The following is a 72089-nucleotide window of genomic DNA, read 5'->3' on the forward strand; positions in this document are numbered from 1 at the left end:
ATCATTGTTGCTTGATATGCATACTGGAAAGTGAAAAAATCAGATGGAAACGAAATTAAGTGGAAAAGATTTCTTAAAAATTATGTGGTTTGACGCTGAATTAGAATAAAATTAGTATATACTAAGTCTAAACCTCACACCTTCATATAATGAATTCCGATTCTCTGGTTGACCTTTGCCACCTAAGCTTATAATATAAAATTTAGCCACTTTGGTGGAGTTAATATCACATTCATACTTATGTATATCTCACTTCAAGCAATAAAACTGAGACTAAGTTTATGGCCTTTAATATAAGTCAAGAAGATACCAAATTTGATTGTAATTTAATCACGATATCATTTAATAATGGATGTTTAATTCAACATTTTTGAATATACGGTTTGGAGGAATTTTCTGGTTTTTGATTTTCCCAGCTCACATGTACTACTTATGGTATAATTTTTTTTGTCAATTTGATAATTTAATGAAACTAAATGGACAGTTTTTCTTAAAAATAATGTATATCGCTGCATATGAATGAAATATATATCTAGAACATGGCGGAAAGATCTCCAAATTCGCTCTGAATAGCAAATGAGAGATACTCGAGGTCATAGGTCTCGGCGTGAAGACCCCGAGGTTCGATCTGTTGAGCAAGTTGCAAATACTATTCAACATAGAACAAGGCGGCAATATCCCCAAATTCGCTCTGAAGAGCAAATAAGAAATACTCGAGGTCATAGATCTCGTCAAGAAAATCCTGAGGCACGTTATGATGAACAAAGTAGGAACACTAGGGATCATAGAGAACTTCGCGCAAGAAATCCTGAGTGTAGGAATTTAGAGCGCATTCGTGATCAAATGCAAAGGGAACATGCAAGAAGAAATCCTGAAATAAGGAGAGAGGAGCGTGATAGAGAAACACAACGTCGACAGCTTAGTAGGAGGAGTATGAGGGAAGAAATTTTGAATCAGAGACGTCTTAGACAAGGTCAAGTTCGCCTTCGTAGAGATAACCCACTCAACAGACAAATTTAAAACCAAAGACAGTCCCAACGAATCCGATTAACGAGAGAAAATAATGTTATAGAAACTGATAATAGTGGCAATTTAACAGATTTCAAAAACATTTATTTCCAAAATATAAATAAGGGCCCTACTGATATATGTATTTGCTGCGGCGGCTTATGGTTTTCACACCAAGTTCGCAAATTAAATTTCGAAACTATTGCGCAAGGTCACCCGAATGCTGCATCCGCTTTCTTTTTAATGCAAAAATTTCCTTCAGAAGATGGAAATTACAATTTTTGTGCTACTTGCAAAAATGCGATTGTTAAAAAGAACGTTCCAAAAATATGTTTAGCTAACGGTCTAGACTTTCCTGAAATACCGGATTGTTTGAAAGGTTTAACCCCAATTGAAGAACGTCTCATAATGCCTAGATTGCCTTTTATGACAATCCGTCCGTTAGGATATCAAGGTCAGAGTTTGCTCAAAGGTGCTGTTGTTAATATACCAATTTCTGTTAACAATATTGTGACATCTCTACCAAGGTCCTTTGATGAGGCTCATGTTATACAAATTCACTTAAGAAGGCGTTTGGAATACAATCATGATTACATGATCGATACCATACACCCCGCAAAGGTTATGGAAGCTTTGCAGTTCTTAGTGAATACCCCTCTGTATCGTGAGCAAAAGTTCGGAGGTAGACGAACATTTTATACTCTCGCAAAGTCAAATGGTATACTCGTTTGAGATTTCTTTGTGGATTGGCTGATATTTTCGGTAGAAGATCAACTATAGGCACTGGGGTCCACATTTTAGTACTTAGGGGCTTAAACAATTTTGGTTCGATTTAGACAATTTTTGGTCACAAGGTGGCATACTTTAAACGTATTATTCACGCAAAGTTTTACCCCGATATAATCATTGTTGCTTGATATGCATACTGGAAAGTGAAAAAATCAGATGGAAACGAAATTAAGTGGAAAAGATTTCTTAAAAATTATGTGGTTTGACGCTGAATTAGAATAAAATTAGTATATACTAAGTCTAAACCTCACACCTTCATATAATGAATTCCGATTCTCTGGTTGACCTTTGCCACCTAAGCTTATAATATAAAATTTAGCCACTTTGGTGGAGTTAATATCACATTCATACTTATGTATATCTCACTTCAAGCAATAAAACTGAGACTAAGTTAATGGCCTTTAATATAAGTCAAGAAGATACCAAATTTGATTGTAATTTAATCACGATATCATTTAATAATGGATGTTTAATTCAACATTTTTGAATATACGGTTTGGAGGAATTTTCTGGTTTTTGATTTTCCCAGCTCACATGTACTACTTATGGTATAATTTTTTTTGTCAATTTGATAATTTAATGAAACTAAATGGACAGTTTTTCTTAAAAATAATGTATATCGCTGCATATGAATGAAATATATATCTAGAACATGGCGGAAAGATCTCCAAATTCGCTCTGAATAGCAAATGAGAGATACTCGAGGTCATAGGTCTCGGCGTGAAGACCCCGAGGTTCGATCTGTTGAGCAAGTTGCAAATACTATTCAACATAGAACAAGGCGGCAATATCCCCAAATTCGCTCTGAAGAGCAAATAAGAAATACTCGAGGTCATAGATCTCGTCAAGAAAATCCTGAGGCACGTTATGATGAACAAAGTAGGAACACTAGGGATCATAGAGAACTTCGCGCAAGAAATCCTGAGTGTAGGAATTTAGAGCGCATTCGTGATCAAATGCAAAGGGAACATGCAAGAAGAAATCCTGAAATAAGGAGAGAGGAGCGTGATAGAGAAACACAACGTCGACAGCTTAGTAGGAGGAGTATGAGGGAAGAAATTTTGAATCAGAGACGTCTTAGACAAGGTCAAGTTCGCCTTCGTAGAGATAACCCACTCAACAGACAAATTTAAAACCAAAGACAGTCCCAACGAATCCGATTAACGAGAGAAAATAATGTTATAGAAACTGATAATAGTGGCAATTTAACAGATTTCAAAAACATTTATTTCCAAAATATAAATAAGGGCCCTACTGATATATGTATTTGCTGCGGCGGCTTATGGTTTTCACACCAAGTTCGCAAATTAAATTTCGAAACTATTGCGCAAGGTCACCCGAATGCTGCATCCGCTTTCTTTTTAATGCAAAAATTTCCTTCAGAAGATGGAAATTACAATTTTTGTGCTACTTGCAAAAATGCGATTGTTAAAAAGAACGTTCCAAAAATATGTTTAGCTAACGGTCTAGACTTCCCTGAAATACCGGATTGTTTGAAAGGTTTAACCCCAATTGAAGAACGTCTCATAATGCCTAGATTGCCTTTTATGACAATCCGTCCGTTAGGATATCAAGGTCAGAGTTTGCTCAAAGGTGCTGTTGTTAATATACCAATTTCTGTTAACAATATTGTGACATCTCTACCAAGGTCCTTTGATGAGGCTCATGTTATACAAATTCACTTAAGAAGGCGTTTGGAATACAATCATGATTACATGATCGATACCATACACCCCGCAAAGGTTATGGAAGCTTTGCAGTTCTTAGTGAATACCCCTCTGTATCGTGAGCAAAATATATATATTAATGAAAACTGGATTTCAGAATTTAATGACCAAGAAGAAGTTCCGTTTGTTGCATCTGCAGAGGATTCCCGATTGGTTCAATCTTTTCATGGTTCAAACTTCTCATGATAATCCCTCAGGTAATAATATTCCCACGGGTCTTTTACCTTCAGAGCAAAATCCAGGCGGTCAAGAATCTTTTGGACAATATTCCTGTAGAAAACTTAGACTATAACCGTTTAGTTATAGGTCAGGTGAAGGACAAAGAACAATTGACATAATTCAAGATAATAATTCAGAAGAGTTGTCATTTGGAACAATATACGTTAGGCAGAAGCGTACATGCTCTGAAACGTATAGCAAGATAATACGTTCTAAAATTCGCCGTTTTGACAGAAGAGCGTGTACCATTCCAAAGTTGTTCTATGATTACAAAAAATTAGAACTGCTACAAATTAAGAGTAGTACATCCATTTGTCGTAGAAAGTTTTCAGGTCGCAACCGAGTTACGGCCCAAAATCTATTAAACGAAAACTTTGTTCAAAACTTGATTCAACACGATGATGGTTACAAGGTTTTGAAAGGCATTAGATCCTTACCTGCGCATTGGGAAGCTGAGCAGAAAAAGGCAATCGCTATGATTCGCCAATTTGGGCTTCCAACCTTCTTTATCACTTTATCGGCTGCAGAATCTCAGTGGGTTGAGCTTTTGGTCATCCTCTCTAAAACTGTTGATTCTAAAGATATTTCGGAAGAGGAAGCCAACAGTTTAACAACCCAAGATAGATATCGCTTAATTCGGTCAGACGCGGTTACTTGTGCTAGATATTTTGACTACCGCTATCGACAAATTCTTAAGCTTTTTAAAGATAACGCCGGCATTTGTGGAGAGCATTTTGTTACAAATTTCTACTGGAGAGTGGAGATTCAACAGAGAGGTTCCCGCATGTACATGGCATGTATTGGCTTAATAATGCTCCCAGGATCAACCTTCAAGATCCTCAGACATTCCCTGATGTCATTAGTTTTATTGACAATTATATTTCTACCGATGGTTCGATCAGCCACTTAGAAAATTATTTGGGTTATCAAAAGCATAACCACACTCGGTCTTGTACTAGGGAAATAAGAGGACAACAGTTTTGTCGTTTTGGTATACCATATCCACCAATGCCTTTAACGCAAATACTGTTACCTCTTACAGCAAAAAGTCAAAATTCAGAAAGACACAAGGAAAACTTTTTCAAAATTCAAATCGTTTTAAATTCAAATGTGACTACAGAAGACGTTTTTAATTTAAAAGATGTTGAACATTTCCTGTCTGATAGTAAATAAATATGTCTTTTGATGACTATTTGTTAGCCCTTAGGTCAAGTTTAACAAAACCCAAAATTTTTCTAAAAAGAAAATTACAGGATCGTTTTATAAACGCTTATAATCCTCTGATTTTGGAACTCCATAGAGTAAATGTGGATATCCGATATATACTGGATACATATGCTTGCTGTTCGTATATAATTAATTATATAAACAAGTCTAACAGGGGAATTTCTAGGCTCTTAAATGAAGCTGTATCAGAGGTAAATGCTGGAAATTATACTATTAAGCAAAAACTTAAAAATATAGGTCACAAATTTATATCAGGCACAGAAATATCTGCACAAGAAGCAGTATATTGCTGCATTGGGCTCCATCTTTCGGAAGCAAGTAATGCAGAAATATTTATAAAGACCTCCCGACCTGAGGAACGTGTTCGAATGGTAAAACCTAGAGAGGAACTTCAGAACCTTCCTTCAGGTTCGACTGAAATATTCGTAGCCGGTATTTTAGACCGTTTAGCTGATTTTGCATCTAGGTATAAATATTTGAAATCTAGTAGAAGAGCACAAGATAGTGATCATGAAGAAGAAGAGAGGGAAGACGATAATTTACCAGAAAGTGGGGTTGCCATGCCTCTTAAAGACGGTAGCGGTTTTGTGAAAAAACGTTCCAAACCTTGTATTATTCGGTATAGAAGGTTTAACCCAGATTTGGCCAGAGTTGTGTATTTCCGCGAAATGTTAATGCTTTCCTATCCTTGGAGAAATGGACAGCAAGATCTAATTGAAAACGATAATGAGCAGACTTGCATAACACATCGTATTATAATTGAGGAAAATCAAAGAAAATATGATGTGTTTCAGCAAAGAGAACTTGAAAATGTTCTAGAAAGTCTTTATAATGAAATAGACTTGGACGAAGGTGCTCAAAATGAACTACCTATCGTGGAAAATGAGTTCAGAGTGTTGGCACACACAGAAATAAACCCAAATATAAATTTGCTGGACCTGCATGGCCAAGATTCAACAGATAATGGCACTGAATCTGATTGCAATATTAGACTTATTAAACTACCCCCTTTAATTCCAGTTGAGGAATTATTTTCTTTAGTTCAAAGTCTAAATACTAAGCAAAGAACCTATTTGACACATTTGATGCACCACCTAAAAACAAATCTCCCATTTTATGAGTTCATTGGCGGCGGTGCAGGTGTAGGAAAGCGTCGTTTGATATCTGCAATATATCAAGCTCTTAACCATCGTTACAATTCTATGACAAATGAGGACATATCACTCATTGAAACTCGAGTAGTTAATTTCAAAGAAGTTCCCGATGATGCCATACATTTATTTTGGTCCAATGAAGAGACAAATAATTTCAATGCCCTTAAGCTCAGTCGAATCCCAACAGAAGCTTTCCTTTCAACTGCAAAAGACTCAGTTAAATGAATTGGTATAAATGAAAATTATAATATTTTGGAAAGAGTTAAACTTTTCAAAACTTCTGAAACGCAGGGACTGCCCTATGAATTGACACTAAAAACCTCCGCCAAATATATGATTACAGTGAACATAAACACGTGTGATGGCTTGGTTAATGGGGCAGCTGGACAACTTATGCAAATTGATTTCCATTGTTCTTTTCCAACAATTCTGTGGATTAAATTTTTGGAACCTTCTGTTGGTTTGATAGCACGATCAAAAAAGCCTCATCCTCTAGAAAGTTCTTGGACACCAATTGAAAAAGTTCTAAAATCTTTTCAATATAAAAGAAATGAACAAATTTCAATTGAAAGAAATCAGTTTTCAGTTGTTCCGGCTGAGGGAATAACTATTCATAAAAGTCAGGGTGCCACATATAATAAAGTTGTAGTTCATACTCGACCCAGAATGCCTAGAGCTTCAATATATGTCGCTTGTAGTCGAGCTACTTCTGCAGAAGGTCTATTCATCATAGGAAATTTTATTCCTCCTAACAAATTTTCTGAATCGGATCCCGTATTTAGGGAACTGAAGGAATTGAACACAAATAAAGCTTTGACAACAAGTTTCAGTTTTATGATTTCCCGAACATCGGGACATCAAATTTTATTCCATAATGTTCAGAGTCTTCACGCTCACATTAATGATATAAAAAGCGACTGTTTGATGCTATCTTCAGATATTTTATGTTTTGTAGAAACTTGGAGTTATCCTTGCGAAAGTTTTCATATACCAGGATTTACTCCAATTAACGAGCTGAGGATAGATAGCACGGAAACAACCAACAGAAATAAACGGGACATTGTAATATAATATATGCAAAGCATAGTATTGCTTGCTCTATACATAGAATCAAAGGCTGTAAAGAAAATTTATTCAGGCCGCAAAGTTTTAAAAGCGGTTTTGTTTAAATGTTTCAATATTAATATTCTGGTTCTATATAGCAATTCAGCTTTCTCTGTTAGACAATTAATTGTAGAACTTCAGGAAGTCCGTACTTCTGGGTTAGGCAATCAAAATGTGCTAATTGTTGGAGATTTTAACATTTGTTAATGTCTACAGGGACTGCAATAAGAAATCTGCTCCAAGAAAAAAACTTTAATTCCCTGCTTGGTGCAGAATATTCAACTACACCTGCCGGTACACAAATTGATTGGGGATTTTCAAACATGGATCCTTCCCGTGTAAATGCAATTACTTTTGAGAGTACACAGCTATCATGACAGTATTTGTGTCTCTATTTCGAACTAAAGTTTTAAGACTTAGTGCAATAGTTCTTCATTTTATTTTCCAAATATAATCGAATTGGAATGGTATAGGAATTTCGACAGTAGTTTTTAAGACAATTTTAAGAAAAATATGTAAATAATCTAATTAAGAAAATTCAAATTATATATATAATTTGTTATTATATATGACATTATTGTATAAATATATGATAGAAATTAAATAGTATAAGGAAAAAAGAAATATAATTTGGATATATTTAAAATGTATGTTTAATATTGTAAATATTATATACAAATTAATAATTATATACAAATATAATGACATTATATCATTTTTTAAGTTGTTAATATTTATTATTTTTAAGCTAAACATGTATAATAATATCGATATAATAAATAAAAAATGTTATTCATTGTTCAAAAACGATTTTTTTTCATACTTCTCAATACAGTTGTAATGCATTCTATATAAAATCAATTATAAGCGTATACAAAAAGCACAAGAACGATTTCTCATAATTTGAGTAAATTTAGTTTACAAATTGCTCTAATTATTTTCACTGTGAGTGAAAAGTAAATAACTATGGCAACAGTTCCTACTTCTAATTATTAAAATATATAAAGAAGTCTCAAACGAATATATCATTTAACTTTGCGAGAGTATAAAATGTTCGGTTACATCCGAACTTAGATCTTCCTTACTTGTTTTAAATATTTTATGCTCATCTACTACCATAATTCATTCGTTCATACGAATGTGTATATTTGAGATATATTTTTATTTCTCATCAGTTTACACTTATATAAAACTCGAAGAAATATTTTGAATTTTAATAAAGGTGTTTGTTATCACTGGAAAAAATTACGTCATTGTTAAATATTTCAGCAACAATTTTCTCGTTTTAGACCGTTTTTATGCGGAGCAATGCATTTACTGAAAGAAGGAACAAACGGTTTCGAATTTTGTTTTTAAAATATTTTTATTGGGTGTATGCACTAATTCGTGTGGTTTTTTTTCGAAAATTAAGACTTTATTGTGAAAAAATTGTTATAAATTTAATGTTCAAAGTATTGCCCATCGGAAGCTACGATGTTTGCCTATCCTTCTGGCAGTTTGTGGATCCGATCCCAAAAGAACTTCTTGGAGGTCAAGAAAGAATCGGAAGGTGCTATGTCTGGGCTATAAGGCGGGTGAAGTAGAACTTCCCACCCACAGTTTTCCAAATAGTTTTTAACTGGCCTTGCAACATGTGGCCGAGCGTTGTCATGATGAAAAATTATTGATTCGTGTCTGGTCGCATATTCTCGTCGTTTTACCGCGATGACGTTTTTCAAACGAATCAATTGTTTTCGGTAGAGGTCCCAATTGATCGTCTGACCCGATTTTAATAGCTCATAATAGAGCACACCCTAGTGGTCCCTCCAAATACATAGCATAACCTTGGCACCATGGATATTCGGCTTTGCCGTGGATATCGATGGTTGGCCGGGCTTCACATACGATCTCTTGCGCTTTGAGTTATCATAATGAATCCATTTTTCATCGCCAGTGACAATCTGATGCAAAAATGACTTCTTTTGGTGGCATTGAAGCAACATTTCCGACATGCAGATCGACGTTCGACATCTCTTGGCTTAAATTCATAAGGCACCCAATTTTCAAGCTTCTGGATGAATTCTAATGATTTTAATCGTCTGGAAACGGTTGCTTGATCAACTCCTAATACTTTTGCAAGTTTTTCTTGCGTCTGGCATGCATCTGCGTCGAGCAATGTCTCCAATTCTTCGTCTTGAAATTTGTTTGGCTGTCCGGGTCGTTCTCCGTCGTCTTAGTCGAAATTGCCGCTTTTAAACCGTGCAAACCACTTTTGGTACGTTCGTTCGGTCACCATAAACGTCCAGTAAAATACGATGGCTTTCGGTAGCACTTTTCTTCATGTTAAAGTAATGTAGAAGAACTCCCCGCAAAAACACTTCATCTGGTACAAATTTCGACATTTTCAAATGAATGAAATGAATATAGCCACAGGAGAACACGACACGAAATAATACTAGTAGAGCCCTCTCTTAGAAAACCGCACAAGTTAATGCATACACCCAATATATTGTTGAACAAGTGTTTAACTTCTGCATCTGAGTATTCATAGTAACGACAAGAGACTACTCGTAAAATTTGCCAAATTGTCTAAGGGACTGAATCTTTCTACATACATCTTAGCTTGAATCCAGAATTTTAAAATTGATTCAGTATGATGACATTGAAAAAAATGAATTTTCAGAATCAGAACAAATTCCTCCTCCTAAAGCAGTACCACATCTTCGAATTCGGTTGAGTCTAGCTTTTTATGAAAAACAGTTATTAAGTTAAGTTGGTAACGATGAATGATAAAAACAAGACTGCGCCAACTTGTGGCAAAATAGAAAAATGTCAAATTATATGCAAAAACGTTAACACGCAACGTTAATGCACTAATGCATTAGTTATCTGATGCATTAGTTATCTGATAGGTTACTTTTGTTCCGGCCTCGGGAAACAGTAACTATTTCCCTTCTTTAACTACATGTCGCTGTGATTATCTGACTCGCTTTCTCTTATTGCTTTCGCGTTAATACTTCATATATTTTACTGCTCTACTTTTCCAACTGTTTTGGAAAAATAGATGTTACTCTTTGGTCAACAGCGTCCTTTTCATTGGCTATTTATTTGTTTAAATTGGTTCACAGCCTATTTGTTTGATCATCCATTCGTTACAGAAAACTGGTTGATCGGTTACCTCGTCAGTTTCATGGGTTATTTGTTTGTTTTTTAATTGGTTACTACAGCCTAACGCATCGATTAACTCATAAAAAAAACAATTGAAATGCTCATTTAATTTCCATTTATTTAATTTTTTTTTTATAATTGATATGTTTATACATTATGGTTCTATTTTTACACACTTTCATTAATTATTTAGGTTTACATGTACCCTAATTAAATAATAATTTGGTTAATTAATTTTGTAATTAATACTAATAGGTAACATAAATTTTATAATTTAAAAACTAAAATGGTGATATTGAAGTCCAGCTTGTGAGCTTTCCATCGAAATTTGAAAATATCTAAAAAGAATTAAAAATAATTTTCTTTTGTATTTGTTAAAGTAAAGTATCTACATTATATTTTGAAAATAAAAGCAAGCAAGTTTGTATACAATTCATATAAAAATACAACATTTAACATGGTACTTAACATATGTAGATATATTATCTACGGTGGTTACCTTGGCTACACGTTAAGAAACGTAAAAAAGTGTACTGAATTTTTAACATAGTTTACTTCCCGTAACATTTTATTTGGTTACCTTAACATTGTTTTGGTAACCAAACAAACGATTAACATAGGTTATGTTAAGGTAGCCAAACAAATGTTAAATTCTCAGCTGATGACCTTCTCTAAACAAACAAAAGAATTTAGGTTAATATGAAGAAATCTCCTACTTTCAATTTTGTGCTAAAATAAACCAGAAGAAACAATGTTTAATAAAAATTCATATAAATAAAGTATATGTATATACATATTAAACACATAAATATACAATATTGGCCAGTTATGATTAAATTAGTCATACTAATGTATAACATGTAGAATATATAATTTACATACTTCACACGAGGTGAGAGGACGAGAGTTTACGTACAAGCTGTAGAACTCCACGACAGCATTTATTTCCTTTCTTGTCTTTTCAACCTTGAAGCACAAAATAAGGCAACCTAGCTTTCAATCACCATTTGGCAATATCACACAACGCCTCACGATCACCACAGAATTTATCCCACTCGATTTCCAGTTGGGAGAACGCATTTCCGCTCTCGCTCAACTCTTTGATCACATTATCGGGAAAAACCTTCGAGGTTCAAAATTTTTTTATTGTATAGCAAATTTTATTTTATTTTGTATAATTAGTTATATTTAAAAATTATGGACCGTAAATGACCTTTATGCTCAGCCATGCATATGCGACACCTAATTAGAAAATTATTTATTGCGACCTGAAGGGTTGAAGTCGGGATTGCCTCAATTATCGATTTAATGGACCGCTTCAATTAAGTCAGATTTCAGGGTTTTGTTTTATACACCTCTTGCTTGACATAAGTGGAGTTTCTTGATATTAATTTGTTTTCAAAATTTCTTGATGCAAGTACATATGCAATAACCGGTCAGGCTATGTGTGCAGTTGCTTCATCTTGCTGGAACAAAACGCTATTGAACGGAATACGTCTTCGGTGCAGTTCTGGGTAAAAAAACTCATTCAAAATCTTTAAATAACGGTGCACATTGTTAGTTACTGTTACACCGTTTTCTTCAAAGAACCATACAGTGACTCGTTCTTGGTGAAATTCTGCCTTGTGGATTATTTCTGGGTTTGATTCAGTCCATATACGGCAATTTTATTTCTTTACATTTCCGTTTAGATCAAAATGGGCCTCATCAGACATAAACAGGCATTTTATCAAGTTATTGTCTTCTTCGGCCATTTCAATAACTTTTTAAAAAAATTCCAGGCGAATAGGGAAATCTAGAGGGTTTAATCGGCTTGTTATTTGAACTTTGTATGAAAACAGGTTTAAGTCATCATGAATTATCCGTTGCAATGACAGTCTACTAACTCCAAGTTGCGCCGATAAGTTGCGAGTCGAAACTCTTGAAACGAATCTCGATGGTACGATCTTCTTGCGGTATTACCAGATTCGGCAAACATGTTTATCAATATCATAATGGTCCATCTACTTAAGGCAGTGCCCCTACATCCCGTCTAAATTCCTTTTGGACGGAAATGGCGAACTGCAAATCATGATACCGCTACACTATCCAAAACCTCTTTTCGGTATCCCAAGCAACCACTTTTAAAAAATTTGAATATTAACATGTCAAATAAAAAAAAGTAAGTCGATTACTCACACAGAAAAAAAATTATTACGGTTTGTTTTTGTAGCACGATTCGTAACCACCCTGTATATATGTACTTGTTTTACCGGAACTTTTGCACGATTTAGATAAAATGAACTGCAATTAAATCATCTTGCAATCCAAAAAGCCTAAAGCGATTCATAATATATTAGTGCAAGATATTATATTTTAAAAATTTTAACATAACCATACTTTCCAATTGGTTCCTCACTATAAACTTTTCCTATACAATAAGTTCTTGTTGCTTAATATTGTATTGTGCTTCCAGATTAGTCTTCGTTTTCTGTTTTGAAAATAGTTTAATTTAAGGAACATTTATGAAAATCAACAAATAAGCAAAATTCACAACTTACCGAACGCTCTTCAAATGGCAGATTCAATGGCGGCAATTTTTCATTATCTATGTGTGCATAAGAGATGCATCCCATTAAAACTTTTGCATGATAAATGTTGCTACTCTTACAACATATATATTCCGTATGGAAGGAAAACTTATATTTCGTGGTAATATTTCATATACTTCCTTCTTTATCACATTTTTAAACCAACGTGTAAATTTTGGCCAACCTGAACCAATGCTTCTGGAACGAAATATTTAGTTTTATGAATTCGTTTTTTAAAGGTAATTGATTTTTTGGATGAACAGAACCTTCCAAAGATAGGGCTGCTTATCTTGAATAATGCTCCAAGTCACCTACCTGAAAACGAATTGGTTAAGGCTACCGATGACGGATTGATTTTGACAAATTTTATTCCACCTAATGTAATGCCATGGATTCAACCGATAGATCGAAACGATATTAGGCTTGTGAAACTTAGTTAGAGAAATTGCCTTTTGAATAATATTATATTGTTTTTATTACTGGAACCGATAACATCTCAGAATTATTAAAACGTATTAATATTTCGATGCTGTATCTTTATTGACGTTTTCTTGGGAAAAACTGTCGAAGAATTTTAATATAAGATGATGGAGAAACATATTAAAAAATGGTTTTGTAGAATGCAATGACAAAGACGATATACTAATAGCAGGACTTATTAGACGCGACTGTGAAAACACCCTTGAATCAACATTGATTCTGACAGAACCAGTTTTTCCAAATGTAAGACTTAGTTAACAGCATTCAGTTTTGTTTTTCAAACTAATTTCCTAGTGTTCATTTGAAATCGTGGATATTCATAAGTGAAATTTTGATGATAATTTTACATTAAAACTAGGTTTTAAAAAAAAATTGTTTTTTTGATCAAAAATTTTCGTTTTTTATAATTTACAGATTTTTCCCCCAGGCTAAGCCAAAAAAAAAATTAAATTTTTCGCTCCACCCTAATATATATATATATATTATATATTAAACTCAATGTATTTGATTATTTATTTGAAAAGATGGTTTTATTGTATTATAGGAAAATAAATTCGATTTAAAGAATATTTCGATTTTGCGAATTAATTGTATAACATTATATTCATTGTATTGAACGACCACTGCATTAAGTTTTATACATTCAACGGCACGTGCTCAAATTCGTATGTCCAAATGAGCGTCATACGAGATCGTAGATCTAGTCGTTCGATCACAGTAAACGACATAACACAATGTCATTTTGTGATGGACGGTTGGTTGTGGTCGTGCTATTCATACCCCATTTACTGTGGTATACCCATTTCCGGCTCCAAACGATATAGTCAACAGTATGTTTGAAAATCATTATGTTAGGTATTTGGGGGATAGAAGGTGATCTTTCACATTAACCAATATTAGTTTCTAAGACATGGTACATCAACTAAACGTGAACCTGTGTACCCAGTTGCATTAAGCAATTTTTACTCTAGTTATCGCTTAATGGAGATACAGACAACCGGAATACAATTTGCCTTGTCATCCTGAACATTTTGATATACATATGTAACTCTATATCTGCATCTTGAACAAAACTATTATAATCTATGCAACCTCTTACAAAAGCATAATAAACATAATGTTTAGTATACGAAGGCAAGGCTTCATACAAGGAATTCCCTCATACTTAGCACCAAACTACATTATAGATAATCTCTTCACTTAATTTATTTAAATATCATACATACATATTGAACGATATTACTGTATAAAGTCAACCGAAATTTCTAAAATTAAAGTAGATATATTATATATTTTTATCCATTTTTAGCACAAGATCACACAATTTTAAGAGAAAGATGCAAGTTAATTTCACCAAAATATATCATAACTTCAGAAGATATAGGTGATACAACAATGTCAAGTTAATGTTATGTACCCCATTTAATTCAAATTGGTCCAATACCTTTTGAAGTAGGATATATTATCTAAAAGTAGGCGGTGCCAAGCCCTTTTGATTGTTTTCAAAAAGTTTTGACTTAACATTATCATGAAGATTTATTTCATAACAATTATCAAACGTACATATTTTCAACATAGATTCATTTAGGCAATTAAATCGTATTTACATACACATTTATAATATATAATTATATTAATTATATAACTTTATAAGCTACTTTATAATGGGTCAGATTTTACTTTTAGTGTTGGCGAATATATCTAAAACTTTTCTTCTATTATTGAAGATTTCGGCTTATTTGAACCCTGCAGACTAGACGATATTACTGAACCGCGTCCAGAGGATGCATGGGAGTACAAACCTTGCCAGAAAAAATTCGTTATGCGACCGGAAGATGAAATAAGTGTAGACAGCATCATTTCTGCGTTGCTCTCAAAAATCGAATCAACTGAAGAGCAGTTCAAAGAATGTCAATGGGGCGTTGCCGCTAAAGAAATGCATAATGAAAAGCAGTCTTTACTCTTCGAAGAAAAACTCTATATATCACAGGTTAAAGCAGGACCTTGCAAACTAAATGAGGAAAACAAAATCTTTTTAGAAAGTGAACTCAATGAAGTTGGATACATGAAACTTAGCATAGAGGAAAGCTATGATGGTTATGTTGTATTCAGTCGCAGTCAAATGGCGAAGGGCAGAAGCAGGAGCATGTGTGGGCATTGCTTGCGAGGAAAATATAATGACAAATTGTTGCTAATCGTGGAAAAACGAAGTGAATTCGATTACATAGACAAAGCCAGAATTGTATGTGCATAATTTGTTTCGCTTTTCCCTTTGATTACACTACTGAACAAAGCTGAAGGTAAACTTCGCGACCGATGTGATAAGAGGTCTGTGGGGGGTATTCGAGGTGTTCCGATTACGAATTTGAACTCAAAAATTTTCCATCCCGAACAGCTTTTGTTTTCATTTTAGTGCACCCCTTGACCACAACACAAATAATCCTACGTGTTTGGAAGTTTTTACTGTCATATTCGGTTTTAGCAACCCAAAATTAGCAGGAAACAGACTCTAACATCACAGTCGTTGACTGTAAACTAGTGTCATTGTACGCAACATTTATTACAAGGAGAAGGTTCACTATCGCATATTTCCCTAAGCCTTGAATGACAACTTACGCTCGGTAAATTTTTCGGCAAAAGCTGGTGATGAACCTTCTCTAGGAGATTTATAACTTACATATAAAATTGAGATGATTTACCAAAGTCCAAATGTCACAAAAGGTTCACTAAAACGTTTGTATTCCCAATAGGAGAAAAATATGGAAGCCCGAATCAAAGAAAACACGTTGTTACTTATTCGAGAAACGAAAATTAGTACAGATTCTCAAAAATTCAAAGCTGAAATTAATGTCAAAGACAGGGAGCCAGTATTTATCATGGACGGTGGTGTACAACTGCTAATGCGATATTTGATAATCAATAATTTTGTTGGGAACTTTGAATACTATACTTTAAATCTATACGGTGAGTTAACGTTTACTTTGATAAAGATAGCAATCTTCATATAATAAATTACCATTGTTTTTTCTTTATGCTTTCGATGATCTCTTACTGCTGCGCCTTCTCTATTGGTATAAAGGGTGATCCATTTCGAGGTTTCCTACTTTTTTAAAGAAAAAGGCACAGAAAATTCAAATTTAATGGGGAATGTTTATAATCATTCGAAAAAAATTCTTTGGCATTTATTTTTTGAAGATTATCTCTTTTAAATGTTGGCCGCGGCTACGTCTCAGATAGTCCATACGTTGAGTCCAATTTTCGATGACTCATTCGAGCATTTCGACTGGTAACTGGCGAATGATATGTATGATGTTTTGCTCCAAGGCCTGGAATTGTCCGTATAGACTTTAGACTCACCGAAGTGTTCTCTAAATAAATCCATTGATTGATGCGATGTGTGGGAAGTGGCGCCATCTGGTTGAAACCAAATGTCGCCAAAATCACAAGCTTCACTTTTAGGCATCAAATAGTCTGACGAAATATGGACCGCTGATTTTACCGGTCCACAAACCATACCAAACCGTTGTTTTTTCAGGATGAAATGCCAGCTTTTGAATCTATTCAGGTTGCTCCTCGTCCCAAATGCGGCAATTTTACTAATTTACATACCCATTGAGCCAGAAATGGGCCTCATCGCTGAACAAAACTTGGCTCATATATATAAGAAGAATGAAGAGACGAGTTGAAATCCGGGTGACTGTCTGTCGGTCCGTCCGTCCGTCTGTGCAATCTGTAACTTGAGCAAAAATTTAGGTATATTTATGAAACTTGGTACACATGTTTCTTGGTACCGTAAGACGAGGTAAGATGGGCGTAATCGGATCACTGCCACGCCCATAAAACACTATTAATCAAATGAATTTTCATAACTAAGCTCCACAATAAGACACAAAACTGTTATTTGGTATACAGAATCACATTAGGGAGTGGCACCTGAAGTTAAATTTTTTTAAAGTGGGCGTGGTCCCGCCCCCTAATAGGTTTAATGTGCATATCTCTAAACCGGCTAAAGCTATAATGACAAAATTCACTGAGAACATATGTTTTTAGCATCTCTATCGACAGTGTGAAAATAGGTGAAACGGGTGGCAACTCCGCCAACTCCATATAACGATACTGTTAAAAACTACTAACAGCGCGATAAATTAAAGACTAAACACGCCAGAGATATTAAATTTCATCTCTGGGAAGGTATGAGATGATTTTGTAGGAACCGCGATCAATATTGGGATATGCTTAACCGATTTCAACCAAACTCGGTACAATCTTTCTTACATTCTTTCATTCTTCTCATATTTCTGTGTTATAGGGCGAAAATGGGCGAAATCGCATTACATCCAAGCCTATTTCCTATATTACAGCATTTTAAATTCCATCTGATTCTTTTACTTTCCACTATGCAAATCAAGCAAAATACTATATAAAGAAATCTCAAACAAGTATACCATTTGACTTTGCAAAAGTATAAAATGTTGGGTTACATCCGAACTTAGCCCTTACCTACTTGTTTAATTGATAAGGTTGTCTAATTAAGTAGGTTTCCTGTAATTTAACGAATTGTTTAATTAAAAAAGTATCAGTTTGCTTACTTAACGGTATCGGTCCTTACTTGTTTAAACTATATTTATTTTTCACTTTTTAGTTTATGGTAATGCGATGTGTAAACTGTAATTTGGCTCAACGAATCGCATTGACACGGGGCACCGGTGGTTTAATAGGTTTAATGAATACATCTCCCAAATATTCAAGCTGTACCACCCAATTTTAGACAGGACAAATCCTTTCGACTCCTCTTATGACAGCGTGAAAATAGGTAAAATCGGACGATAACACCGCCCACTCCCCATATAACGGCTTTGTTAAAAACTACTAAAAGTGCGATAAATCAATAACTAAATTAAATTTTACTTCCGGGATGGTAAAAGAGTTCTTTATAGGCATTGGTGTCCATTTCGGACGATAGGCGTGGCACCACCCATCCTTAAGTGAAATTATATATGTATGTATCTTCGCACTTGCTCTACCAATTTCAACTTAATTTGGTAAGTAACATTGCCATAACATAGGAATGTTAGAATAATGTTACTTACCGAATTTAGTCCCAGTGTGAAAATATACGAAATCGGTTGACAACCACGCCTTTAAGGTAGGTTGATTACCAGAAGTTGGTGATTTTATTTATTATTTTTTATTTTGCTAATTTTCATTGGAATTCAATAATTATCTTACAAGTATTTAGGTTGCCCGAGTTGTAGGAACTAGAACTAGCTGCATATACGAACTGATCACATGGAATTTCTTTCACGATATTAGAAAATTACTTTTGTGTTTTTTCCTGACAATCTGTTCAGTTAATTTTGGGTCGTCAAGTGCTTACTTCAAAATTTTTACTAATTATGCGAATCAGATTATAGAACATATGTTTGAAGCTTTACAGTTATGCGAATATTTAGAAAAAGCGAAAAGGAAAGGGAGAATTTGTGGCCAATCGGATATATTATTAACCGATTACGAAACGTTAATGACGCCAAATAAAATTAGAAATTTGAATTAATCGGAGCTTATACAGCCGTATTTTAGGGAGTTGGCGTTCACAATATACTATAAGAATGTGTAAGCTATGGTATACACCAAATTTGTTGGAAATTGGTCAAGTTATTCTTGAGACATAGTATTTCCCCTAAGTGAGCGGCTCATATAGGATGTGAAATTCAAGGCTTTCTATGTACATATTTGTTTAGTGAGTTATCGCCCTTTATTCAGTTTCCAGCATAACCCTTATATGAGGCAGGGTTTTCATTCGATTTCATCTACAATTTTCCACACTGTCAGAGGAACTGCCGCAAATATGTGTCCTGATTAAATTTGGTTAATATGGGTTTAGTGATTCGTGAGATACATACATATGTACATTATACTTATATGAGGACGGGTTTACGCCCACTTTTAAAAAAAATGTATACCACAAGTGCCTTGCCCTACCACTATACACTGTACCTAATTAGAGTTTTTTTTATCTTTCTTTATAGTTTAGTTACGGAATTTTGGAAAATGAAGAACTTCCATGTTCGATAATGGACAAATTCGACAAGTAACTCTCAAACAATAACTTTTATTGAAATTATTGCGAGAGTAAAAAAATACCCCCTATTTTAAGATGGCTTTTTTTTACTAAAAAATTTTAATTAATTGCTAACGCCACTAACTTTGTTATTGGCGCAACTCTCAGACAATACAATCACTAAAAAATCATTGCATAAGAACATGTGTATTCTACACATTTGACAAAAGTACTCATACGCTAGTTATGCTTTACCTTTAATATTCATAAATATTTCAAAATTCCTATATTTTACTTTTTGTAATTAGAACATTCTCTTTATCTTCAGACGAAGATCTGCCGACTTCTCCACAGTCAGTATTAAATACAAATATATTATGTTTTTATGTTCTTTATTAATTGAAACGCTCCTTAAACTCTCGTTTTACTTACATCTATTTTTATACTCTTGCAACTTGTTTTTTTTTTTGGTTTTTTTTTTCGGGGAAGGTTGAGCAAAATGCCTTCCGCATCGTTATTGTGTCGTCACAGCAATGGTATGTGCCACTTGCAGGTCACTAAAAGGTCTCCTCTAGGGAACCGTCGCGCACACTGGAACCGCTTTCGCATTACTTCAGGGTGGCGTTCCATATTTCTCGTCTTAAGACTTACATGTCATTACCTGCGTCAAGGTCGCGTTTTTTAATCCGTAGTACGTTTTCTATATAATTTTTCACGTTCTTCCAGGTTTCCTCGTTTTGAAGCATGACAGGTATGATGTTTTCCGCATTCAGGGGGCCGACCAAAGTGAGCTTATTTCGTTGCGGTTGTCAGCATTTGCAAAAATGTGTGTTCAGCGTCGTCCTCGATCGCGTCGTATATACAGGACGGCTCTTCGACTTTTCCCATTTTATATAGATATTTCCTAAAATTTCCATGCCCGGAGAGCATCTGAGTAGTGTAAAAGTCCACCTCACCATGTTTCCTGTTAGACCATTCTTTTATGTTTCGGATTAAACAGTCCATCTGCCGTGGCGTCCTTGCTCCCAGCGAGCTTGCCATTCTTCCAAGGTGTCGTTCTTTATTTCCTCTTTGGTAGCGGCAGCATCAGTTCCTTGTTTTCTCAACATCCACATTTTTTTTCGTTCAAATGCTTATAAGTCGATGGGTATGTTTCCGCTTATTACATAAACAGCTTCGCCCGAGACTGTATCATATGCCGATGCTACCCTTAGAGCAGCTGTGCGATACACTTTTTCGGGGGATTTGCGTCGATTATTTTTCTTTAGTGTGTCTGCCCATAACTTTGCTCCGTAGAGCAAGACATTTAATGTTGTCGACATCAAAAGTTTCCGTTTTTTCTGTCTCGGTCCTCCGATATAAGAAATCAGCCTGCTCAATTGACTAGTTATTATGAACGCTTTTTTCGCAGCGTGTTGAATTTGTGCCCAGTAGGTAAGCCTGGAGTCTATTCTTACCCCCAAGTAGTTGACAACCTTTTGTGTCCTTAATGTTTCTGTTGTTGTCCTCATGTCTTTTATAGTCGGAATATGCTTCTTTGTTAGCAGTACCAGCTCAGTTTTTTCAATGGCAAGTTTGAGACTTTCGCATCAAGCCACATTTGTTCTCTGATCATCACCTGGTTTAACTTCCTGCACGCATCGTCGGTGTCCCTCGCAGTGGTTATCGCGGCGATGTCGTGTGCGTAACCAACTAGATAAGTATCGTCGGGCATATCGAGGCTTAATATGCCGTCGTAACTGACGTTCCAGAGGTCTGGGCCGAGGATTGATCCCTGCGCAGCTCCTGACGTGATCATCAAGTGTCGTGGTCCTTCAGAGGTTTTATACAACAAAACTCTGTCTTCTAAATAGCCCCCCACCATTATGCTGAGATATGTGGCTTCTTCTTCTTCCTTCCGAAGCTCTTCCCATTTTGCTTTTTTGCTAATTTCGATAGCCCGCTTTAGTTCTTCCTTCGCGGCGTGAAGATTATACATTTCTGTTGTTGCGTTACATCTGGGTCTGTTTGATCAATGTTCTCTGTAAACCAGTATGCAGCTCGGTTTTGTCCCTGCTTTGGGTCCGAGGAACTCCTTTACTACATGCTTGGGTGATTAGCCTTATTGTTTTCTTTACGTTTTCTCTTACGTCCCCTATGTCGTTTTTTGGGAGGTCATGCTTATCAATTTCTGAGATACATTCCAGTTTCTAGTGGTACCGTGTAATCTTACTAAGCTTGCTATGCGCTCTGACGCTGGTGTAATATCTGGTGTAGTTTCTTCGCAGCCTTTCCCCTAAATGTCGTTGCTGCTCCCGTGTTGAGTACCATAACGCCGAGCCTGGCGGTCATGTCAAGTATACGTTTACCTCTGGAGTCAGTATTTCGCATTCCCCATTCAATAGCTTTTGAGTTAAAATCTCCTCCTATTATAAAGTCTCCTCCAATATCTCGGGCTTTGTCTTCTTTGCTGTCTTATTTGGCTTGGAAGTCATGAATATTATCGCTAGGGGTTAAGGAGCAACTTATTATGGTGCAGAGATCGCATTTAGTCCAGACGAAACTGTTCCCGATTCCTCTTCCTGGAGTGGCTATTTTGCTACTGGGGGAAGGTCGCGGCAGCGCCATTGCCGTCTTCTATCCATATTCCACTCTGTTTTCTTTTGTACTGCTCGCTTATGATGACAATGTCATAATGGCGCTCCGTTGTCATTTGAGTCAGGAGTGCGTCCGCAATTTTACTTCTGTATATGTTGACTTGGAGAACTTTCATTTGTCTACGAAGTCTTTAAATACCGTGCATTTATTTGAGCCCAGTAGGTGATCCGTTCCGGTTTGGCCTCTGTGCATATGCAGCAGGTTGGAAGCTTGTTACACTATTTAAGCCTGTGTCCCGGTTGGCCGCATTTTATATATATTTCTTATCCTCTTCTATCTGGTCCCTTGCAAACCCAGACCACGTGTCCTGGTCCGAAGCAACGGAAACATCTTTTAATAGTCTCCTTTAGTCGTAGGCTGCAGCTGATCCATCCAATTTTGACTCTCCTCTGTCTTAGCAATGTATCTGCTTTAGCACTTGGCAATGTAATGTATGCTCTTACCTGCTCTCTACTGTTGGGTGGAGATATGTTTATTTATCTGATAAGGGTTAGGTTAAGTTATACTGGCCGGCTGTCACGCCATACATAGACTTACTGGCCCTTTAATTTGAGGTGAAGTATTCGTTAAACAGGAAGTCAAAGCATTTGCGGACTTTAAGAACAACTTAGATATTTAAGACGAGTTGGAAATTTCATTCGAGAAATTTCGAGAAGGAAATTTCATTGTATATCGTTTTTAGTGACTTCCGTATTTCCTGTACTTGTTCGGCAGCCAGACGGATGGTACTCTTTATTTATTATACTATACTATACTTATTATACTTATCCTTTTTATGTTGTTTCCTGCGTTGTTAGCTATCTCCGCCGCTTTCCTGACTGCAAGGACTTCCGCCTGGAAGATACATAGGGTATGTGCTCTAGCTTATCCACCTGCCCCCTGCTTATTGAGCCCTGCCCGATGGTCCTTGTAGTCCCCATACCCCTAAGGAGGCAATTTAGTGGAGAATATAAAAAAAAAACGATTTTTTTTTATATTTTCAAATTTTAACTATTTAAGAATATGTCTGTCTACGAGAGGATTTTTGAAAATTTAAATTATTTTCGGATATATGGACATTTTACTTATTCTAATCGAAACTTTACATGCGTTTTTCTCAGACCAGACTTTTTCAATACGATACCCACGATTTCTCGAGAATCTTCTTTTTAGAGAATCTTCTTTATAGACCTCTCTCAAGCATAAACTAGCTTTATTCCCACACTTTTACTATTATTAAAAAAACGAGAAAATAAAAAAAATTGCTAGTTTATACAATATGCTCATTTGCCAATTTTTTGAGATCCCACACTTTTTTTTAATTTTTTCTGTACTCTTGTAACATTAATAAATAACTGGTAAAAAAACTATATTTAAAATATTGATAGCCTTGTTTTTTTGCGACACTTTAAAAATAACCTAAGATTCATGTCTCTAGACTAGAATACCCCCCTCATAGAATAAATTTCGAACTTCCGGCTGACTTTATATCGCATACAGAAAGCGCGTGTTTTTCTTTCCCTAGTCTCCATATACGGTATATAGCTATGTGAGGTACATTATTGAAACTCAGACATCATCTTTTTATGTTGATAATATGTGGTAATGGTAAAATCGGCGGGGTAGTACTATCTCTCATAAACCTAATATAAAATTATCAAACTTCCGGTTGGCTTTGTAGCATATATATCGGTCAAAAAGTACGATATCTTAACAAAATTAACTGAACGTATAATATTCTACATACTATAGTTTATAGTGGAAAATAGTTGATATTGGGCGACGAGCTACCCAAACCCCCATATACTACAAATAAGGATTTTCGTTATTTAAACAAACCTTATGCTGAATATGTCAGTTTGTGTATGAGTTATATATTATTTTTATATATAATATTTTCTTGCTGACCCTGCACACGTTGTTTTGCCATATATACACTTACATACGTCATTTTTCGGAAATCTGTATATGTTAAAGAAATATATTTAATTTAAGTGAATATTTTTAAAAATAACGAATTATGTAATTATAATTGAAAGAGGAATGAAGATGAAATATAATTAAATTACAATTATTAAAAGAAATATGAACTACATTGGATGTATAGGTACCAAAGTAATTCATATTTCTACTATTAATTATTTCAACTAAAAATAAACAAAGATTAATATCTCATAGCAATGGAGTGTACAATATTTTTGATTAGTCCGTCATTAGCGAATTCAAACAAACTGGATGGTTTGCACACGCGAGAACATGCCACATAAAGTTATCCGTGAGAAAAGCATGGTGTACCCAAATCTAAACCACAAACAGACAACGTTTAGCTTTGAGAGTTATCCATCTCCATTACGAATGTCAATCTAATCGGTATTCGTGGTAGCAATACATTTTCTCTTGCAATTCAAAATGGTAGCTTCGTTAATTTTTTATTGACTAATCTAATCCTATCCATTCAAATTCCGAAGCAAAATAACCGGAGATCCAACCTTCAGTTGTAAGTGATGCGGTGGCATGCCCGGCATATCCAGTGAATCCAAAAACTCAATTGGATAGTTCCCAGCTACGTTGTCATCGCAAACAGCATCGATAGATTTGTTTGACACCAAGTCCCCTGGCAACAACTGTTGTATCTTTGAATTTAATCCATTGACGTCTAGATTTTTTGCTGCCAAAATCGATCTTTCTGCCAGTCACTCAAGATTTTTTTAATTTCCTATCCATTGCCATCTAATAAAGTTGCTCATTGGCAGATGATGCATCGGCCAATGCGATACGATTTTTTTATCTATCTCAGCAAGAAGTAGCGAAATAAGGAATTTTTGGCGTTACATCTGGAACCTTCAAAATAAAATGTTCACTTGCCCTGCCGAAACTACCAACATAATGCGGTCGTAAATTGTTTTATAATCATCATTTAGTAGTGGAACTTTGCGAGAAAGAGTCACTGCGAATTCGACAGTATCATACATCATTTCACGATTTATATCTGTGTTAATTAAATCAGATGCACTTCGATTTAGTGACCTCATACTTAAATGACTGATTGTTAAAGTCGCAAGCTTAGTGCACGACATGCATCTTTATACGTCTTATCTTTATACTGTTACACATTTAGTTTAAATCTTTGATAACAATGGTCTGGTGATATTAACCAACAGCAGTCGCAGATAAAACCACTCAATGAGCCCTGGATTGATTTTATATACACGACCCAAATTGTTTGATTTGAATAAACCGGGGCATGGCTCAACTGGTGTGCCTTGCTTATGGGGTATTCATTTTTTCGATTGAGCTCATGTAAAAGAGCGTGGTACTTCTAAATAGAGAAGTGTTTGTGCAAAGGCACTAAAAACATCCGCACAATTGAGAAAAATTCGGTGAGCGTAGTTTTAGGTGGATTTATAGCACAACCAAGCTTCGTTCGTGAAAAATACACATTGGGCGTTTTCGATAGTCAATAGAACTATATATGAAAATTATAGCGTACTACCATTATTAAATTCGATGGCCATCTTGTGAATCTGTAAATAGAACCGAATAGTATAAAAAATGACGATCAAAAGTCAGGGGTATTCGTATAAGTGTGAAAATTTAGAATTGTATGTATTTTTCAATGCAGAACCATTAAAAAATAAAAATTATGCCAACACTTGAAGGTATTTCCCCGGATTTTTTAATTGCAAGTTGCAAGAGTATGAACTGTTCGTTTACACCCGAACTTAGCCTACCTTACTTCCCTTTGAGTTCATTGACCTTAAAATACAAGGTGGCTCACGAACCTTGCTACAAAAGCAAACCGTAATAATAATTTTTTTATTTAGCAATTTAATTTTTTTATTTATTTTCGTATTTTTTGAAATAGAATGCTTGGGATACCTAAAAGAGGGTTTGTACAGTGCAACGGTACCATGCTTTGAAGTCAGTCATTTCCGTCCAAAGGGAACCAAATCCAGAAGTAATCCATTAGACGGAACTTCACCCAGAACGAGGCCTTGTGTGGTGCGCAGTTTCATCAATGTGTATTGTCGGGCCATACTGCTTTAAAGAAAACGGTGTAACAGTAATTGTCAATGAGCATCGTTACTTAAAGATGTTGAATGAGTTTTTTACCCAGAACTGCGCCGAAGACGTATTCCGTTCAATAGCATTTGGTTCCAGCAAGATGAAGCAACTGCACACATAGCCAGACCGATTATTGCATATGTGTAGTTACAACGAAAATTTTAAAACAAATTAATATCAAGAAACTCCACTTTTCGCTGGCGCCCAAGGTCACAGGGTTATGTCATGGTATGAGCATGGAGGTTCATAATTTTAGAAAACAATTAATTATATAAAAATAAATAAAATTTGCTATACAATACAAAAAAAAATATGTAGTGCATTGATTAAAAAAAAGTTATTACGGTTTGTTTTTGTAGCACGATTCATCAGCCGTCCTGTACCAAGCGAGCTTTGCAACTCAGTAGAACTCGGCACTCAAATATGCTTATGCAATATATAAATCTTAATAGAATGCCCAGAATAGAAAACATATTAACACTTTCGCTTCGTCTTTTTTGTTTCCAGATCTAAAAATCATAGTTAGTTACATAATTGTCAACTTTGACCTTAACAATCACAAGCACTTTTAAATTTTAATTTATTTTTTATTCCGAATGTGATATTAAGCATGATGTGGTTGAAATAAGTCCAAAAATTAAATTTAAGTTAAGTTACATAAGTAATACTTATATAAAAAGCTGTAAATATTCAAAATAATATTGTATAAAAAAATATGTAAATTATCATGTGCTTGGATTAGGAGCCAATTTCGATTTCTAGTTTGTTTTTGCCAACAGAAAAGGTTAGTCACGTTCTTGTGTGCTCTTCGATTTTTGACTTTTAAAAGAAATGGATGAAGGAATATGTATTAAATTTTGCGATAAAAATGGATTAAAGTGCATCAAAGCTTTACAGAAGGCCGAGAAGATGTTGATAACGATGAGTATCCTGGATGTGTAACCACGTCAACAAGCGAAGAAAACATCGAAATAATGAAAAAATTGTTCTTGAAAATCTTCGAATCACTATTATGGAAGTAACAGAGGATGTTGGCATATCAATCGGCTCATGCCATTCAATTATCTCGAATGTTTTGGACATGAATTAAAACGTTTTTCCACAATTGATGAGATCAAGTCAGAATCGAAGAAAGAGCTGATGGCCATACCAAAAAGCGCATTTCAGAAGTGTATTATATCCGAGGGGGATTACTTTGAAGGGGACAAAATAGATATTGATGAATAATAAGTACTTTTCAAAAAAATTTAAAATTCACCTTTTCCTTTGAACACATCTCGTACTTGCAGTGGTTGGTTATATTGACGATTCGCACGTCAAATTATTACTATAGTATCGGAGTGGCTATTCAGCTCAGTTGCAAAGCTCCTTCCACAACTTTTCAATACGTATTTTATGTCCTTACAAAATACTTTAGGAAATCTTGAAAATTTTCCATGAACTGTCTCCTATTCAATATTTTTATATTTATCCTTAAGGAGTAGCAAAATTATGCATAAATAAATGTGCAAATTAATAAAGCTTTCATTATCAATAAAATTTCACACGTTAGGTTAGGTTTGGTAATCAAATTGATATTCGTAAAGTAAAGTCTGATAATAAGGCTGCACTTCGTAGCAGTAGCAGTACGTCTACTGCCATCTTAATAGCAGCCACTTCTGATTGAGAAATACTACAGTGATATGGTATTCTGAAACTAAAGCTAATGGAGAGCTCTTATTATCATGGGCTCAATGAAGAAATCACACGTTGTAAATTTTTCGTTTTCATATCAAATTTAAATATGTGAATTCGTTTTCAGAACAAGGCATTTCATTTCGAAATCAGATAAAAAATTATTCGATTTTTGGACCCGCCAAATTCGATTTTTAAACCGAATCATATTTGTATGTGAAAGTGAAATACAGAACATGGATGATTGACCGATATACAAGTATGCAGTAAAGGACAACCGGAAGTTTAAAATTCTTATAAATTTTCTTATATTAGGTATACGGGGGCTAGAGAATATTTTGACCGGATACAGTTTTGGTATAACGACATTACATTGGCAGATTCCGAGTCCTATTAAGAAACCTTACAGATGGGACCACTAAACAAGGTATAGCCCCGATTTGATTTGTTTTAGGCACAAGGATACATTTCTATCAGTAAAGGATTCTCTGAAATTTAGTAAGATATCTTACATAATAGGCTGCTCCATCAGCAGAGAATGATAATGAACAGAGAACGCGCAAATGTTAAATAAAATCTTTTTGAGTACTAGTTTGTAGTTTTCAGAAGAGGGAACATCGAAAAATGTACTTCAAAAAGAAAAATACACCACGCAATGTGGTAAACGCAGAAAAGTCTATAAATAGACACAACGAATCTTCTTAAATTAATTATCGATGCGCATACCTATGCTATTTAGAGTTGTGTTTTCAATTTCTATGATATCAAAATATTTATAATTATGAGAAGCCTTTTGAACTAAAAAGGAGGATTACTGGTAAAAACTTATGACTTTATAATAAAATAAACATTGAATAGACAATTTTTTCAACTCATGAATGTGCGTTTCGAGGGCAACATGCTTAGTGAACAAGGGGTAATAATAAAACTGTGGCTACAGCGGCCGTGTTCTCACTTGAGGTGGCTTAGGTAGTAAGCGTGAAGGAGTTAAACTCAATGCGAATACAAGCACTTACGTTCGAATCCTAAAACTCATGAAAATTAAATTTTATTTAATGTTTTTATTTTATTATTTAAGTTACTTAATAGCGAATTTAACTTACTGAGATAATTAAAACATTTCAGGAAAATATGTTCATATGTTTAGTTTTATTGAATTTTCCCTTATTTATGCGTATTTTCACAAATATGACAATGAACATATTATATATTGATAAATTCGCGTACGCTGATGCTTGCTTCTCCTTGCCCCGTGCAAACAATGTTCCAACTAACTCTTCAATTTTGCTTTTAATGGTTAGAACGAAGAAACTGGCATATATGTAAATATTTCAGCTATATCTCTCATTAGTCAGTTTTATGTTAAAAGTTAAAATTTAGTATAAATTTGTGTGCACTTATGTATATTATTACGTATATATTATTATATTAGGAAAAAAACCGTTTAATATTTCGTTATGTATTCCTCCATACAAATCAGTCGCTATCATTAATAGTAAGCCTCAGATAAAACGTCTTTGTTCATGGTGGTAAGCGAACGAAATAACGGCGAGTTCGCGCGGAAACGGAGCGGAGCAAAAGTTGAGTTATGACAAAACGTTGAAAAAAACAGAGACATGTTATATGTGCATACATACGAGCTAGCATACGTATTGACGCCAAATTGTGCGCACTGTCCAGAAGTTGATAAAATTGGTTTCAATCGACAATTTTCCGACAATGTCGGCTATGTTGTCATGCTTGTCCTTTTTGCAGTGCTTTGTTGTAGAAAATTGACGTATGGTCTTTTGAAGTTATACGATTACTGATTGGGCTACATTTCTATAGCGTCGAATTTATATAAAATTGGCTAAAATGAAAATAAGTAAACATGTAAAAGAACTATATGCAGTGTACTTAGAATAAATAGAAGTAATTAAAGATTTCATATCAATGATAATTGTACAGAAATTGTAAAATTTAATGCCACACATAATGCATAATATGAAATAAATTGAAAAAATGTTTTGAGTCACAAATAGGACATGTTGCCAATTCTCGTTTCTGAAGGGAACATCAGACAAATTCTTCAATTTAATGTGGGTAACATGCAAATGCGAGGGGATGGTAGGATTTGTGCTGTACAAATGTTGTTGTCAAATTGTAAAATTGAAATTTTGGCTGATTTCTTAAATTAAAAAATTCATTCATTTTATTTAAACTTCGTTTCTGTTTCATAATCCTCGAGCTTTGAGGAAGAACTGCATATAAAACGAATTGTGGTTGACCAAACGCAGAGAAAAAAGGGGACGGCGCAGAGTTATGAACGAATGAATGCGCGTTCCTTATGAATAAATTTATTGTCGTTTTAACATGAGACACTTAGAAAATATATCGCAAGCTTGCTCTTGGCGTTTTTAGTCGCTTGAGCGAATGTTTAATTTCTTACAAATGGCATATTGAGGGACATATTTGTACATATATTTGAACATGCACATGAAGGAAAGGAAATTTATATAATATATAAACACACAATAGACTCCTCTATTTAGATATTATCTGTGTTGCTGTTTGCATAGCACAATGCCTAATTACAAAATCAAATATTTTGCCAAGTACAAATCCTATCACAGATAAATTTTATAACCTGTTTTATTTTTAGAAACAATTTTTATTAAGTTACATTTTAATTCTATTTTTATTATTATTTCCAAGTCAATTCATTTTCATTTTGTTATTTTAATTTTCGTTTACTAATATGTACATGTATGCCAAAGAGCAGCAGCGCATACGTTTTGCTTGGTTTCCTTATAGAGTGGTATAGTTCGTTGAGTTCCCTGATAGAGTGGTAAAATTTTATTTTCAAACTAGCGCTTTTTCGATGTTCCCTCTCCGCATACCTATTTAGATTTGTATTTTAAATTTCAATGATATGACAAAATTTATGATTATGAAAAACCTTTCGAATTAAAAAGGAGGATTACTGGCAAAAACTCCAGAATTTCTAATAAAATAAACATTTAATATGTAAATTTTCCAACTTTTGTATGTGCGTTGCGTAAGCGCTATGCTTATTGAACAAAGGATAATAATAAAACTATGGCTAAAGTGGCCGCGTTTCCACTTTTGTGGTGGCTCAGGTTGTAAGCGTGAAAGAGTTAAGCTCAATCCGCATACGAGCATATACGTTCAAATCCTAAAACTCATGAAACTTAAATTTTATTTAATTTTTTTATTTTGTTAATTCAAATCTTAGCATATCTCAATTCCATCACTTTAATAATTAACACAAATGTGACAATCACACATACACTCTTAAATACACGTACGTTGATGCTTGCTTCTTGTTGCCCCGCACACACAATGACTTTTGTCTGCACCTTTTGCTTTTTGCAAGAAGCAAGTTGAACGATCGCAAGTAAGGAGGGATTAATTAATTAATATTTCAATACAATTTATGCAACATAATAATAGAATAGGCATCCTCAGTTAAAACGCATCTGTGTATGGTAGCATGCTATGGAAGTAACGGCGAGATCTCGCGGATATTGTGTTGTTGAAAAAAACCAAATGACGACTTTGTTGACAAACATACATATGAGCTCGCATACATATTAACATCGAATTGTGCGAATCGCCGCGGAGTTGACAAAATTTGTTTCAATCGACAATGTTGCGACAATGTCGGTCGGCTATGCTGTCACGTTTGTCATTTTTGTAGTGCTTTGCTATTGAAATTTGAGTTATACTCTTTTGAAGTACTGCGATTACCGATTGGGCTGCATTTCCGTTGCGTCGTTTTTGGATAAAATGGACTAAATCGAAGCATATTACATATAGAAGTAGTTAAAGATTTCACATGAGCGGTAGTTGTACAGAAATTGTATAATTTAATGCCATATATAGTGCATTATATGAAATAAATTAAAATAATATTTTAACTCTCTAATAAGCCATGTTGCCAATTCTCCTTTCTGAAGAAATTCTAATTTTTAGCATCGTCGTGGGGAAGCAGCTTGTGGACAACATGCAAGCGCGAGGTAGGATTTTCAGTGGTGGCTGTCAAATTGTAAAATTGAATTTTTCTCGTTTTCCTGAAACTACAATATTCAAATTCAATTTCATTCATTCATTTCATAAACTTATTTTTAGCGTATTTGCCTAATGTGGTTTACCAGGCGCAGAAAAAATAGCCCATCGCAGAGTTATGAACGAATGCACTTTGCTTTATAGCAGACGCACATTCCTTATGATTGAATTTGTTGTCATTGTAATATAATATACTTAGAAAATGGGGCGCGAGTTTGCTTGATTAGTATTAGTCGATGATGGTGCATCTACGTTGTTTTTTTCACTTGCGCGAATGTTTGATTTTTTACAAAAGGCATATTGAGATACATATGTATATCAATTTTTTTTTTGTTTTTTTTTTTTTGGGAGGGATAATCTTCAGAAAATACAGTCATTTTTCCGAACGATATGCACGATTCGTATTGGCCGCTAAGAACCAATACACCTACGTACTAACCTTAACTCCATCGTCATTGCTTGATATTCGCCCCCACGGAACCGCCGTTAAGCATTACATCGTGAGGTCAAGCTTAGCCATTCGTCTCGTCGGTCACGCCTTTCTGCCCTACACCTCATTCATTTTTCTGCTTTCGTTGCGTTGCCATTATTTTCTCCTCAACTCATGCAGAGCTATAACACAGCACGCTCTCACTCTATCCCACACTAGTTTCTTCTCAAACATAAGCCGCACTTTGCTATCCGGTGCCACTCGTTCCAGTGTCAGATTCTCTAGATCGGCTATCTCGATTTCATACCGCTGGCAGGAAAGGAGATGTGCAGCGCGTTTTCTACGCTGTTGTCGTGGAAGGAACATTTCGTCTCGTCGTCATGGCCATATTTGTAGAGATATTCTCTAAACAACCATGCCCTGTACATATGTACATACAAGTACAAGGACATGCGAATGAAGAATAGGCAATTTCGAGAATATTCACATACAAATTGTTAATTTGAAAGAAGTACACGAGTTTGAGTACACACAATAAACTCATTTGTCAATATATTGCCTGTGGTGCTGCTAGTATAGCAGAATTCCTTATTGCAACATCAATCATTTTGCCTAAGTTCAAATCCTATCACAGATTTTTTTTTTATTTTTATAAACCTTTTTTATTAAATGTTATTCTAATTCCATTTTGATTATTATTTCCTTCATTATTTACTTTTTCTTTTCATAAGTCAATTAGTTTCCATTTTATTATTTTGATTTTTTAATGCGCATGCCAAAGAAAATCTGTGCATATGAACATTTTGTTTGGTTCCCTTATGAAGTCGTGAAGTTCGTTCCGTTCCCTGATAGGTTGGTGAAATTTTATTTTCGAGCTTGCGCGTTTTTGATGTTTCCGCATAGTAATTTACATTTTAGAACAGCTAACATTTGCGCCTTTTCTATTCATTATTATTCTTTGCCCTGATATAAAAATATTTATATTAGATAGGGGCTAACCCGTTTTTACGCATGCCTGCTTTTATCATAAAAAAGATTCTCTCCGTATTTCAATAATATAAATCACAGATTAATCGATATTTTCGGTAAAAAGTCAGGTATAGGCACTGTCGTCCACATATTCGGCATCTGGGGCTTGCACGTAATAGGCCGTTTTGACAATTTTTAGTCAAGAGGTAGCATAACTTAAAAACACTACTCGTGCAAAATTGTATCCCCATATAAAGTGCCTCACAAAATTGATGACACTTCTGTTGAGAATCCATTTATTTAGTCATTCCGTCCAATGTACAATGTGCCGAAGGCAAGCGTGATCAATTTTGAGAGTTTCGCCCGAAGAGTTCGGACGTGTGCAAAATAGTGAATTCATAAAATAAATATAATAATTTTAATTTTTTCTAATACATAGCTTAAAAGGTAAGAGGAAAAATATATACGTTTTTCCGTCGTTATAGTTGCTGATATTTTTTGCAGACAATAAAAGAACATGGTTATCTCCAACTCGCAAATGGCTCCAGGACAATAATATAAGTACCCCATCAAGCACCTGTAGGGTATATTAAAAAAATGGGTCGCAGGTGAAATCGGCTCATTGAGCGAATTATAGCCTAAGGTGCAGCAGGCGTGGAATTCTATTTCGTGCAAATTTGTGTTTAAATCTGCCAAGAAGAATCAAAGCCGTTATAGAAGCTAGTTATACGAAATAATAATGTTCGTTTTTAGATTTCAGATGGAAATTAAAGTGGTTATATATGGTGTTCTCACTATAAGATAAAACTGTCAAAATATTGTTTTGTACTGAATTTTGTTGAAATTGGTTGAGTACGTCCTTAGATATGTAATTTTACCTAAAAATGGGCGGTGCTCATTGTCCGATTTTGATACTCGCTCCTATAAAGCTCTTCCGTACCGTATAAGATGTAAAATTTAATGCTTCTGGCGTATTTATTTAGTGAGTTATCGCACTTTTAGAAGTTTTTAACACAACCGTTGTATGGAAAGCGGACAGGGTTATTACCCGATTTTACTCATTTACACTGTGTGGAAGGAGATTTTTTTTAATAATTAAATGTAGATTTAGTGGTATTTAGATATGTACATTAACATTATTAGGGACGGTGCCATACCCACTTTTAAAAAAGTTGCAAACCATAGATGCCTCTTCAAATTGCGATTCAATGAACCAAATTACAGATTTCTCTTTTACTTTTTGGCTTAATTATGATACTTTATAAGTTTTCGATTAATGGCGCTATCTGCAATACCGTTTACCAAATTTCATCAAAATATATCATTTATTTACAAGTACATACATATGTATATGTAACTCAATATCTTGCTCGATTACAGGTTGGTTGAAAACCATCTTTTCAACCAAGAAATATCCAATTTTTTTTCTCAAGTTGGTACATCTGTCGTGAGAACACATGCAAAGTTACAAGTCTTCTGTCAATTAATTCTTTGTTTACAAGTCATTTGAAGTTGACATGTCAGAGTATTTTTTTAATATGGAAAATATTATATGTAATATTGCGCAGTGAATCTTGTTTTGAAAGGGTTAAAAGCAAAGAAAATGTATGAACAATTGTTAGGAGTGTATAAGGAGTCCTCACCTTCAAAACGCACCGTTGAATTTTGGGCTGGTGAATTTAAACGCGGTCATACTAGACTTGAAGACGATCCACGCGAAGGACGACCAGACACCGCAACCATACCAGAAATCATTGAGCAAGTTGATAATATTGTTAGTGAAGATCCAAGTTTGACTAAGCGTGAAGTTGCTAATGCCATAGGCATCTCAGACGAACGAGTTCTTCATATTTTACATGGAGATTTACATATGAAATAGTTGGTTTGGAAGTTGTGCCGCACACGTTAACAATTCAACAAAAACTGGATCGAAAACAAATTTATTGGCATAATTTGGAGCGATTTAAGCAAAATACAACTGATATCTTGCGTCGTTTTATAACTATGGATGAAACTTGGATCTACCACCACTTTGAATCCTAAATTGTAATAAGAGCGTTTACAGTGGACCGAAGCTGGTTGTTAAGTTTCAAAGCATTTGAAGTCACAACGATCAGCAAGAATTATGGCATCAGTTGTTTGGGATGCAAAAGGAATTTTGATGATTGATTATCTGCAGAAAGATAAAACAATCAACTCTGAGTATTGGATCAGCTGGATGAAAGAAATCGTGAGAAGATAAACTAGGTATTCGTGAGAAGATAAACTAGGCAGCATCATTTTATATAAAAAAAAACGAATTAAAGTACAAATTGCTTAAGCATCCACCGTATTCACCAGATATGGCCCCCAGCATCTACTACCTCTTCAGAAACCTGAAACAATTTATTCGTGGAAAGCGTTTTTCGTCGAATTTAGAAGCTATTATAGCCGTAGACGGGTATTTTGCATATCTTCCGGAAAGTCATTATAGGGATGGCATAAAATTATTGTAGGATCATTGGCATAAAATGAAGTTAAGGAATATTATATTGAATAAAAAAATTTATTTCTTACCAAAAACAGTATTTTTTCATTTCGAGCGCAGAAACTTTTCAACCAGCCTGTAGCAACATGTTGCGAGAGTGTAAAAATATATATGTACATACTTATGTCACTTTTAGCTCAATGTATCAGAATAAAACTTAGAAAACTAATTTCAATCATTCAAAATTTGATTTCAGGAAAAGTGTTGCGTGGTATGATCACTGTAGAAAAAGAACGCAAAAAAGTGCGCATATTCTATCGCAACTTCAATAACGTTATAGTTGTTAAGAATGTTAAATATTTTAATGAAGTGGCTGAAGAAACATCGGAAACGTACTTTGCATCCAATGGAAAAATAGTTTTGCATTTTTGGCCCAGATATAATTATTTATTACATGCGATACGTTCACCTCCGAAACCTATTGAACGAATTTTACCGAAACTGGAATTAATGTGGAAATCTGATAATTTGCTATTTAAGCATTATCAAAAGAAGAAGAAACTCACGTTAGAGAATGTCCAGTGCTATTTACACAACCACCCCGAAATCGTGGATTTATTTTACGATTACATACACAGCTTGCTACAAAAGAAACCAGAAGTGGTGTTCCCATTTTCAATAAAATTTTTCCAAAATATAAAGAATACTTACTAAGATTTATCTTCAGATTAGTGCCATACATATCTTGGACCGCAGTTTAAATAAAAATTGTTTTTGAATAAATGAGGAAATTTAGTTTTTGCTCATAATTTTTTCTAACTTTTGACCTTAAAATTTACGTGATTTGTATAACGAATTATATTAGAAATAAATATTAAACCGAAAATATAAGATACCCTATATTTTTATTAGCAAAGATTTTAAAGCTGTAGCAACACGTTCATTGAAATATATTAATTATCTGTTAATTATGGCTTTTAATAAAAATTTCCAACCCTATGTTTAATCCCTAATACCATTTTTTAACCGACACGAAGTCATGAGGTTTAGGCTGTCGTGTAGATTATCTGACTAATCTACTAGATTTTGCAAGATTTTCCCATACAAAAATGACCCTAGTTAATCAAACAACGGAGGTGATTTTAATCTAATCTACTCGAAATCTACCTGTGTGACTCTAATTTAGCGCCATCTGTTTGTCACATTTTGTTGATTTTGACACAACAAACTGCTAAAGTGATAAAGATTAAACAAACAAATATAAGTAAATGAGTGAAAATGACAGTCTTCAATCACAAAATACTGTCTCAAATTTTTCACCAGGGCATAAACCTAATAACAGTAAGAAATCTTGTTTTCCATTTTTAATATACTGACGCTTCACTTATAGAGATCATCATAGATATTAATCGATTTCCGTTTTTTTTTTGGAAGTAACTCAAACACGTAAAAAATAACAAACAAAGGTAAGCTTTCTGACTTGAGTTTTGTTTTTATAACTAAATCTTTTATTATTACAGATAAAGAAGACGAGAAAGACGCAGAGAAGTTCTAACCAAAAACCAAGTAATTTAAACAAATCAGCAATTCACGTGAGTTTATTATAATTTAATATCTTATTTTAAGTATCATAACGCAGTTGGATTTTTAGTGCATTCAATAATTTGGATTTGGTTTTCATTATACATACATATTGTATGTATATGCATGAATGTGCGTTTGGGCGTTTTTCATTTCTGCTCGTGTGCAGAATGTTTAATATAATATTGTGTTCAATATAATAATAATGAATAAAATACAAGTGAACATAAATGTGTATTCGAATGTTTAACATTTCTGCTTGTTTCAGACTGTTGAGCATGATTAAAAAGAAGAAAAAGTGTTAACTTCGGTTGCAGTTTGTATGGCAGTTATATGCTAAATTTCGTGAATTTGATTTTGATTGCTCAGTTTTTATGGCAGCTCTATGATGTAGTACGCACTAGTTCGAGTATATACAGACAGATGGAAATATAAACGAGACTGGCTCAAACAACAAAAACGGTTCATTATTCTTCAATATTTATTTTATCCCCTTCAAAATAGTCATCATTAGAGGCGATACACATATGCCACCTTTTTTTCCAATCTTCATAACACTTCTGGTAGGCCGCTTTAGGTATGGCTTTTAGTTCCTTCTTCGAATTCTCTTTTATGACTTCAATCGACTGAAAATGCTTTCCACGAAGCGGCAATTTGAGTTTAGGGAAAAGAAAAAAGTCACACGGTGCCATGTCGGGTGAATACGGTGCTTGCGGAACAATATTTACGTTGTTTTTGGTCAAATAATCGCGTACAAGACGAGACGTATGAGCTGGATTTTGGAACAAGTCGAGCAGACACACGTCTCATGCCCAAAACATCGTGAATAATGCTGTGAGCGGATCCATTTGATATGTTGAGCTCACTAGCTATCTCTCTTTCAGTCACACGACGATTTTCCAACACAATTTTCTTTATTTTTTCGACGTTTTCTTCGTTTATTGACGTTCCTGGACGACGATCATGGGGAAAGTTCTCCAGCGATGTACGGCCGTCCTTGAACGACGAATACGTGCACGCGATAGGCAAGACTCCCCATATGCCTTCTGCAACATTTTCATTGCGTCCGTCGCACTTATTCCATTGGAATAACAAAATTTCAAACAAACACTTTTTGCTGAACGTTAATTTCCATAGTAAAATTCGAAAAACACACTCGAGGTTGACTTGTTTATAGTGCCTTAAAAAAAACTATGTGACAGATCGCGCTCAAATTTGACATGTAAACATATAACAGTCCTGCCAACCTAAGCAAAAAAAGTATGGCCATATGTCATGTCCTTGTCGAGTTATGGATAAAGTCTCGTTTTGCGTTGGTATATAAAAATGAAACCCGTTGTTTTTCCGTTGTCACGCCATAACTTGAGAACGGCTAGACCGATTTGGCTGGTTTTTTTATAGTTTTCTAATACTCTGTAGAAGGTTCTTACGTAATTACGTATTAAGAAAATGTCTCAGAAAGATTGAAAAACGTAACGAATGTCATCGTCATTCACAGCCATAGAATATATTGAAAGTGCATAGTTTGTTCGGAAATGTGGTTACTTAATTAAATTCTATCGCCTTCTCAGTTATGGCGAGACCAGGGAAATAGGGATTCATTTTTATATGGAGGATATTATAGATTCCAGTTTAAATTGAATAGGTACTCATACCTAAAATAGGACAACTGTCAGCTATACAAAATAATGTAGTACATCAAAGCTACGCTATGGCGGTACGAAGTTCGCCAGGTCAGTCAGTCATTTATATATATGGTCTCCGACGTTTACTTCTAAATGTTATAAAGTTCGTGGCAACTTAATATACCCTGTTTTTTACTTTCTTTCTTTAAATAGCCTTAACAACACTTTTTGCGTTTCAACAGGTAAGTTATTTTTTAATAACTATAACTACTAAATGAAAAATAATTTAAATATTTACATAGATAAAACACGATTTCGTTCGCTAAAAGTTCGGATTCGTATATACTGGGATTGGGAAATTAGGAAAAGCTTTCTGAACATGAAATTGTGTATATTGCATATGTGGAAAATTGTTGCTATTGGCAAACTAACCATCAACATTACACTGTAATAGTGGCCAGTTCAAAAAAAGGACTCTAAATTTAAAGACGATACAAGCATTTTGATTGGTTACACGAACGTTTGGTGGAGAAATTTAGCCTCATTCCCATACCACCGTTGCCAAATAAGATATTTTCTGGACGTTTCGAAGATCAATTTGTGGAGCATCCGGTACTGTCACAATGCAAAGAGTGGCATCATTTCTTGACCTGCAACGATGACAAGATGTGGAAATCAGGCAAAACGAAACGTGGCACATTTGTGGGAGTCTCTCATTGTTGCGCCATATCACCGCCTGAAAACACACTGTTGCCATCTCTTGTAGATGCTCACATGGAAAGATGTTCACAGTTCACGCATGCAATGGATATTTCGGTACGAAATCTCTTAGCACGGCAAAATGTTATCAAACTCAATGTAAAAAACAATTCCAACGTATAGGTGAAGGCACGTCGGATCTGGTCTTAAAATAGACGAGACGACAAAAACAACACCGCTATCAGAATGTGTTAACCAACTTAAATTGTACCATTTTCGGACTGTTTGCTGCATATATACAGGTAATAAGACACGAAAGTTTGTCTCTGTTTAGTTACATATGCATAAGAAATAAATGAAGGACCTTGTGCCTAGCTTGGAGATACTACAAATGCCGATATATCAGTATCTTCTGACTGATATTAAAGTACTTAATCCATTATTATCGTGTTGCATTTAAAATCGTATTTAGTGTCACATGCATTTACTACTTCTAACTCACTTATTAAACTTGTTCATTACTTAAAAATATATATGTATGTATATACATACGTGTGTATATATTTGAATATGTATACTTATGCCAACAGAAAGAACATTCTTTGGCATTTATTTTTTGAAAATTATCTCTTTAAAATTTTGGCCGCGGCTCCGTCTCAGAGGGTCCATCCGTTGTGTCCAATTTTCGATGTCTCGTTCGTTTCGACGGGTAACTGGTGAATGACACGCGTGATGTTTTGTTTCATTTTTAAAGAAATTTGGACCGATGATTCCACCAGACCACAAACCACGCCAAACCGTTGTTTTTTCTAGATGAAATGGCAGCTCTTGAATCCTTTTATGTTGCTATTCGTCCCAAATACGGCAATTTTGAATGTTTACATACCTATTGAGCCAGAAATGGGTCTTGGAGTTTTTCAAGAGCCCATAGAGCGAAGCGATGTGACTTGAGAAGGTTTAGAGTTCTTTCACAAGCTGTATTTGTACGCTTTTAATTTAGGATAGCGACGTAAAATGCGCCAAGCCCTTCCATACCTCAGACCAAGTTGCTGCGAACGGCGCCGACTAGACTCTCCACGGTCTTCATATACACTCTCAACTACAGCTGCTGGCTCTCACGATGTGTGGAGGTGTTGCGAATAGTACGCTCAGTAGGCCGATTATGTTGACCATAAGTTGAACAAAGCGCGCGAAACATTCTTTACAGAACGTGAATTTTGGTAATAAAACTGAGCAATTTGTAAACGTTGATCAGACGTAAATCTTTCCATGATGGAATGCCAACAATAACATGACGATTCACGCGTGATCTGTCAAAGAGAGGCGTCTTTAACAGTTTTTCTAACATTCACTCAACACACCAGGGTGCAATGCAAGCACGCAAAGAGTGTAATGCCCGAATGAATGTGTGAATCGTCGCACCGATGTTATTTTCTGTGGTGTAACTTCCTATATTAAAGAAGAACATGATACACATACTTATGAAACAGACTGTAGGGTGCGCTCGAGCGACGTAATATGTACTTGTAATTACAGCAGTACTGCTACTGTGTTGCACATTTGCTGATACTCTGCTGATGTAAGGAAAAAAATTTAGTGTTACCGATTATTTGCATAAATTACAAGTGTTGTAAGAATTTCACACAGAACGTGATACTTTGACAAATTTGCAACACTGCTGTCGTGATTGCCATCTCGAACGCACCCGTAATGTACTTATAAGTATGGCATTGTGCATTATCGTGATGAATAGACCAAATCATATTTTTTATGCATATAGATTTATAGTTGTATTATAAGAATTGTTTATAAGATAATATTGTTAGAAGTACTTTACTTGTTTAGGTATAAATTTTAAGTGTTATTATTAATATTTAATGTATTTAATGTAATATGTATATATAAATATAGTATATTTTGGATTATTATATACTTTTACTTCTACTATTATATTATATAAACATATATGTATTTATATGTCTTTATAAATTAAATATATTAATTAATTTTAATCATTAGTTTAAGTATACACGTTTTTTCAATAAAATAAAGCAAAATAATATAAAAAATACTGAGTTGTATTTAAAAGAATTGGAATTGGTTATGGTAACAAAAAGGTAACCGATATGCTAACATATTGTAACGGATTTCTCGATAATTCGTCTTCTTGTAACTCACTTTTGAGTTCGATCATTGGATTGTTAAATAAAAGTCTCAATTTAAGGGCTATACACTTATCTTTATTTCTAATTCCAACAACTTAACACTTATTGCTCGGTATTCGAGTTTACAAATTATTGCTTATAGTTTAATTGCTCTTTACACGGCAACACTCTAATTAGAAATGTGTCTGCTGCACAATCCGGTAGCCCTTATATAGTAGATTGTTAACTGAACTTCGCTACTCGAACATTCTGGCAACCACGAATTTCGCTATTTAGTTGGTTCTAGCAGGTTATCATTGATTCTAATTTGTTCTAGCATTCGTGTTCACCACAATATGCATTTGTTAGAGGTAACAGATGGATAACCAATAGAGCAGAGAATGCAAATGATTTTTTTTATAGTAGGGAGAAAAATCGAAAGCCGAAGTGCGGAACTTTAATCCGCTAAACCTAACCTACTCCCAACTCATATCTCTCCCATGGAACCACCGGATTAAGTATTACTTCATGGGAGGGAAAAGGATATTTAAGTCTTCTCTACGGAACGGACTGACTGACTCCTAAGCTGTTGCAAGTATCTCAGTTTTGTCATAATTAGAGCTGCCGCTTCGCTGACAGCTCTCCATTTATCAAAAGACTGACACATATGTGTTGTCAGAGTTTCCACCGTTACACTCCCGCCAAGTGTAGATTTTAACTTTTCCCTAATATTTAAAAAACGGGGGCACTAACGGCAAATACGTGTTCAGAGTTTTCTATGCACTCTGTACACGTCGAACAATACGGACTAACATCATGATTTATTTGGAATAGATACTTTCTAAAGCATCCATGCCCACTCAGTATTTGGGTTAGGAGGAAATTCAGGTCCCCATGTCGCCTGTCTATCCATGAATGAATGTCCGGAATCAGTCCGTGGGTAAATCGTCCTTTAGATGAGGTTTGGCACCGCTGCTGCCACATTGTGAGGCTCTTGATTCTCTCCTCTTTTTTTACTTTTGAAGACTGCACTAAAAGCTGGTACAGTCGCGCGAATTCGTCCCCCTGAATAACAATAGGCGGCATGCTGGGTAATAAAACTTCAGCAGCATCACTTGATATCGTTCGGAAAGCACTTATTACTCGGATTGCAGATAGCCTATGCACTGCGTTTATTGGTCTAACATATGATTTTATATCTAGCGCTTGTTTCCATATTATTGCTGCATATAATACCACGGAATTTATTGCTTTTGATATTAAAAACCGCCGGCTGGAACGCACGCAGCATCGTTCCCGATAGGGCGTTATAAATTTTGTTTGCTTTACCGGAAGTATACGCCTGTTGTTCCTTAAATTTTAATTTGGAGTCTAGTATTACTCCCAGATAGCTGCGGCTGCGAAGAAATATCGCATTTTCCTATGGTGAGTGTTAATCTTCCTTCCAGCTTCCCTGTGCATATGAGCAAGACTTCCGTTTTCTGCTCATCCAGCTCTAAACTCAGACCAAACGGCGCAGACCATTTATGCAATCGTTGCATTTGAGTCTGAGGTCATCTATATAGATGTTTAGCCACTGCTACCACTATGCGGTCATCCGCATACGCTATTGTTTTCACGTTTTTTGGTTGATGTATTCTTAGTACCCCGTCGTACATCAAGTTCCATAATATGGCGCCTAAGACCGAGACTTGCGGTACTTCCCTCGAGATAGTGTAGCTCTGAATGCCCTCATCAGTGTCGAATAACAATCTGTGATTTTTTAAATAGCTCATAATATTTACGGAATATTGGGGAGCGCGTATTTCGTAAAAGCTGTGATTATATTTGCCCACTTTGCGGAGTTAAACGCATTTCTCACGTCCAGAGTAATTAGCGCGCAATACTTTTTTGTGCCACATTTCTATCTTTTGCCACTTACTGCACATTTCGCAGTAGGAACGACTTCTCGTAGTGCGTTAATAGTGGAACTCTTTTTTATAAAGCTGTATTGCCTTTCTGATAATCTGCCTTTTTAAACACCTAATTCCAAGCGGTTTCTTACAATGCTTTCGTACAATTTACCAATCGTGTCGGGCATGCACAATGGTCGATAAGATGATGGTTCGTCCGGTGGCTGTTTTGGCTTTGAAAGTAGTACCAAACGCTGTATCTTCCAGGGGTCGGGGAGAATCTTTTCTATTATACACGCATTGTACATTTTTGCAAACAACCTGGGTTTTATAGTCTTGGCTTCCTTTAGGGCTCTGTTGGGTATGCCATCTATTCCAGGTGCTTTGTTGTTTCTTAGTCTTTTAGCTATGGTCAATATTTCATCTTCAGTGACCAACAATGGTGGCTCTGCATCATTGCTTCGTGGCTTACCGTATAAGATAGGATGGTGTGTCGGATATACTGACCCGACCACTCTTCTCATAAAGGATGCGCTATTAGGCTGCTGGGACTTTTTAAATTTGGACATGCAAATTTTGTACGCAGTTCCCAATTGATATGTTAGCTTCATCACAGAGCTTTTCGAAACTGTTTCTTTCGCTGCGGGTATTCGCTGACTTCAGGAGCTTCTTGTGCCTTTTAAACGTTTCCCTAAACGCAATTTCGTTTGCACCACTCTGGTTACGCTGTAGGCGACGTCTGGATGAGTGACAAAGTTTCCTGAGCGTGGCTATTTCTTCATTCCGCCAATATACTGACCTTCGTTTATTACGGTGTGCTGTCCTACGCATAGTTGCTTCACACGTTGCGACCAGTGATTTCCGCACTGCGGATACCAAGTGGGCGGCGTCTTCACCTGGTGTCTCTGACTCCAGACTATCTCAAAAACGTCTTTATCGAAATCTTTTTGCCTTCAACTTTGCCTTTGAGAAGAATATATACTAGGGTGATCCATTTAGTAAACATTAGGTCTATTATAGAACCTTTATTTCTTTTTTGGTAGGTATTTTTCGTGCCGCTATTCATTAACATGAGGTTTGTTTAACTTAGGAATTCCAAAATGATACTACTATGGTTTGTTCTTGTGCTGCCCCAAGCAGTTTGAACCTCACTCATCAAGACCGCTGTCACTTTTCATTTTTCGCAGAATGTCAGCATATGACACACCCTCCTTTTTGGTTATTATGATGGCGTCCGGTTTCGTTCTTATTTTTTTCTGAGTCGGTTTCTTCTTTTCCACAAGGTCACTCATTTTATGTTGACCGCTAGTGTTTTCCTTTATTATTCTCGTGGACTCACTGGTTGTTGACTGCACTTTTTCAACAGCTTTTTGGTTTTTTCGTAGGTGGTAAGTATCCCGATGTCTCGCGCAGCCGTTTTAGGGTATTTATCTCTATAAATGGGAGACACTTGGGTTGCTTTCCCAACCATAAATTTTTTTGGTTGATTTTGCGGTTTCTCGGCTTTGTTATACAGGCTCGTTATGCTCCTCAGTAGATCGCGCATAGCTTGGTCAACGTGCCTTTGACCAGCCATCATATTCCAACTCTTTTAGTTTACTACCCAGTTTGTTGAAATAATCAGAAGTTCCACGATTTTCATATTTCTCTTTAGCCTGGTCAGTAATTTCACCATTAAATGTTGATCCAGCAGCGGTGGATTGGTCATTCCTGCCATTAGGTGGCGTTCTCAAAATTTTAGAATTCCTCCGAAAAGGATTCTCTGGTGTACGCCCCATATTATTCTCAGAGGTCATACCTCAGCTTGAGAATAATTTGGGTACACCTGTCAATGAGTATGTTCAAACCCTAGCGCTAAAACCTTACTTATGTTGTGAATGGTTAGCAACGCCACAACCAAAAGCAAAACGAAAAGGAGAAAACGAAGTGGGGAACAGCTGTTTAATCAAAAAAAAAAAAACGGCAGATTGAAAAAGTGCACGTTTTATATAAATAACAGGGAAAAATTAGGGTAAATGATAAATATAACTAAAAATTACAAAAATTCTCTTAAATAAAGGAGCAGGTAAGTGCAAATGATTTTTTATATAATACAAATTTGTACTTATATATTTATTTAGGCTAAATCCACTTAGATCGTCCGGTCCGGTAAGTCCAAAACAAAAATCTAGTGTGCCTCACAGTGAAAAGTTGGGATTATCAGTAGGTAACCCAAGAGCGCGAAACAACACGTCCACTTCACTCAAACACTACACTAGATATATACTTGTAGTGTAATGTTAATGAAAAGAGGAGGCGCAAATGTTAGCTGTACTAATATCAGAGAATGTTAATGAATAGAGAAGGCGCAAATGTTAGCTGTTCTACAAGTAAATGTTTACTATTAGGGAACATCGAAAACGCCCAAGTGTGAAAATAAAATTTCACCACTCTATAAGGAAACCAAGCAAAATGTATGCCCAGATGTACTTTGGCATGCATGCACATATTAGTAAACGAAAATTAAAATAAAAAAAATAAAATGAATTGACTTATGACAAAAAAATGTATATAATGAAGGAAATAATAATAAAATTAGAAAAAATTTGTCAATCGACAAAAAACGCCCAGAGCAAGGTTGCGACATTTTTTCTAAGTGTCATCTTACAACGACAATAAATTCATTCAAAAGGAAAGCGCGTTTGCTATAAAGCAAAGTGCATTCGTTGATAACTCTACGTCGCCCTCTTTTTTCAGTGCGTCTGGTCAACCACAATTCGTTTTTGTAGGCAATTCCTCCTCAAAGCTAGAGGATGATGAAAAAAAAACGATTTAATAAAATGAATAAAGTTTTTAATTTAAGAAATCAGCCAAAATTTCAATTTTACGATTTGACGGCCACATTTGTATAGCACAAATCCTACCATTCCCTCGCATTTGCATGTTACCCACAAGCTGCTTCCTCACAACGATGCTAAAAATCAGAAATTGAAGAATTTGTCTGGGAACGTCAGAAAGAAGAATTGGCATCATGGCCTATTAGCGACTCAACATATTGTTTTAAATTATTTAATATTATTATTTCTGTACAATTATCATTGATATAAAATCTTTAATTACTTCTATATGTACAATATTCTAAGCACATTGCATTTACTGCTTTTACATGTTTACTTATTTTCGATTTAGCCAATTTTATATAAATTCGACGCTATGGAATTGTAGCCCAATCGGTAATAGTAGAACTTTAAAAGAGCATAAGCCAATTTTCTACTACAAAGCACTGCAAAAAGGACAAACATGTCAACATAGCGACATTGTCGGTAGATTGTCGATTGAAACAAATCTTATCAACTTCGGGACGATGCGCACAATTTGGCGCCAATATGTATGCGATTTCGGATGTATGTACGTATGTCTATGGTACATGTTTGTCGAAAAATTGTCATTTGGTTTTAAATGTTTTTTCAGAACTCAATTTGTTGCTCCGCTCGCAGTTATTTCGTTCGCTTGCCACCATGCACAGAGACGTTTCATCTGAGGCTTACTATTGCTGATAGCGACTGATTTGTATGCAGGAATACATATCGAAATATTAAATTATAACCCATTTATACCTATTTAGATTTGTGTTTTCAATTTCAATGATATGACAAAATTTATGATTATGAAAAACCTTTAGAATTAAAAAGGAAGATTACTGGCAAAAACTCCAGAATTTCTAATAAAATAAACATTTAATATGTAAATTTTTCAACTTTTGTATGTGCGTTGCGTAAGCTAATAATATGGCTAAAGTGGCCGCGTTTCCACTTTTGTGGTGGCTCAGGTCGTAAGCGTGAAGGAATTAGGCTCAATCCGCATACGAGCATATACGTTCAAATCCTAAAAGTCATGAAACTTAAATTTTATTTAATAAAATTGTTCAATTCTATCAATTTAATAGCATATTCTTGAAATAATTAAAATATTTCAAGGATATATTGTATAATGTGTTCATATGTTTAGGTTTATTGAATGTTCCCTTACTTATGCGAATTTTTTCAAATGTGACAATCACACATACACTCTTAAATACACGTACGTTGATGCTTGCTTGTTGTTGCCCCGCACACACAATGACTTTTGTCTACACTTTTTGCTTTTTGCGAGAAGCAATTTGAATGATCGCAACCAAGGAGTGGTCAGGGGGGCACTGCCACATATTATTTTTTTATTAATCGAATTTATTTTAAAAACATTTAAATAAGTATAAATTATGTGTAATTATTAATATTTCAATACAATTTATGCAACATAATAATAGAATAGGCATCCTCAGTTGAAACGTATCTGTTCATGCTAGCATGCTATGGAAATAAAGGCGAGTTCGCGCGGATATTGTTTTAATGAAAAAACCAAAAGACGACTTTGTCGACAAACATACATATAACTCGTATACATATTGACGCCGAATTGTGCGAATCGGCGCGGAAGTAGTTAAAGATTTTACATGAGTGGTAATTGTACAAAAATTGTATAGATCAATGCCATATATAGTGCATAATTTGAAATAAATTAATATAAAATGTTAATTCGCAAATCAGCCATGTTGCAAATTCTCTTTTCTGAAGGGAACATCAGCCAAATTCTGCAATTTTTGATTTTTAGCATCGTCGTGAAGAAGCAGCTTGTGGGCAACATGCAAACGCGAGGGGATAGGCAGGATTTCCAGTGGTGGCTGTCAAATTGAATTTTTCTCGTTTTACTGAAACTATTCAAATTCAATTTCATTCATTCATTTTATAAACTTAATTTTCGCGTATTTGACAGAAAGAACATTTGTGATATGTATCTATGTACAGTGGCGAAGTTCGTTGCGTTCCCTGATAGGTTGGTTATTTTATTTTCGCACTTGTGCGTTTTCGATGTTTCCTCATAGTAATTTACATTTTAGAAAGCTAACATTTGCGCATTCTCTATGCATTAACAATCTCTGTTGCGGGTTAGGGAAAATTTTCGAATATTGGAGAATTTTCCCATGTAAAGTTTACGATAAGAATAAGCAAATTTATGGATTTTTCATTCGGAAATGATGTTCACACGAAGTTTAGAATAAGTCTGAATGTACTATGACTTTGCAAAACATATACTTGTCGACCAAAAATGGCGCGACAGCATACATACGTCTAATTTTAGCTGACCATACGTCCCGCTTTGGCCGGGACAGTCCCGAAACAAAAATACACCAATGTAGATGGCAGTGGCAGCAAATGCTTCTCTTCAAACTTCAATCATATCCGATTTTTTTTATCGAAGAGAAACCAGATTTGAATCAATTGATGAGAATCACAGTATCAGGTTTGTTATTCAAAAAATCATTTAAAAAACAGCAGTTATCGTCTCATTAAAATTTTTTTTAACTTTTTGTTGTAGATCAAACGACTGCGCAACCAAAATATTTCGCACCTCTTTCCAATTTAAAAAAATTTTCGTGTTCAAGAACAAAAAGTGAAGCGATATTAACCAATGTTTTTGCACCGTACTCATTGGAATGCCTCGAGTCTGATTTGCAGAAAGCCCATTTCATTTGTTTGTCGACCGACGCTTCCAATCGCAAAGCAAGCAAGATGTTTCCTGTCGTCATTCGTTATTTTCTTCCATTATCTTGAGTGAATGTTAAAATAATTGGACTTTCACAAGATAAAAGTGAAACGTCGGCTATGATTTTTTCATTGATTATAAGAGTCTTTGAAAAATTTGATTTGACTGATAAGTTGATCGCTTACTGTGGTGACAATGCGCCAATTAATTTCGATCGGGTTGATCCGAAAAGTGAAGGAAATATTTTTGCAAAATTTAAGAAATTAAAATCTAACATGGTTGGTGGAGGTTGTGCAGCGCATATCGTTCATAATGCGATTCGTAACGAATGTAACTCACTTGATGTTGATATAGAGAGCATTGTTGTTCAGATCTGCACACATTTTTACATTCACACCATTCGCACAGAAGAACTGAATCTCTTCTGCGTCGATTCAATAAAACATGTAAAGAAGGCATACGCAGGTACACAGAAGGCGGAGATAAGTCTCCCAGTATTTAGTCTCCCAGTTGCTTTATAGCAGACGCACATTCCTTATGATTGAATTTGTTGTCATTGTAATATAAAATACTTAGAAAATAGGGCGCGAGTTTGCTTGATTAGTATTAGTCGATGATGGTGCATCTACGTTGTTTTTTTCACTTGCGCGAATGTTTGATTTTTTACAAAAGGCATATTGAGATACATATGTATACCAATTTTTGTTTTTTTTTTTTTTTTGGGAGGGATAATCTTCAGAAAATACAGTCATTTTTCCGAACGATATGCACCATTCGTATTGGCCGCTAAGAACCAATACACCTACGTACTAACCTTAACTCCATCGTCATTGCTTGATATTCGCCCACGGAACCGCCGTTAAGCATTACATCGTGAGGTCAAGCTTAGCCATTCGTCTCGTCGGTCACGCCTTTCTGCCCTACACCTCATTCATTTTTCTGCTTTCGTTGCGTTGCCATTATTTTCTCCTCAACTCTTGCAGAGCTATAACACAGCACGCTCTCACTCTATCCCACACTAGTTTCTTCTCAATCATAAGCCGCACTTTGCTATCCGGTGCCACTCGTTCCAGTGTCAGATTCTCTAGATCGGCTATCTCGATTTCATACCGCTGGCAGGAAAGGAGATGTGCAGCGCGTTTTCTACGCTGTTGTCGTGGAAGGAACATTTCGTCCCGTCGTCATGGCCATATTTGTAGAGATATTCTCTAAACAACCATGCCCTGTACATATGTACATACAAGTACAAGGACATGCGAATGAAGAATAGGCAATTTCGAGAATATTCACATACAAATTGTTAATTTGAAAGAAGTACACGAGTTTGAGTACACACAATAAACTCATTTGTCAATATATTGCCTGTGGTGCTGCTAGTATAGCAGAATTCCTTATTGCAACATCAATCATTTTGCCTAAGTTCAAATCCTATCACAGATTTTTTTTTTATTTTTATAAACCTTTTTTATTAAATGTTATTCTAATTCCATTTTGATTATTATTTCCTTCATTATTTACTTTTTCTTTTCATAAGTCAATTAGTTTTCATTTTATTATTTTGATTTTTTAATGCGCATGCCAAAGAAAATCTGTGCATATGAACATTTTGTTTGGTTCCCTTATGAAGTCGTGAAGTTCGTTCCGTTCCCTGATAGGTTGGTGAAATTTTATTTTCGAGCTTGCGCGTTTTTGATGTTTCCGCATAGTAATTTACATTTTAGAACAGCTAACATTTGCGCCTTTTCTATTCATTATTATTCTTTGCCCTGATATAAAAATATTTATATTAGATAGGGGCTAACCCGTTTTTACGCATGCCTGCTTTTATCATAAAAAAGATTCTCTCCGTATTTCAATAATATAAATCACAGATTAATCGATATTTTCGGTAAAAAGTCAGGTATAGGCACTGTCGTCCACATATTCGGCATCTGGGGCTTGCACGTAATAGGCCGTTTTGACAATTTTTAGTCAAGAGGTAGCATAACTTAAAAACACTACTCGTGCAAAATTGTATCCCCATATAAAGTGCCTCACAAAATTGATGACACTTCTGTTGAGAATCCATTTATTTAGTCATTCCGTCCAATGTACAATGTGCCGAAGGCAAGCGTGATCAATTTTGAGAGTTTCGCCCGAAGAGTTCGGACGTGTGCAAAATAGTGAATTCATAAAATAAATATAATAATTTTAATTTTTTCTAATACATAGCTATAAAAGGTAAGAGGAAAAATATATACGTTTTTCCGTCGTTATAGTTGCTGATATTTTTTGCAGACAATAAAAGAACATGGTTATCTCCAACTCGCAAATGGCTCCAGGACAATAATATAAGTACCCCATCAAGCACCTGTAGGGTATATTAAAAAAATGGGTCGCAGGTGAAATCGGCTCATTGAGCGAATTATAGCCTAAGGTGCAGCAGGCGTGGAATTCTATTTCGTGCAAATTTGTGTTTAAATCTGCCAAGAAGAATCAAAGCCGTTATAGAAGCTAGTTATACGAAATAATATTGTTCGTTTTTAGATTTCAGATGGAAATTAAAGTGGTTATATATGGTGTTCTCACTATAAGATAAAACTGTCAAAATATTGTTTTGTACTGAATTTTGTTGAAATTGGTTGAGTACGTCCTTAGATATGTAATTTTACCTAAAAATGGGCGGTGCTCATTGTCCGATTTTGATACTCGCTCCTATAAAGCTCTTCCGTACCGTATAAGATGTAAAATTTAATGCTTCTGGCGTATTTATTTAGTGAGTTATCGCACTTTTAGAAGTTTTTAACACAACCGTTGTATGGAAAGCGGACAGGGTTATTACCCGATTTTACTCATTTACACTGTGTGGAAGGAGATTTTTTTTAATAATTAAATGTAGATTTAGTGGTATTTAGATATGTACATTAACCTTATTAGGGACGATGCCATACCTACTTTTAAAAAAGTTGCAAACCATAGATGCCTCTTCAAATTGCGATTCAATGAACCAAATTACAGATTTCTCTTTTACTTTTTGGCTTAATTATGACACTTTATAAGTTTTCGATTAATGGCGCTATCTGCAATACCGTTTACCAAATTTCATCAAAATATATCATTTATTTACAAGTCCATACATATGTATATGTAACTCAATATCTTGCTCGATTACAGGTTGGTTGAAAACCATCTTTTCAACCAAGAAATATCCAATTTTTTTTCTCAAGTTGGTACATCTGTCGTGAGAACACATGCAAAGTTACAAGTCTTCTGTCAATTAATTCTTTGTTTACAAGTCATTTGAAGTTGACATGTCAGAGTATTTTTTTAATATGGAAAATATTATATGTAATATTGCGCAGTGAATCTTGTTTTGAAAGGGTTAAAAGCAAAGAAAATGTATGAACAATTGTTAGGAGTGTGTAAGGAGTCCTCACCTTCAAAACGCACCGTTGAATTTTGGGCTGGTGAATTTAAACGCGGTCATACTAGACTTGAAGACGATCCACGCGAAGGACGACCAGACACCGCAACCATACCAGAAATCATTGAGCAAGTTGATAATATTGTTAGTGAAGATCCAAGTTTGACTAAGCGTGAAGTTGCTAATGCCATAGGCATCTCAGACGAACGAGTTCTTCATATTTTACATGGAGATTTACATATGAAATAGTTGGTTTGGAAGTTGTGCCGCACACGTTAACAATTCAACAAAAACTGGATCGAAAACAAATTTATCGGCATAATTTGGAGCGATTTAAGCAAAATACAACCGATATCTTGCGTCGTTTTATAACTATGGATGAAACTTGGATCTACCACCACTTTGAATCCTAAATTGTAATAAGAGCGTTTACAGTGGACCGAAGCTGGTTGTTAAGTTCCAAAGCATTTGAAGTCACAACGATCAGCAAGAATTATGGCATCAGTTGTTTGGGATGCAAAAGGAATTTTGATGATTGATTATCTGCAGAAAGATAAAACAATCAACTCTGAGTATTGGATCAGCTGGATGAAAGAAATCGTGAGAAGATAAACTAGGTATTCGTGAGAAGATAAACTAGGCAGCATCATTTTATATAAAAAAAAACGAATTAAAGTACAAATTGCTTAAGCATCCACCGTATTCACCAGATATGGCCCCCAGCATCTACTACCTCTTCAGAAACCTGAAACAATTTATTCGTGGAAAGCGTTTTTCGTCGAATTTAGAAGCTATTATAGCCGTAGACGGGTATTTTGCATATCTTCCGGAAAGTCATTATAGGGATGGCATAAAATTATTGTAGGATCATTGGCATAAAATGAAGTTAAGGAATATTATATTGAATAAAAAAATATATTTCTTACCAAAAACAGTATTTTTTCATTTCGAGCGCAGAAACTTTTCAACCAGCCTGTAGCAACATGTTGCGAGAGTGTAAAAATATATATGTACATACTTATGTCACTTTTAGCTCAATGTATCAGAATAAAAGTTAGAAAACTAATTTCAATCATTCAAAATTTGATTTCAGGAAAAGTGTTGCGTGGTATGATCACTGTAGAAAAAGAACGCAAAAAAGTGCGCATATTCTATCGCAACTTCAATAACGTTATAGTTGTTAAGAATTTTAGCTTAGAATAGCTAAATAAATAAATTTAGGCGTAGAATACTACCTGATGGAAGTTGTCAAAGCTGTATGGAGGAGGGTGAAGTGGAAACATCCCGGCACTTTCTCCTCCAATGTCCGGCTTTTGCTAGGTTGAGATTGAAACATTTTGGCAATCACACTTTTGGCGGACCAGAAGATCTGGCCGAAACAGATATTGGCCGTCTCAACGAGTTTGTCATAGGCACAAAGCGCTCTGTCGACATGTAAGGGTCTATTGATCCGGCTCATAGGAGTTTTGGGTACCACAACGGACCGGCGTTTAAGCTGTCCAAGTGTGATCCTTTTTAGGATCGACCCTCTAACCTAACCTAACCTAACCTAAGTCTAAACCTCAAACCTTCATATAATAAATTCCGATTATCTGGTTGACGTTTGCCACCTAAGCTTATAATATTATATAGAATTTAGCCACTTTGGTAGAGTTAAAATCACATTCATACTTATGTATATCTCACTTCAAGCAATAAAACTGAGACTAAGTTTATGGCCTTTAATATAAGTCAAGTAGATACAAAATTTGATTAATAATAGATGTTTAATTCAACATTTTTTAATATACGGTTTGGAGACATTTTCTGGTCTTTGATTTTCCCAGCTCACATGTACTACTTATGGTATAATTTTTTTCGTCAATTTGATAACTTAATGAAATTAAATGAACAGTTTTTCCTAAAAATAATGTATATCGCTGCATATGAATGAAATATATATCTAGAACAAGGCGGCAAGATCCGCAAACTCGCTCTGAAGAGCAAATAAGAGATACTCGAGGTCATAGGTCTCGGCGTGAAGACCCCGAGGTTCGATCTGTTGAGCAAATTGCAAATATCCGATTAACGAGACAAAATAATGTTATAGAAACTGATAATAGTGGCAATTTAACAGATTTCAAAAACATTTATTTCCAAAATATAAATAAGGGCCCTACTGAAATATGTATTTGCTGCGGCGGCTTATGGTTTTCACACCAAGTTCGCAAATTAAATTTCGAAACTATTGCGCAAGGTCACCCGAATGCTGCAACCGCCTTCTTTTTAATGCAAAAATTTCCTTCAGAAGATGGAAATTACAATTTTTGTGCTACTTGCAAAAATGCGATTGTTAAAAAGAACGTTCCAAAAATATGTTTAGCTAACGGTCTAGACTTTCCTGAAATACCGGATTGTTTGAAGGGTTTAACCCCAATTGAAGAACGTCTCATAATGCCTAGATTGCCTTTTATGACAATCTGTCCGTTAGGATATCAAGGTCAGAGTTTGCTCAAAGGTGCTGTTGTTAATATACCAATTTCTGTTAACAATATTGTGACAACTCTACCAAGGTCCTTTGATGAGGCTCATGTTATACAAATTCCCTTAAGAAGGCGTTTGGAATACAATCATGATTACATGATCGATACCATACGCCCCGCAAAGATTATGGAAGCTTTGCAGTTCTTAGTGAATACCCCTCTGTATCGTGATCACAATATACATATTAATGAAAACTGGATTTCAGAATTTAATAACCAAGAAGAAGTTCCGTTTGTTGCATCTGCAGAGGATTCCCGATTGGTTCAATCTTTTCGTGCGGCACAAACTTCTCATGATAATCCCTCAGGTAATAATATTCCCACGGGACTTTTACCTTCAGAGCTAAGTCCAGGCGGTCAAGAAACTCTTTTGGACAATATTCCTGTAGAAAACTTAGACTATAACCGTTTAGTTATAGCGCCAGGTGAAGGACAAAGACCAATTGACATAATTCAAGATAATAATTCAGAGGAGTTGTCATTTGGAACAATATACGTTGGGCAGAAGCGTACATGCTCTGAAACGTATAGCAAGATAAAACGTTCTAAAATTCGCCGTTTTGACACAAGAGCGTGTACCATTCCAAAGGTGTTCTATGATTACAAAAAATTAGAACTGCTACAAATTAAGAATAGTACATCCATTTGCCTTGGAAAGTTTTCAGGTCGTAACCGAGTTACGGCCCAAAATATATTAAACGAAAACTTTGTTCAAAACTTGATTCAACACGATGATGGTTACAAGGTTTTGAAAGGCGTTAGATCCTCACCTGCGCATTGGGAAGCTGAGAAGAAAAAGGCAATTGCTATGATTCACCAATTTGGGCTTCCAACCTTCTTTATCACTTTATCGGCTGCAGAATCTCAGTGGGTTGAGCTTTTGGTCATTCTCTCTAAAACAGTTGATTCTAAAGATATTTCGGAAGAGGAAGCCAACAGTTTAACAACCCAAGATAGATATCGCTTAATTCGGTCAGACGCGGTTACTTGTGCTAGATATTTTGACTACCGCTATCGACAAATTCTTAAGCTTTTTAAAGATAACGCCGGCATTTTTGGAGAGCATTTTGTTACAAATTTCTATTGGAGAGTGGAGTCCCCGCATGTACATGGCATGTATTGGCTTAATAATGCTCCCAGGATTAACCTTCAAGATCCTCAGACATTCCCTGATATCATTAGTTTTATTGACAATTATATTTCTACCGATGGTTCGATCAGCCACTTAGAAAATTATTTGGGTTATCAAAAGCATAACCACAGTCGGTCTTGTACTAGGGAAATAAGAGGACAACAGTTTTGTCGTTTTGACATACCATATCCACCAATGCCTTCAACGCAAATACTGTTACCTCTTACAGAAACAAGTCTAAATTCAGAAAGACACAAGGAAAACTTTTTCAAAATTCAAAACGTTTTAAATTCAAATATGACTACAGAAGACATTTCTAATTTAAACGATTTTGAACACTTCCTGTCTGATAGTAGAATAAATATGTCTTTTGATGACTATTTGTTAGCCCTTAGGTCAAGTTTAACAAAACCCAAAATTTTTCTAAAAAGAAAATTACAGGATCGTTTTATAAACACTTATAATCTTCTGATTTTGGAACTCCATAGAGCAAATATGGATATCCGATATATACTGGATGCATATGCTTGCTGTTCGTATATAATTAATTATATTAACAAGTCTAACAGGAGAATTTCTAGGCTCTTAAATGAAGCTATATCAGAGGTAAATGCTGGAAATTATACTATTAAGCAAAAACTTAAACATATAGGTCACAAATTTATATCAGGCACAGAAATATCTGCACAAGAAGCAGTATATTGCTGCATTGGGCTACATCTTTCGGAAGCAAGTAATGCAGAAATATTTATAAAGACCTCCCGACCTGAGGAACGTGTTCGAATGGTAAAACCTAGAGCGGAACTTCAGAACCTTCCTTCAGGTTCGACTGAAATATTCGTAGCCGGTATTTTAGACCGTTATGTTCAAAGATCCGATCAGTTAGAAACTCTTTGTTTAGCTGATTTTGCATCTAGGTATAAATATTTTAAATCTAGTAGAAGAGCACAAGATAGTGATCATGAAGAAGAAGAGAGGGAAGACGATAATTTACCAGAAAGCGGGGTTGTCATGCCTCTTAAAGACGGTAGCGGTTTTGTGAAAAAACGTTCCAAACCTTGTATTATTCGGTATAGAAGGTTAACCCAGATTTGGCCAGAGTTGAGTATTTCCGCGAAATGTTAATGCTTTACTATCCTTGGCGAAATGAACAGGAACGTCGATGTTGTAATAATATGTGAGCAATACAAAAACCTGAGCTCTGATACGTGGGTTTCTGATAGCACCAAAAATGCAGCAATCTGGACCTGCGGTGATAAAATGATGCAGGACAAACCACTGACACATAAATCCTTCTACACGAGAGTAAAAATCGGCGGAATACACTTTTACACTTGTTACCAAGCCTTCCACAGTCGGTCTTCAAAAAGGTTCTCGATGAGTTGGTTGGGGATGCCCACGCAACCAAACATAATAGCAGGAGACTTCAATGCATGGGCTTTAGAATGGGGAAGCAGAAGCACAAACCAGCGAGGAAATGCGTTACTGAAAGCCTTCCGGCTACTTGATATTGTCCTGTTAAACACAGGCTTTAGGAACACATTCGAAAAAAATGGTCGTGGTTCCATTATTGACATAACGTTTGCCAGTAAATCTCTGGCACGAACGGCATAGTGGCAGGTGTGTGACACGTACATACACAGTGACCATTTCGCAATTATAATAGATGTAAGCAACTGCTCCGTAAGACAAAGAAGAGGTGCGCGTGTAAAAAAGGTACAAGCTAAAGGGTGGAAGGAAAACACAATCGATGAGGATTTATTCAAACTCGTATTGAATGAAGACATACCCGAATCAGAAGACACCAACCAACAGGCTAAGTTGCTTGTTCAACATATCTGGAGAGCCTGTGACGCTGCCATGATTGGAAGGAAACAACACCCCAAACGAAAGCCAGCATACTGGTGGAATAATGATATCCAACAATTGCGAGCTGATTGTAATAAAGCGAGGCGACAGTACCAGAGAAGTACAGGCTCGGCAGGTCAAGATTGTTTACGTGAAAATTTCAAGGCTAAACGCAAGCAACTGAAAAAAGATATTAAAAATAGCAAAGCTGTGTGGTCAAAGAGCTTTGTAACAAACTAGATGAAAATCCCTGGGGCGGTGCGTACAAGCTGGTCATGTCTAAAGTTCGAGGTCCTAAAGGAAAAGCGCCAACCTGCCCAGCCCTTCTGAAAAGTGTTGTGGAAACACTCTTTCCAACACAGCCCACGCGAAAAGAAGAGCGGTTTCTCCCCGAAGAATCAGACCGCATAGCTATACCAGTAGTTACCGATATGGAGGTTATAAATGCTGCTACACGTTGCGGTAATGCTAAAGCACCGGGGCTGGATGGCATCCCAAATCGTGCTCTGAAGATTGCACTTAAGCAAAACCTAAAATGCTTCACCCAGCTATATACGAAGTGCTTAACCGATGGTATTTTCCCAAAAATATGGAAAAAACAACGTTTGGTCTTATTACAGAAGCCAAACAAAACAGTTGGGGATCCTATTGCATATCGACCACTGTGCATGATAGACACAATTGGGAAAATTCTGGAGCGGTTGATCTGTGAACGTCTTGAAGCACACCTGGAAAGAGTTGAAGATGGCTTATCTAGCAACCAATAAGGGTTTCGCAGGAAGCGCTCGACTATCGACGCAGTCAAGAAGCTGACCGGAATAGCAGATAAAGCAATTGAAGGTACTAGGTGGATGCATGGCACAAAATAATACTGCGCAATCATTACTTTCGACGTGAAAAATGCGTTTAATTCAGCATACTGGCCACACATAATACGAGCCTTAGAGAACCTTCGGTATATTTATTGCGGATTATAAGATTTTACTTGTCCGACAGGCTTTTGTTATACGACACTGAGGAGGGGGTGAAAAGTTATGCAGTAACTGGTGGAGTTTCACAAGGCTCTGTTTTGGGCCCAATGTTATGGAATATCTTATACGATGGAATATTACGCCTCCCTCTACCAAAAGAAGCGAAAATAATTGGATATGCGGATGACATTGCTGTGGCAATAGTAGCAAAAGAGCTGCACCAAATCCAAAGCGTGTGCTACGTCTCAGAAAATTAAAACTGGCTCGACGCGTCAAAACTTCAGCTGGCGGGGCAGAAGACAGAAGCAGTCCTGATCTCGAGCAGAAAAAAACTAGAGACCATTACTCTGAACATTGACGGGCATGAAATTAGAACTCAGCCATCTCTAAAGTACCTGGGTATCATAATCGATGCGAGACTCAACTACAAGATGCATATTGAAAAAACCTGCGAAAAAGCTGCCCGAGTGATTTCGGCACTAGCGCGAATTATGGCTAACATAGGTGGACCAAATCAAGCGAGAAGGTTACTTTTAGCAAAAGCCAGCCAATCAGTTATGTTGTATGCGGCACCTGTATGGGCACAAGCGCTGACCCATAAAATATATGCCAAAATGGTGATTTCAATGTTCAGACTAAGCGCCATCAGAGTAGCCAGTGCATTCCGCACAGTATCGCAAGAAGCTGTTAGCATTATATCCGATATAATGCCACCAGATATACTGTCACTTGAGCTCAAACGAATATACGATACCAGCAAAATACTCAGCAGGTCATTGACAATAGAGGAACAAAAAGAAGAAAGTCTAAACGAGTGGCAAAACCGTTGGGACGAAACAACCAAAGGGCGGTGGACGCACCGGCTTATCAAAAATGTGAAAACCTGGGTGGAAAGAAAGCACGGACAAACGGACTTTTATATGACGCAATTATTAACTGGCCATGGCTGCTTTAGAGAGTACCTGTACAAGTATGGCCATGATAACGGAGTGACGTGTTCCTTTTGTGGTAATAGCAATGAGAATGGTCTACACATTTTTTTCTATTGCCCGCGATATAATGTGGAAAGGACCTTGCTAGAACAACCGATAGCAGAACCCGTATCATCGGATAACTTAGTATGCATATATGCTGCGGTCTGAGCAGGTGTGGCTCGCCGTAAAAGACCTGGCCGCAAAAGTTTTAATAGAGCTGAGAAGAGCAGAACGGCTGCGAAAGAGAGAAATGAGAGCAATAGATAGAGCATGAGTACACTGAGATGGAACAGCTCATAGGCTAAGCTAACCTTGCGAAGAAATACTTTACGGTAGTCCCGCAAGGTACATACGAAGCTGACGGAGTTAAGGGTTTAGCACGTAGGCGTACCGCTGCGCGAGTTCGGCATATTAAAAAATGTGGACCGGGCGTGGTCCCGAAAGAGGTGCACTTAGCGTACAGTATGAATCGTGCATGCTGTCACTAGTGGCAGTATCTTTCAGAAGATTCCCCCTTCGGATAAAAAAAAACCATTCTTACAGAAGCATTAAAGCCAATCTGCGAGACTTTAGAAGAGGAATATGACCAATTGGTTGGTTACTGCATAACTCGGTTCATTGGCTTGAGAGAAGCTTTGGGGAAAATCATTCAATGCTCCAACCTTGGCTAATTTTTGTTCATGAACAGGTGAAAATATATTTTTATTACCTAAAATTTTTCGAAAATCGAGAAATTATTTAATTATTATCTCATTAATTTTAGGCCATGATTTTCGAAGAAACAATAAAGAAAATTGAAGGCGACGATATTCCAGCAATTGCAAATTACAAACACTTGCAACATTTAATGAACCAACCAACGCAAGTAAAAGCGGAAATGGAGAACCTGAAGAAAGAAAACTATGACTTGAACCAATTTGAAGTAGAAGCGAAATAATTTCGAAGTAAATATTTTATTTCACACCTCAATTTTCGATTTCTCATTTTTAATTATCTTCAATATGTCAATCAGGTGATTGCTACAAATATCTTATGGACTCAACAGTTTGCACATGTAAAACTATTTGATTGGGTGCTACTTACTGATGAACTCAACTGTGCAAAAATTGAGAAAACGTTTATTTTCCTCACAAAAAATAATATTTTGAATGCAGACACTACTTCACATAAGCTGCTCGAACAATTCACTTATTTTTCTCAGTATCTAGGTGTCTAACGAATTGATGAATGGAGCAAATAGCAGACATCCGTTGACAAACGTTGGGTTCAAATTGTTGAAACAAAACATACCATTTATTGAGCTTTCAGAGACCGATGCTCTGACACTACCAGGAACTTCGGCACTAGTGGAATGCATATTTTCCACCATTAACAGAATATTTACATGCGAAAAAACTCGCCTACAAGTCAGCACCGTGAAGTCGGTTTTATTTGTGAAGAATAATTTAAAATTTTCTTGTTGGAATTTTTTACTCACTTAAAATCATACCCCGAGCTTCTTCGATAAATCAGTCAATAAGAGAAATACGTCAGACCGAAGACGTCTTCAACAATTCCGGAAACACCCTCCACTTCATCAACTGATATACAAACGATCAAACCAGACAGCGATTGAAAATTTTAATCATTTTTAATATTTCTTTCCTTCTCTTTTATCATTTCCATCATTTTTCAATAAAATTGTGTTGCTCTATTATATGTTGCGATTTTCAGTGAATTATAATATGGAAAAAATCGATGACAAAAAAACCGTCCCGGATTTTGCCGGAAAAAATGTGGTCACCTAAGTCTAACTGTTATAATTACGTCATGTTATATTTGTATTTTGATATTTATCCTTATCAATATTAATTACTTCATATTCAAGACTGATTCAATGATTTTTATAACTTTTTGAATTATTCGATTCGGACAGTCCATTCAAAAGATATCACGATTTTGAAAATATAATATATGTAAGTATTAGAGAAAAATCGCGTGGTCGCCGCTCACCCAGCATACCCAACAGAATTTGAACTAAGGGAAGAAAAATTAAAACAATATATTTTTCCAATTTACTCTGAAAAAATATTGAAATGTGTAAGAGTGGTGTAAACACTTCAAAGTAAATTATTAAGACAGTTTCCAATTCGATATTTTTCATATTAAACTTTTTCTCCCTCAATATCAGGGAATTTTCCTGGCGGATTAACTTGCTTGGCTTTTGCTAGTTTTGTCCTATGAAAGTGCTCACACCACCTTTTCTTTGGCTAAATGATCCCCATTCGCTCGTTATTTAGATTGATTACTTGCTTAGAGATACTACTGGAAAATTTCGTCATGCGCATGTGCTCGATGAAAATGCTTAGTTACCAAATTAAAATATATTTAGAATGTCAAAATAATACTTTCTAAAGAAAAAATTTATGTGTGAAATTATAAATTGATTAGTTTTATTTGTGTATACGAGACATATTTTTTTTATAATTCCAAATGGAAGCTGACTCTTGCAATACTCAATTTGTTGAGCAGGTGGATAATGTATGTTTAGCTATGAGCACAGTACTTTTGGTCTCTTTCTTAATAATTTAATATTTTCAGAAGCTAACCTCAAATGATGAGTGTAAACGAATGGATACAGCTATGCAGCTGCCAGAAAATAATGAATTGAACATAGCCGTAAATTAAATTAAAAGAGAAGATAAGACCTTCGTATATAAATTCCCATTTTTATAGCTGTCATTCAATCCAAAGGTAGACGAATTCGAGAATCCCCCATGCTATCTTCCACAATCGGGTGATGAGCTTCCTTCTAAAGATCTGCTCAAACCGATGGGTCCCGTAGGCCCATGGGCTACAGGAAAAGTGGATTGGAGTCCTATGGCTGGTTTAACAGGCACACGCCCGGTTGTAGACCGCTATTCAATAACACGATTCAGCTCCAATGAATGGCGCGTAAAAAATAAGGAGACTTTACAAAAAACCAATGATATTTTTGATAAAGCTATTAAGTATTTCTCATTAAATTATTATATACATCCCAATAACGTTTTTATTTAAATACGAATAGAAACCAGTACAACTCGAAAACTGCATTTATGCGTATTAGTGCGATGGTCGAGAAGACACAGGCGGAAACAACAAAAAATTTAAAACAACGCTCCCAACTTGTAGGCAAGTGGAAGACTACGCTGGAAACGGCTATAAAAAGTATGGCAGATGAAATCAGTACCTTGGAAGAGGAACGAATCCGATTAAAAAAATCCTTGGTTATTTTGGGTGTTCCTGAATCGATAGGCAAGTGCTTCATTAAAGTAGTGAGAAAATTAGTGGTTTACTATTAGAAATTCTGTAATGAAATTCAATTATCGTGTAACATCGATATTGCTTACACCACCTCCCATTTACCCAATATAATGCATTTCGTTCTTTTGGTTGACTCACATCTACTTTTGTTATTTATATTACTAATGCGACTTATAATACTTATACATATGTAAGTTAGTTTAGTAATAAGAGCTCAATCGTTCTACGAATTCGCTTTACAACGAATACATAATTCACACACGACACGTTTATTAATAAAATATGGCCGCAAAATATATTTTACACTTCTTTATTTCGTACAAATCCACAAACACAGGTTAAAATTTACTTCAATTTTCAGTTTGAAAATTTTAAAAATTTTTAAAGCACTAGGTTTTGTTTTTGAACAAGCTTAATAATGTGGAATATTTACGGTATTTTAGCTAAAGAGTGTATAGAGAAGCGTGCAGGGCGACCCGATACCGAATTGGTTCGAGACACGCCTGAGGAAGAGCTTATTAATGAATTGGCGCTGATTGCAGAGATACGACAGCAGCTTAAAAAAACATTGGAAGATTTTGAACAACAACAGGTAGAAAATCGTACAGCAAGACAACGCCTTGAATATGATTGGAGTGACAAAAAAGAGGCTTATGAAATTGATACAATTAATGTGGGACTTAATAACTTTTCGAAAACAATAATGTTTCGGCCTGGGGCAATACGCCAGCCACCTGAGTGAGTAATAATAATAATAATATGAGTATAAAAAGGATAAAAAAATATGTGATCACTTTTCTCAGGCAAGCATCCGAACAATACTGGGAGCATTTCAGCAAAGAAACATTGGAGGAATGTGAGAAATGTCGACAAAAATCTATTAAACTACGACAAACACTCAATTATATCTTGATGAATGCTGCTCGTGATATACGCAATCAGGCAGATGTGGTAGAACGTGCGTTTATTGCCCGCATAAATTGCACTCAAGAAAATCTACAACGATTTGAAAATGAGCTGCGCGATGTAGGCGTATTACCATAAAAATAATTATTATCTCTGATTTATAATGTTTGTTTTCTTTTCCAAAACATTCAGTGCCTCCAAAAGCTAGCCGATACTGAGACACGTATTGTTCAATTACATCGTGCAGTTCGTAGCTTTGATGCAGCTATGAAAGTGGCTCAAACTCGCGTGGATAATCGTAGCTTCAGGCCTAATGTTGAGAATTGTCGTGATTTTGCTCAGCAAGATCTCATCGACGAAGTGTCAACAATACAAAGCGGAGTCACAGCCATGTTATCTGAGTTGGATGCAGCAGAAAATATCAAAACTGGTCTCATGCAAACACGTAGCACTCTGGAACGGGAAATCATGTTGAAACGACGGACATTGTGGTTGGATCGAGACCGCTGCATGTTGCTTCGCTCCCACTATCCATCAGCAAGTGCATTAAGTGGGTTCGCTAATATGTAAATTAGAAACAATAAAAATGACATTGAATGTGTAGTTATATTTTTACAACTATCAGATGTAATACGAAAAAGACATATTTGATTACCACAAAGGGTTGAATTTTCTTATCATTATAAATATATTTTTGCTCTTTTTACTTGTGCTAATCGAGATAGATGTAGGGTTTAATATACATAAATGATCATGATGACGAGACGAGTCACATTGCTTCCATCCATCTGTGTAAGCGATAACTTGAGTAAAAATTAAGATATCATAATGAAATTTTGTATCTTTGTGTCCCTTGATAAAATGTATTGTGGGCGAGCGTAATCGGACTATTGCCAATCCCACAAAATATCATTAAAGGCTATAACTAAGCTCCAAATTAAGATAAAAAATTTTGGGCAGGTTTAATGTACATACCTCACAAACAATTTAAGCTATATCAACCAAATTGCTCGAGACAGATATTTTTGGCATCTCCTTCGACCACTCACTCTCCAAATACCGGTTAGATTGAAAACTACTGAAAGTGGGATAACTCACTAGGCTAGGTAGCTTCATAGGAGCAACCAATGTCATTAAAATTCGGTACATGACACTATCCTGACATTTTTAATTTATAGTGTGGAAATGAGCACGCAACCACATCTACTTCCCATACATGAAAATTGTAAATTCCATCTGATCCTTTAACTTTACAGTATACGAATCAAGCACAAATGAAGATAACGAGATAAAAATTTGTATATGGATCATCAAAAATTTGTATATGGTCAAAGCCACATACCTATGAAACGTTTTCGAAGCATTTTCCAAGCAGAATGCTTATGTGATTCGTTGTGACAGAGGGGAGGGCACAATAGACCTTAAGTCACAGGCAATCCTCAAATTATTTCTATCTATCTAAATAGAGCTACCCCGCAAAGCGCCGTTCTATCTCTCTTACTCTATATCCTGGTTATGCACGACCTATTGAAGGATATGGTGGTAATTTCCTACACAAACAATGTAACAATGTAAAATTCCTAAACACTGTCTATATCTTACTCAAGGGTACTGAATGTATAGTAACCAAGTGGGCAAATGCAGGCATTGTGGAACTTTTGGCAGCCGCTTCCTTCTTTGCGCATAAACGTGAGTAGGACATGTGGGCAGAGCGAAGCCGCTGGAGAAGCGGTGCAGTGAGCTATTTCACGAATAGATCGAAACTGAGGGAATATGTGCGAGGGAAAGGCAGTTTTCTGTTGGGAGCTCTCCATCAAATCTAGTTTAAGGCTACCAGACCAGTGCAGTATCTTTCAAGCGGAGGTGGCTGCCAACAATGTAGCAAAAGATGTACTACCTCGAAGTGCAGCTTATTTCTCAGAGGTGTACATTCAATTCGATAGCAAAATTCCAATGCTGATTTTGAGCTCGCAGACAGTTTCAACACAGTGGCAACGAGTCGGCATTCTGCTGTCCTCTTGTGCTCTATAGACCTCGCGTGAGCTTGGCAAGTGTTGGTTAAAAACCAAAAGTTTTGCCGCTGCGAGATACTTCTGGCCTAAAGTGGAACGCACGAAGTCCTCTGAACTACTTGGTCTTAGCAAAGTTCATTAAGCCGCCTTGAACACTGCCCAACTGACCCAAATGCGGTGAGGTTACAATATGGTTTATCGCAGAATATGAGCTGCTCTAGACCAGCAACATATGTATGTCCTTTTGTGATCTACTCATGTTTTTACGTTCGAAGCGATACTTTTCTTCTTTACTCATAAAAATTTTAAAATAAGAACGAGTTCGTAGGTAGACGTAATCGAACCACTGCCACGCCCACAAAACGAGATTATATGAAAACCTACAAAATACCATAATTAAGCGCTAAATAAATATATAAAACTGTAATATGGCACAGAGGATTTCGGTAGCAAGTGGCACCTGTGAGCTAAAAAATGTTTAAAAGTTGGATGCAACCAAATTCGGTATGTAGCATTATAATGATATTACACAGTGTGAAAATGAGCGAATTCAGACAAAAACTACGCCTACTGCCCGTATAACACAATTTTAAATTCCGTCTGATTCTTTCATTTTCCAGTGTATTAATCAAGAATCAATTTATGTGTTCGGATAAAACTTTGCACGAATAGTGTCTTTAAGGTGTACCACCACCAAAAAGGCCCCAGGTACCGAATATATAAACCCCAGTTCCTATTGCAAAATTTTTATCGAAAATATCGGGCAACCTGTGAGGTATATAATAGAAACTTAGAGAATGTCCTCATAAAATTCCTTATAATAGAAAAAATTTTCGAACTTCCGGCTGACTTTATACCGCAAATATCGATCAGTATGTGAGTTATCTAATAACAATGTATCTCTGTGCATAAAATGGAAAACATCGGGTGAAAACTTGTCCTAGCCGCTATATATTGTATGATGGTATGTGAGGTACCTTAATCAAACTCAGATATCATCTTTTTCTGTTAATAATATCTGGTAATAGCAAAAATGGATAAAGCGGTTCAATACTACCCCCATCTATCATATACCTAATATAAGATTTTTAAAGTTCCGGTTCGCTTTATATCAATAATTCTTAAATCTTATTTTAGTTAGATCTAAAAGAATGATTTTCATAAATTTATTATTTTTTTATACTCTCGCAACATGTTGCTACAGAGTATAATAGTTTTGTTCACCTAACGGTTGTTTGTATCACCTAAAACTAATCGAGTTAGATATAGGGTTATGTATATATAAATGATCAGGATGAAGAGACGAGTTGAAATCCGGGTGACTGTCTGCCCGTCCGTCTGTCCGTCCGTACGTGCAAGCTGTAACTTGAGTAAAAATTGAGATATCTTTATGAAACTTGGTACACATGTTTCTTGGTACAGTAAGACGGTTTTTATTGCAGATGGGCGTAATCGGACCACTGCCACGCCCACAAAACGCCATTAATCAAAAACAAATAAATTGTCATAACTAAGCTCCGCAATAAGATACAAGACTGTTATTTGGTACACGAGATCACATTAGGGAGGGGCGTCTGCACTTAAATTTTTTTTTTTAAGTGGGCGTGGTCCGGCCCCTAATAGGTTTAATGTGCATATCTCCTAAACTACTAAAGCTATAATAACAAAATTCATTGGAAGCAAATGTTTTTAACACCTCTACCTACGGTGTGAAAATCGGGTGACAACCCCGCCCACTCCCCATGTAACGGTACTGTTAAAAACTACTAAAAGCGCGATAAATCAAGCACTAAACACGCCAGAGACATTAAATTTTATCTCAGGGATGGTATGAGATAACTTTATAAGAACCGCGTTCAAAATTAGACAGTGGGCGTGACACCGCCCACTTTTAAGTGAAAACCCATATCTTGGGATCTTTTTAACCGATTTCAACTAAATACATATGGTACATAACATTCGTTTTATATTTCTATGTTATGGTGCGAAAATGGGCGAAATCGGATTACAACCACGCCTATTTTCCATATGACACCATTTTAAATTCCACTTGATTCTTTCACTTTCCACTATGCAAATCAAGCAACAATCATTATATCGGCGTAAAAGTTTGCGCGAATAATACGTTTAAAGTATGCCACCTTGTGACCAAAAATTCTCTAAATCGAACCAAAACTGTTCAAGCCCCTAGGTACTGAATATGTGGACCCCAGTACCTATAGTTGACTTTTTACCGTAAATATCGGCCATTGTGTAAGATATATAATTGAAATTCATATAATAGAATAAATAAATGAAACTATCGATAATAGTATGTCTTTGTTTCAAAAATAGGTTGAATCGGATCAATAGTTCTTGTAGCCCTCATATATCTAAAATAAATATTTTTGAACTTCCGCGTGACTTTATACCGCATATGTGAGTTATCTCAATGAAAATGAGAGAGCGTGTTTTACTCATAACAAGATAAACTCGGGTGAAAATTTTCCTTAGCCCCCATGTAACTAATATCAGGATTTCGAACATTCGTCTGACTTTACTCCATTTGATTGGTGATGGTATGTGAGGTACCTTAATGAAAAGTGGGAGCATTTTATTAGTCTGTGGCATGTTAGTAGTATGTGGTATTGGAAAAAATTAATAAAATCGGGTTAATACTACCCTCAAATTCCATATAATACTTATAATGCTTTTCGTTATTCTAACCAGTTTTATGCCGAATATGTCGGTCAGTGACTATTAATATTTTTTTTTATATATAAAATTGCTTCAAAATATGTTCTCGAGTATATCTGAACAATTTTAAAATTAATATATTTCTCTATCCCCAATATATATATGATTTCCGTCTTTCCACCTGACTTTACACCGTTCCGGTTGATCAACGTGATATTTTAACGAAATTAAGTGGAAAAGATTTCTTAAAAATTATGTGGTTTGACGCTGAATTAGAATGAAATTAGTATATACTAAGTCTAAACCTCACACCTTCATATAATGAATTCCGATTCTCTGGTTGACGTTTGCCACCTAAGCTTATATTATAAAATTTAGCCACTTTGGTGGAGTTAATATCACATTCATACTTATGTATATCGCACTTCAAGCAATAAAACTGAGACTAAGTTTCTGGCCTTTAATATAAGTCAAGAAGATGCCAAATTTGATTTTAATTTAATCACGATATCATTTAATAATGAATGTTTAATTCAACATTTTTTAATATACGGTTTGGAGGAATTTTCTGGTCTTTGATTTTCCCAGCTCACATGTACTACTTATGGTATAATTTTTTCGTCAATTTGATAATTTAATGAAATTAAATGGACAGTTTTTCTTAAAAATAATGTATATCGCTGCATATGAATGAAATTGGTCTAGACTTTGTTTAAACCTTATAACCCTAATATACTGATTTCCGCTCCTCTGGTACAACAGCAACCTCATATACCCGACATATTAAATCTAACCCCTTTGGTTCAGTTTATATCACATATACCATGTTTGAGTTAAATAGCTTCTTTTTATAAAAGTTAACATTTCGGAGAAAAAATAGTATTGACACAAAATAAATCTATGATCAATAACATAAGTTAATAAGATACCAAATAATAATCGAGTAATGAATGTTGAATTCTTTCGCAATATTTTTATACTTTCGCAACATGTTGCAACATTCACCAAAGAGTTGTTTGCATCACCTAAAGTGATAGATATAGATTTCTATATACATATATCTCTTCTAGTATTTGGTGATAATCAGTGGTTAGGTATATATTTTCTCAGCCATCATGTTGAACTTATTATAAAATATACCAGACAACAATGCTAAAAAAGTTTCTTAGAGTGCTGCACTTTGCATAGACCAAAAAAATCTTTCTAGAAAAAATTGCCTGAAATAAATATTAGTAATGTAGTATCAAAAGGGCTAAAGACCCTTTTTATGTGGTTATAGATAAACTGCGACCCCATCGGTTTACATGCTACTGTCTATCACCATACCATACTTAATTATATGTAAGTTATTGTTAATTTAGCCTTCATGGGTAGACCCTTCAAAATAGGTACCATAGATCCCCCTGTTTTAGAAAGCGTTTAACAAAAGTAATTTACGGAGGGGTTTTCCGAGAACTTAATTTCAATACAATGAAATAAACTACTAATTTCTAAAATATAAATATAACTAAATATTATGTATTATTATGTTAGTGAATAGCTAAGTAATATATAGGTATACAAAAGTACGTAAGCTGTACCAACATGTTGCAAGAGTATAATAAATATCAGTACACTGTGTTTGTAGTTTCAGTTTCACCAGATGTCTTTACCAGCAAAGTGCTTTATTCAAACTAATTTTAGTGTATTAGTTATATAGTGTTTAAAGTATTATTATAAACAGTGACGAGCAAAACCGTATTATATACAGTGGCGAGCAAACACATATACATATGTGCACCAGTATACCACAGTACCTATACACGGAACAGGAAAGGAGTCATAGCAAGGACTTACAAGGAATTACAGTGAAAGAGAGCAGCACCTAGGACCCAACTTTTAACACCCGGACGGACTGAGTTATATAAGTATTATCTATAAGTATTTTACATATTAATCCATTTATTATTAATTAATTATGCCTAGATTAAGTATAAAATCTATATTACTAAGTCGTCTTCAGAATAGAAGACGTATGAGAGTTCTTCGTGCAAACTCTTTATATAGAGATAGTGAGCAGTCACAAAACACTGTAAGTCACGCTAATCGTAGATTAGATTCCGATATACCTCTGTCCGAACAAATTATCAATACAAATCAACATAGAACCAGGCGGGAAAATCTCGAGGTACGGTCTTTTGAACAAAATTTAAATACTGTTCAACATAGAACAAGGCGGCAAGATCCGCAAATTCGCTCTGAAGAGCAAATAAGAGATACTCGAGGTCATAGGTCTCGGCGTGAAGACCCCGAGGTTCGATCTGTTGAGCAAGTTGCAAACACTGTTCGGAATAGAACAAGGCGGCAAGATTCGCAAACTCGCTCTGAAGAGCAAATAAGAGATACTCGAGGTCTTAGGTCTCGGCGTGAAGACCCCGAGGTTCGATCTGTTGAGCAAGTTGCAAATACTGTTCAACATAGAACAAGGCGGCAAGATCCCCAAATTCACTCTGAAGAGCAAATAAGAAATACTCGCGGTCATAGATCTCGGCGTGAAGACCCCGAGGTTCGATCTGTTGAGCAAGTTGTAAATACTGTTCAACATAGAACAAGGCGGCAATATCCCCAAATTCGCTCTGAAGAGCAAATGAGAGATACTCGAGGTCATAGGTCTCGGCGTGAAGACCCCGAGGTTCGATCTGTTGAGCAAGTTGCAAATACTGTTCAACATAGAACAAGGCGACAATATCCCCAAATTCGCTCTGAAGAGCAAATAAGAGATACTCGAGGTCATAGGTCTCGGCGTGAAGACCCCGAGGTTCGATCTGTTGAGCAAATTGCAAATACTGTTCAACATAGAACAAGGCGGTAAGATCCACAAATTCGCTCTGAAGAGCAAATAAGAGATACTCGAGGTCATAGGTCTCGGCGTGAAGACCCCGATTGCAAAGGGAACATGCAAGAAGAAATCCTGAAATAAGGAAAGAGGAGAGTGATAGAGAAACACAACGTCGACAGCTTAGTAGGAGGGGTATGAGGGAAGAAATTTTGAATCAGAGACGCCTTAGACAAGGTCAAGTTCGCCTTCGTAGAGATAACCCAC

At 35.6% G+C, this 72089-nt stretch overlaps 2 protein-coding genes and 2 long non-coding RNA genes across 11 annotated transcripts; 3 read left to right on the forward strand and 1 right to left on the reverse strand.

Annotated features, from left to right (window-relative positions):
* The first annotated feature begins 14958 nt into the window (after positions 1-14958).
* On the forward strand, positions 14959-36666 carry LOC106620469 (ciliogenesis-associated TTC17-interacting protein). Its single transcript, XM_014238977.3, has 4 exons — positions 14959-15093; positions 15153-15667; positions 16176-16389; positions 36032-36666. The coding sequence occupies exons 1-4, from the start codon at positions 15090-15092 to the stop codon at positions 36487-36489; spliced, it is 1191 nt and encodes a 396-aa protein (XP_014094452.3). The 5' UTR covers positions 14959-15089; the 3' UTR covers positions 36490-36666.
* On the reverse strand, positions 28982-36037 carry LOC118681191 (uncharacterized). Its single transcript, XR_011395399.1, has 3 exons — positions 35865-36037; positions 34952-35481; positions 28982-29690 (listed from the first exon to the last, which is right to left on the reverse strand). It is a non-coding gene; the product is annotated as an uncharacterized lncRNA (long non-coding RNA).
* A 340-nt stretch (positions 36667-37006) lies between the features above and the next one.
* On the forward strand, positions 37007-47358 carry LOC118682684 (uncharacterized). 5 transcript variants are annotated; one of them, XR_011395404.1, is made up of 8 exons: positions 37007-37116; positions 37166-37241; positions 37296-37367; positions 39195-39223; positions 39284-39797; positions 39864-39982; positions 46885-47099; positions 47167-47358. It is a non-coding gene; the product is annotated as an uncharacterized lncRNA (long non-coding RNA). The 5 variants fall into 5 exon arrangements; XR_011395402.1 differs by having other exon boundaries at positions 46885-47103; positions 47167-47357; XR_011395403.1 differs by lacking the exons at positions 46885-47099; positions 47167-47358 and adding an exon at positions 40435-41555.
* A 15112-nt stretch (positions 47359-62470) lies between these two features.
* On the forward strand, positions 62471-64980 carry Tektin-A (Tektin A). 4 transcript variants are annotated; one of them, XM_036364851.2, is made up of 7 exons: positions 62471-62648; positions 62712-62786; positions 62862-63118; positions 63178-63404; positions 63857-64151; positions 64217-64439; positions 64512-64980. In XM_036364851.2, the coding sequence occupies exons 1-7, from the start codon at positions 62601-62603 to the stop codon at positions 64887-64889; spliced, it is 1503 nt and encodes a 500-aa protein (XP_036220744.2). In that variant the 5' UTR covers positions 62471-62600; the 3' UTR covers positions 64890-64980. The 4 variants fall into 4 exon arrangements, with proteins under 4 accessions (XP_036220744.2, XP_036220743.2, XP_036220742.2 ...); XM_036364850.2 differs by having other exon boundaries at positions 62473-62648; positions 62709-62786; XM_036364849.2 differs by having other exon boundaries at positions 62473-62648; positions 62844-63118.
* The last annotated feature ends 7109 nt before the right edge of the window (positions 64981-72089 follow it).

This window comes from Bactrocera oleae, chromosome 3 (genome assembly GCF_042242935.1).
Source record: "Bactrocera oleae isolate idBacOlea1 chromosome 3, idBacOlea1, whole genome shotgun sequence".
NCBI classification, from domain to species: Eukaryota; Metazoa; Arthropoda; class Insecta; order Diptera; family Tephritidae; genus Bactrocera; species Bactrocera oleae.

Coding starts and splice junctions, on each gene's coding strand:
- Tektin-A (XM_014238973.3), top strand. CDS start 62,601: ATGGAAGCTGACTCTTGCAATACTCAATTTGTTGAGCAGGTGGATAAT. Junction 63,119..63,177: donor ATTTTTGATAAAGCTATTAA/GTATTTCTCATT, acceptor AAATACGAATAG/AAACCAGTACAACTCGAAAA. Junction 64,440..64,511: donor TTGAAAATGAGCTGCGCGAT/GTAGGCGTATTA, acceptor CAAAACATTCAG/TGCCTCCAAAAGCTAGCCGA.
- LOC106620469 (XM_014238977.3), top strand. Junction 15,668..16,175: donor ACATAGACAAAGCCAGAATT/GTATGTGCATAA, acceptor TATTCCCAATAG/GAGAAAAATATGGAAGCCCG. Junction 16,390..36,031: donor CTATACTTTAAATCTATACG/GTGAGTTAACGT, acceptor ATTTGATTTCAG/GAAAAGTGTTGCGTGGTATG.